General features: G+C 34.0%; 3 protein-coding genes across 7 annotated transcripts in view; 1 reads left to right on the top strand and 2 right to left on the bottom strand.

Annotated features, from left to right (window-relative positions):
- Positions 1-21,063: 21,063 nt before the first annotated feature.
- Positions 21,064-24,451, bottom strand: LOC132059006 (homeobox-leucine zipper protein ATHB-6-like). Of its 2 annotated transcripts, none has more exons than XM_059451464.1 (3): positions 23,812-24,451; positions 22,576-22,937; positions 21,064-22,148 (listed from the first exon to the last, which is right to left on the bottom strand). In XM_059451464.1, the coding sequence occupies exons 1-3, from the start codon at positions 23,873-23,875 to the stop codon at positions 21,546-21,548; spliced, it is 1,029 nt and encodes a 342-aa protein (XP_059307447.1). In that variant the 5' UTR covers positions 23,876-24,451; the 3' UTR covers positions 21,064-21,545. The 2 variants fall into 2 exon arrangements, with proteins under 2 accessions (XP_059307447.1, XP_059307448.1); XM_059451465.1 differs by having other exon boundaries at positions 24,294-24,435.
- An 11,027-nt stretch (positions 24,452-35,478) lies between these two features.
- LOC132059005 (dicarboxylate transporter 2.1, chloroplastic-like) lies at positions 35,479-52,203 on the bottom strand. 2 transcript variants are annotated; one of them, XM_059451461.1, is made up of 7 exons: positions 51,885-52,203; positions 50,625-51,433; positions 40,646-40,959; positions 38,047-38,495; positions 36,735-36,861; positions 36,446-36,508; positions 35,479-35,823 (listed from the first exon to the last, which is right to left on the bottom strand). In XM_059451461.1, exons 2-5 carry the CDS (start codon positions 51,255-51,257, stop codon positions 36,746-36,748), a joined length of 1,512 nt encoding a protein of 503 aa, XP_059307444.1. In that variant the 5' UTR covers positions 51,258-51,433; positions 51,885-52,203; the 3' UTR covers positions 35,479-35,823; positions 36,446-36,508; positions 36,735-36,745. The 2 variants fall into 2 exon arrangements, with proteins under 2 accessions (XP_059307444.1, XP_059307445.1); XM_059451462.1 differs by having other exon boundaries at positions 50,625-51,967; positions 52,071-52,203.
- Positions 52,204-64,933: 12,730 nt separating this feature from the next.
- The window catches only part of LOC132059003 (bifunctional riboflavin biosynthesis protein RIBA 1, chloroplastic-like), a 9,179-nt gene continuing 2,023 nt past the window's right edge, over positions 64,934-72,089 (top strand). The window contains exons 1-6 of one of the 3 annotated variants that reach the window (XM_059451460.1): positions 65,694-65,852; positions 68,892-69,064; positions 69,158-69,273; positions 69,625-69,846; positions 70,374-70,696; positions 71,558-71,687. In XM_059451460.1, the coding sequence (XP_059307443.1) occupies positions 65,812-65,852; positions 68,892-69,064; positions 69,158-69,273; positions 69,625-69,846; positions 70,374-70,696; positions 71,558-71,687 (1,005 nt within the window). In that variant the 5' untranslated portion in view covers positions 65,694-65,811. Of the gene's footprint in view, positions 65,090-65,693; positions 65,853-68,891; positions 69,274-69,624; positions 69,847-70,373; positions 70,697-71,557; positions 71,688-72,089 lie in introns of those variants that run through there. The other 2 variants (XM_059451459.1, XM_059451458.1) reach the window with 2 other exon arrangements.

The raw sequence follows: 72,089 nt of genomic DNA, 5'->3' as shown, positions 1-72,089 counted from the left end.
TTCACTTCAATTCCTCCATAATCATGACCATAGTTCACTATCGTGTTCTTTCACATAATGCTTATCACATGTTCTAAATGTCATTCATAACCTACTTACAATCACAACATATCCATTTTCATGATTCATTCCAACTACTACTCAACAATGGCACTATTCCCACATTTATGACATATTTTCTATATTCTTCTACAATCCAAGTGTTTCAACTTTTCAATACTTCAAATAACATGAAAAGATCATGAAACTTACCTTAGATAGTGTAGGAACAAGCCTTGAGTGGAAATACTTCTCTTGCACCAAAACCCTAGTTCACTTCCATATGAATTTCTTGGCTTGGATGAACTTCAATGTTTTTCATACACTTGATTCTTGTTGGTTTGATGAAGTTGATCATAAATTTCTCTTGGATTCTTGTATGAGAAGTGTGGAGAGTATTCTAGAGAGTTCTTGAGGTGAGGAGAGGGAAATGAGAAGATGGGAAATGAAAATAATGAACTTGGGTCCGCTTATTTAAAACTCAAAAGCTGTTCACACGTTTATACTCACACACATACGGTCCGTACAATTTTTACGAACATTATGTGTGACCGTATAATGTTTCCGATGAGGCTCTTCTCTCGGGACAGGTTATACGGCGTTACATCGGCCCGTATCTTTTGTACGGTCCGTATAGTGGACCGTACATTCCATTATTTTTCCGAATCTCGTTCTAGTCGACTCGTTTGATCCCTAATCCTTATGGAACCTTCTTAATACTTGTTTAACAACCCATTAACAATCTAAGGGACATTATAGCTCTTATCCAAAACATCATTAAGCCATCAATAATTCGTTACTCATAAATCCTTTCTGATATATAACATATACCTCGCCTTCTCTTGGCCAACTTCCTCGTCTAACCTCGAATGTCTTTGAAACCATAATTAGGGTCATCAAATATCATTCCTTACTTATTGAAATATCGTATACTTCGTGCTCTTCGTTAGTCTATTCACTGTACATTAACGAAAAATTTTTCGGGGTGTACATGAGGTAGTCTCTCGACTAACCGGTGGCGGTTATCGAATATGTAACCCTTACTTTCATCATTTGCATACTCGGACATCTCGAGGTTGCACTATGTGTTTAAGGTGATCGAACTCTCAATGGCTTCGGATCTCGTTTGGCCATAGCCTTTGATGTCTTAAACCGCAGTTTTTAATAATTTTGACCTTAGTCTTTAATAATTTGGACCGTAGTGTTTAATAATTTAGACCGTAGTCTTTAATAATTTAGACTGTAGTCTTTAATAATTTGGGCTTTAGCCTTCGATTTTTATACTTCGGACTCTTGATTTAGACTGTAGTCTTTAATAATTTAGACCGTAGTCTTTAATAATTCGGGCTTTAGCCTTCGATTTTTATACATCGGGCTCTTGGGGCCAGGTACCTGATTTTTATACTTCGGACTCTTGGGGCCCGGTACCCTTTAGATGCATCATGGTAACTGAATATACTAATGTAAGAGAAATAGTCATGGAAGAATGATACTTTGAGGAAATTTCCAAGTTTATTGATCGGATCGGGGGCGAACAACTACATTCATGCCTACAATAGTTGCCATGGCAAGAACAGACTAAGCGGGCACGATTCAATCGATCATTTGGCCCTTACAATGAATCCTACCATTCAAGCCTTGGCTTTGAATAGGTATCGAGCATGGTTGTCCTGGAGGTTGTGCATTTTACCTTTGTATGATAGTCTCCCGTATCGATGATATTTAGGGCTCGAGCTTGTTGATCGATCTCTCTAACTTTGGGTAGCACGCTGTACGGCGCTGTCTCATTAAAAACCTCGTCAGAAAACTCACTTTGAGACAAAAGGCGGACGTAGGGAAAAAGAGTACAGCACGTGCTTTCAGTCCTAGCTCTATGGCCTCTTGTCTTCTAATACATGTATTCTCGAGAAATCATTGTTGTATACCAAGGAAGGGTTATACCATCAAAAAAATCGTACTTAAAATGTAAAGAATAATTCATACCTTACGTACATCTTTCGTTTAACAATCCGGTCTATTTTTCCGTCTTCGGACTCGAGCCCGAAATCCTTCGCGTTTACCGATGACTACGTTCGTATTAACGTTCCCTCGTTGGGGTTCTTGGTATGGAGCGTGACTTACTAAAGCTAGAGAAAATTGGGAAGCATTTCCCTTCATTTATACAATCTTTCATCTTTTCCATTTCGACTCCTAATCGATTCATAACAACAATTACAATATCATAAACAAGATCATCGTCATTGCTAGGGGTGGGCGTTATCCGGTTCGGTATTTTTAAAGCTCGGGTTCGAATTGAAAGTATATACCAAATAGTTCACTATCGCGTTCTTTCACGTAAATCAAATTTCGGTTCGGTACGGTATTCCATGTTACTTTTTTGTCATTCATAACCTAATAAGATCACAACATATCCATTTTGACATCAAATTGATTTAAGGCTTCAACTTGGACCATAAACCAACAATAGCTTTAACATTATTTCTAGCTTTCTTTCCACATATTTTTGATTTAAGGGTACAATTTGATCAATGATAAATATTTGACACATAGAAGGTATTGTAGAAGTGAATATGAAATGACAATATATTACCTTAGATAAAGTGTAGGAATATGAAAAGATTGTGAAACGAATGGACTTGAAATGTTTGGATTCTCTTGAAATGTTTGGGGCTGGACTACGGACTGAAATGTTTTGAATTTCTTGGCTTGGATGAACTTGGTATTAATTTCGGTATTCTTTACCGATTCTTGTTAGTTTGATGAAGTTGATCATAATATTAAATTCTTGGGTTCTTGTATGGGAAGTGTGGAGAGTGTTCTAGAGAGTTATTGAGGTGAGGAGAGGAAATAGAGAAATGCCGGAAATGAAAATAATGAATTTTAGACCATTTTAAAACTCAAAAAGTTGTCCGTCATTACCTCGTTATTTAAAGCGCACGTACGGTCCGAATCTTAAGCTCCATTTGTGACCCTAACGGATATCAATGCATCGGCTCCGTATACCTGAATGCGGTTTCACGGCTATCTTACGGCCCGTATCTTTTCGATATGCCTACAAGACCTCGTATCTCGTTCCACCTTTGTGTTTGAATCGGACGACCTTTTCTTTAGGTTCGAATATGATTTTATTTGTTGACTACGTTTGATCCACACTTGGGTGATATGGAGTTGACAATAGCTTTTTGATTTTGTTAACAACCCAAACAATCTAAGGTTGATGCCTATGAATTGTTTCCCGTTGTCACAATATTTCTGCAGCCCAAAAACATCGTTAAACTATATGATCCCAATTCGTCAATAACTTCATAAATTTCTCGAATGCACAAGCTTCACCCCATTTAACGTATCCTCGTAGGCAAAATATCTCTTGAACCTTGCTTTGAGCCCGTGGTAAAATCGTCTATATCCATCCCCCCCCGTATATCGAATGTCTTTGAAGGACCATAATTAGGGTCATCGAATGCCTTTGACATTCATTGCATTTTTATATCGTATCCTTTGTATCTTTCTCCATCTTATTCCTAATACGACCCGATAGCTTTCGTACTAACGATTCTACTTCCAAATGGTTTCCACAAGTTCCTTTGTGGATTTCTCTTATTAGATAATCGGTTTCACCAAGGCCTAAGCACCTGTAGCCAACGGGCCTTGATTTTCCTGTTTGCATACTCAAATAAAATCTTGCTATTTTTGGTTGAAGAGCCCTCGATTCTTTGAGTCGGTGGCAACTTTCCCGATTCGGAATTCTCGTTTGTTTCTCAATCCCATTTAAACCGCAGTTTTTAATAATTTTGACCTTAGTCTTTAATAATTTGGACCGTAGTCTTTAATAATTTAGATCATAGTATTTAATAATTTAGGCGTCGTCTTATTAGATCCCGGGCTTTAGCCTTTGATTTTTATTTGAATCGATTTAGACCTTAGTCTTTAATAATTTGGGTCTCCGCCTTCGATTTTTATACTTCGGACTCTTGATTTAGACGTTGAGTCTTTAATAATTTAGACCATAGTCTTTAATAATTTTATTGTTATAAGGGTTTAAAATCATGTATGAGATTTATCCAAAGGATTTGAGGGCCAATGAATCAAGGAAATTAAGTTTGTCGGACTTCGGAGAAAAAAAATGAAGGGCAATTTTGGCCCAACCTAGAGGAAGAATATCTTTTAGCATATACTAGTTTTGAGACAAAAATAGTCATGGAAGAATGATACTTTGAGGAAATTTCAAGTTTATTGATAGGACATTGGATTAAGGAGATATGGACGTTACAAGTTGGGATGGCTAGGCCGGAAAATAGTTGCCATGCGCCGAGAGCGGCGCGAACGCGCGGCACGATTCAATCGACTCGGCGCGAATGCGCCACCACGAGGGAGCGAACACGGAGCCAATTTCAAGCCTTGGCTTTGATTCTATGGTATCTGAGCATAAGACTATATATATATATATACATATGACATTTGGAGACCGTATGGTATAAATTAGTTCATATGTTACTTGATGCGAAGCCCTCGTTGCTATAGGCTAAGTGGGGCCCACACTCTCTAACTTTTATAAAGAACATATTGAGATATATGAGAAGTACATGGAAGGTTGAGCAAGTCCTAAGAAAACCCATAAGCCAAATATGGGCATAAGCCCTCCAAAGGGACGATTTAAGGAAATATTTTCGGATGATCTGACTTGGAGGGGCCAAAACGCTATTATAAGTTTGGAATTTGGAAAAACACAAAGAATGAAAGTTGTAGATAATTGAAAGATCTTTCCAACCGTAGGTCGTGGGCCCTCACACAACATCGGAATCAAGAGTTATGACCTTTTTTCTCAAACGAATGCGCGAAATGTAAAAATAAGCCGGCGCGAACCGCCGACGGTAATTCGTCATTTCGGTCGGGCGGTTCCGGAACTCTATATAAGGGGGGCTTTTCCCCCCCCTTCGGACTCAAAAACACCCCAAAAATTCTGGAAACCTCCTGACTTCTACGGTCCTTCCAAATTTTAGCCGGATCGAAATATAATTCATTTCCCTCGTTGGGGTTCTAGTTACAACTGACTTTTAACGGCACGTTGTGGCTTAAGATCAAGGTGGAGAAGTAAAGATATAGCGATATTATCGAGAGAAAGGTATGAATCTCTTCCTATTTACGTTAATACCGGTTATTTCGAACAAGTTAGCGTAGTTAATAATTGTATTCCGATTAATTAGTTACGAAAGTTGGAAAACGGTCGTTGCCTTATTATATGGAATACTTTGGTGTTTGAAATGATGCTATTGATGTTGGTATTGTGGTGATTGTTGTTGGTTATTGAATTGAGAATTCGGGTTAGGCATATATAACGGGGAGAACGGGGTTTCGAATCTAAAGGTTTGGTTTAAGGACTTGAGGGTTCGATATGACGATAAGTCTAACGGTAGTATAATTTCTCTTGAATGTGATTTTCAATCGGAGAATAAGCGTTAATTCTTAAGAGATCAATCGGGTATGTTAAGGCCATTTTCCTTATTTTTTGGCATGACCTATGCAAGTGCAAGGTGATATGATTTGACAATAATCCATTTTGATGTTGTTCCTTGACCTCTTCGCTTTAAGAACTTCTTACTTTGATGCGATTTCATAATGTTTCCCTAATTCACGAGGGACATTCATAAGGTCTTTCTATTACCTATGCATTTACATTTAAATTATGATCTCCAAATGAAAAGTCAAAAAGTTCCCATTTTTGAGGAAAAGGAAAAGTTCCTATTTTTAAGAAAAGGAAAAAGTTCCGTTTTGAAATAAAATTGCTCGAAGGAAGTCTTTTGATGGTTTTAAGGTTTTCACGCATTGGCATATTACATACATGCACGACATCATTTCATGGAGAAGGAAAAAGGGCTAAGGCGTTATATACGCAAACCACGATCGATGTATCGATCATTATTACGCTTTGGAAGTGGTCATTTTTTAAGAATCATTATTGCGATCGGTCTCACTTTCTCCATTATGCTATGATGCCGAAGGAAACCTGAGGTAAGCTTTACATATATATATATATATATATATATATATAGAGAGAGAGAGAGAGAGACATCCCTTGTGGATTTATGCTCTTACATGTTTATGAAAGTAGGTTACATCGGTTTCACGAGTCTATCACTCTTCTATCCTCAAGGGCCGAGATATTTTCGGCCAATTACGCACACACACTCGGTACATTGTTTGCTATTTTGGTTCGTAAGAGCCCTCGATTCTTTGGGGTCGGTTGGTGATCCTACGACTTTCCCGGACTTGACTTCGAAGTAATTCGGTCATTTTTTCTCAAATCCTTTTGACATAGGCCTTGTCATAGTCTTAGAGTCGAGACATATGTGGTCGTATTATATATTCGGTCGGTATACTGCAGTTTATTTTGGATATTCCCGGGTATAGTAGTAGCCTTGTCGGCCGCATATTTTGTTATGTTTGGTTAAGTTTGCCTCGGGTCGGCACCGTTCATTATGATATATGGCATTATAAGTCTACGGTTTTTACATATTTCCCGTTGTCCAGTATCGGCTTGATTATATCTAATTCGATGCGGTGTCCACTAGAGCACTTTTCTAAGTATCTTTGGTCGTGATACAGTCTTCCTTGACTTCGAACGTCCCATTTACTTGATTGACCACGAGAAGGGAATCGCACTTGGCCTCAATTATCTCAGCTCCCAAGCTTTAGCTACTTCTAGACCTACAATGATAGTCTCGTACTCGGCTTCATTATTAGTCAATTTCATAGAATTAATTGATTGTCTTATTACGTTGCCAGCAGGGGGTTTAAGAATGATCCCTAGCCCGGACCCTTTTATCTTGGTGGCACCATCCATGAACAAGGTCCAGACTCCCGTGCTAGTCCCCGAGGCGAGCAATAATTCTTTATCGACCTCGGGTACCATGGCCGGCGTGAAGTCGGCCACGAAGTCTGCCAGTATTTAGGACTTGATAGCTGTTCGGGGCTTATATTCAATGTCATACCCGCTGATCTCCACGTCCCATTTTGCTAATCGACCTGAGAGATCGGGTTTGTGCATGACATTCCTTAAAGGGTACGACATTACAACACATATAGGATGACATTGAAAGTAAGGTTTCAGCTTCCTAGATGCACTCAGTAAAGCAAGTGCTAATTTCTCTAAGTGTGGATACCTTGTTTCAGCATCGCCTAAGGTTCTACTCACATAATAAATGGGAAATTGCGTACCTTCTTCTTCTCGAACTAGGACTCTACTTACCGTTACCTCGGATACTGTTAAGTAAAGGTATAACTGCTCGTTTGCTTTTGGCGAATGCAGCAACTGAGGGCTCAATAAGTACTTATTGAGTCTTTCCAAAGCCTTTTGACATTCGAGGGTCCAGGAGAAGTCGGTTTTCTTCTTCAATAGCGAGAAGAATCGGTGGCTCTTGTCCGATGATCTAGAGATGAAGCGGCCCAGTGCGACTATTCGTCCGATCAATCTTTGCACTGCCTTTATGTCGTCTACTACGGTGATAGCCTCTATTGACTTTATCTTGTCCGGATTGATCTCTATTCCTCGGTTGGATACCACGAAACCAAGAAATTCCACAGAGGCGGCCTTGAGAAGCTCATTTTTTAGTTCGACTTCATGTTATACTTTCTCAGTTATCGAAAGTTTCTTGCAAATGCTTTAAATGGTCCTCTGCTCGCAGAGACTTAACTAACATGTCATCAATATAAACCTCTATTGTTTTTCTTATTTGGTGTTCGAACATGCGATTAACTAGTCGTTGATGTGTGGGACTAGCATTTTTTAACCCAAAAGGCATTAAATTGTAATTGTACATACCGAACCTAGTTATGAAAGAGGTTTTCTCTTGATCCTCCGGGTTCATGTGTATTTGATTGTACCAGGAGTAAGGATCGAGAAAACTTAGCATATCGTGCCTTGCCGTTGCATCGATCATTGGGTCGATGTTAGACAAAGGAAATGAATCCTCTGGGCATGCTTTATTCAAATCCTTATAATCTATACACATTCTAAACTTATTTCATTTTTTAGGCATGACCACTATGTTGGCTAACCAATCCGGATATTTAACTTCCCGGATGGATCCTATTTTTAAGAGTTTAGATACCTCGTCCTTGATGAAAGCGTGTTTGATCTCAGACTGCGGCCACCTTTTTTGCTTAATCGAGTGACAATTTGGATCCAAGCTCAGCCTGTGAGTTGTCACCTCCGGTGGGACACCTGTCATATCTATATGGGACCAAGCAAAGCAATCAGCGTTAGTTTTAAGGAATTTAATGAACTTGTCCCTGAGCTCGGAGGTTAACCCCGTGCCCAGGTATACCTTCCTCTCCGATAGATGTATGAATAGTACGACTTGTTCCAGTTCCTCGATTATGGACTTAGTAGCGTCCGATTCATCAGGTGCCACAAAGGATCTAGGGACCCTATAATCGGTCTCTTCATCTGCAGCGTACTCCTCCCGATCTTCCGGGACTACTGAGCTCGGGGCCTATGATTGCTATTTAACGTCCTTTTCCTTGGTCGGCTTCCCATCCTTCAGTATCGGAGGCTTAAGGGCCGGAGCTACTTTCTCGAACATTTCTTTTTTTTTTTCTGGTTTGTGGCTCGCACGGACCGTCTTAATTCCCCTTTGGTGGGAATTTCGGCACTTGATGTATAGTTGAGGGCACGCCTCGTATTATGTATCACGGTCTTCGAACAAGGCATTGTACCTCGTATTACCTTCGATCACATAGAACTTAGTTTGTTGTGTGGTTCCCGATGTGTTGGTAAGCGGGGGGTGATTTCACCACGCCGTCGTTTCACGTGCCATGTTGAACCCGTTAAGTACTCGAACTGCTGGCATGATCTGGTCTAATAATCCCAGCCGCTCAGCGACTCTCCATCTAATGATATTAGCCGAGCTACCTGGATCAACTAACAAATGTCTAATTCAAAATTTATTAACAAGTACAAATATTACCAGTGCATCGTTGTGAGGCTGAACGATGCCTTTTGTGTCCTCGTCAATGAACAAGATGAAACCCTTGGGATCATAATTTCGAGTTCGCTTTTCTCTTGTGATGGAGACTTTGGTGCGCTTCAGTATCGGTCCTTGGGGAATGTCTTCTCCCCCAATGATCATGTTGATCACATGTTGAGGTTCTTTGATACGCTCAAATTACACCTTTTAATAGCATAAAGCGGACGACGTCAAATATAGTAACCCAATAAGGTTAGGATCGAATTCCACAGAGAATATGGTATGAAAACTTTACTAAATAAGTATTATACTAATCTTGCGGTCCTGTTGTATTCCAGAAAAAAGATTTTATAGGAATTTTGGTTTGTGGACTAATTTAAAGTGACTAGAAATTTAAAGTTGTAAATATATGGGTAAAAAGAACCAAGGTTGTGTCCCCGTCAGATAAAGTGTATGATAATGGGTCTCGATCTTGACATACTTCTAATGGGTCGTTTGTATAGATGCACTTAACCTCTATGTGAATCTAGACTATTTCCCAATAAGAAAAAATTATTTCTTTCTATCTTTTTCCAAAAATAAGAAAGTATGCATGAAGAATGGTTAATTATGCCAAGTAAATTCCTCTTATTCCTAATATTCCTAAGTGAATTTATTAAACAAGGTTTAAAGCCTTGAGTTCTTGTTATTTGTCCTTACCAAACCCTAGCCATTTTCCCAAATAAACTAAAGTCTATGGCGTTAGCTAATGTTTGCAACCACTAACTATATGATGAAAAACGAAGAACAAATGAACCCTAACAATCCATTATGCGTATATCATTCACAATCCCTAATCACAAAACACCCATCATTGGGTTCACAACCTTAGTAAAGGTGTTTAGCTACTCATGGCAACAAGAAAACAATAAAAGATTGAAAATTGCATAATTAAAATTTTACTAAATCTTACGAATAAAACTGGAAATTAAACGATTGTAATTGTCTTGAAATCCTTGCAGAGTACTAAGAACAAATTAACTCCACACAAGTCTCAAAATTCAAGATTTCAAAATTATGAAAGTGATAATAACATTTAAAACCCTATTGGCTATTTATAAGACCCAAATCTTTTATCTTCAAGGATTAAAATTCGTCACCCGCTCAGAAAGAGTATGGGCCGTACATTGAAGTACCTCCCGTCTTTGCAATGTACGTGATCTGGTTGATTTTCAATTCTCGAGAAAAATAGGCCTTGATTGCAGCCCGTACTTTAAAGTACGGGACGTACTTCCATCTCGTCTTTTCTCTCTGAGCTTCAGTACTCTCTGCTATCCTTTAGTGAAGTACGGGACAAAAGTAAGGGTCGTACTTTGATGTATGTCCCGTATATTCCTCCACGTACTTTGCAAGACTTTACCAGAACCTTCAGTCACTTTCCACTGGAAATACGGGGAACAGGTACGGGGCGTACTTTGGATGTACGTCCCGTCCTTCTTCAAATTTTCACTATTTTCTCTGAAATCTCCATCTTTGGACTTCTATAATGCCAATCACCTGAACATAATAAAAACACATCAAATTGTCCAAGACTTGCTAAAAAAACAAGTAAAACTTATAGCTAAAAAGCATCGAATATGCCATAATTTCATGGCACATCTTTCTTCCTGTTCGACCTGCTTGTTGGCGTCCTTGTTTTTGAAGTGAGTCTTAGCTCATTCATTGAGGAATTCTCGAAGATACCCCAAATTAAATAACCGAACGACTTCCTCCCTTAGTTACCGACAATCCTCGATTTTGTGCCCGTGAGTGCCATGGAGCTTGTAAATCAAGCTTTTATCTCTTCGATCCGGGTCGGACTGGAGAGGCCTCGGCAACCTTGTCTCTTAGATGTGACTGAGAGCAGTTGTTATGCCTGCTACGTCCCCATTGAAACTGTATTCTGATATTCTCGGGGCCTCTTTATTTCCCGATGGTTTGTCGAAACCATTTTTATTCATCAGTCCTCGATTGCTCGGACGGCGTTCGTTCCTTCTATCGTTCCTGGTGAAGTTGTAATCGCGCCCGTTGCCATTACGATCGGGTGGGTAAGGTTGATACCTATCACAAGATTGTCTTGATATTGTCTTGATTCTCGATCTGTCACCATCCTCGATCGATCATTTTCTTTGTTTGGGCGTAACGATCTCGATGCATTCCTCAAAAATTGATCGTCCTCGACCCTGATTTTTGACTGATATCTGTTGTGTACATCGGCCCAGGCGACTGCTGGGTACTCTACCAAATTTTGCTTTAACTCTAGAGGTGTAATCCAGCTTCTTGGGTTGAGTCCTTGAGTAAACGCTTGAACGGCCCAATCGTCTTGGACCGGTGGTAGATCTATACGTTCACGTTGCTGAAATCGGGCCACGAGCTCTCGGGTGTCTCATTCTCCCGCTGTTTGACATTGAACAGGTCCGATTTCCTCGTTTCCACTTTTATGGCTCCAGCATGAGCTTTGACAAAGGCATCTGCAAGCATAGAAAATGAATCAATAGAATGTTCGGGTAAATTGTGATAACATACCATTGCTCACTTTGATAGGGTCTCCCCGAATTTCTTGAGCAACATCGACTCTATCTCGTCCTTTGTGAGGTCGTTGCCCTTGACAGCGTATGTGTACGCGGTCACATGCTCGTTCGGTCAGTGGTCCCGTTGTATTTGGGAATATCAGGCATTCAGAATCTCTTCGGGATCGGCTTCGGTGCAGCACTTGGAGGGAAAGGCACCTGAATAAACTTCTTGGAATCCAGTCCCTTCAATATCGGGGGTGCCCCTGGAATTTGATCGACCCTCGAATTATAAGTTTCCACTTTCTTATCATTTGTCTCTACCCGCTTTGTCAGTTCTTCGAGCATTCTCATCAGTTCAGCGGTTTGCCCGGGCCCGTTTTCGTTGTTCTCAGCAATGGTCCTTTCCTTCCTCAGGGCGGTCTCCTCGATCTGTTCGGACTGAACAACATTGGGTGCTCGATTTTGGTTTTTTAATTGAGCTATAGCCGCTTGTTGGGCCTATAATTGTGCCATAGCCATCTCCAATTGATTCCTGAGCTGTTACAATGTGGTTCCGTTGCCTCCATCTGCATGCATATCATGCACCGATGATAGGTCGGTGTTCACAGCATTTTGAGAGTGAGGATCGGCTTCATTCGGATCAACTGGGGGTACGTTGTTGTTAGGTACCCCGTTGTCGTTTTCCTCGTGGTGGCTTGATTCAGCATGAAAGTTAACGGAGTGAGAGTCTGACATGTTGGATAGTCCTAAAATCAAACTTCAAAGAGCAAGTGTAAAATACCATGCGTTATCGAAATTCGCATAAAACCACCACTATAATCCTAGGCCCCAATGTGGGCGCCAAACTGTTTACCCTAAAAATTGGATAACAATTAAATTTATACGCGGTTCAAAGGATATGCGATTTAATTTAATACGAATGATTACAGAGCAATAAATAATAGTGTAAAGGCGAATAAGAACAGTCAAACCAAGATATAACAACGATTGATCCTTAGACACGACCGACCGGTTGGCTCGTGTCACAGTGGCGAATGAATGAACAATTGTAGAACACTTAGAGAGATTGATAAAAACTTAGAATCAAATTGTATTGCTTAGTATGTTTGTGCGTGTAAAAGAACCAGCCAAAAATAAAAAAGCTCCTCCCCTTTATTTAGTAGAGGAGTTCTAACCCTAGTACAAGTTTAAATAAGATACAAAATCTTTCTGTTACTGATGACCGAAATCGACGCATACCAATATATTTCGGACCCTCGTTTATCCTTTGATAACCGCCTCTGTCCAAATCTCGGTATCTATTCCAATCGATCTTGACCCAGTTGGGGCTTAGCTATGCTCGGTCTTGTTACGATCCCTCGCTTGATCTTGACCCGATTGGGGCTAAATCAGGAGTCGATGGACCACCATAATTTTAAATTTCTCGAAGGGAAATCGAGGACACCCTTGCCCTTGGTTTTGCCCCTATACAATGTGACTTCACTTTATATGTGAAGCATGTGTTCTACCACGAGAGCAAATCTTTCGAGTAAACTTCACAACATATTATATCGTGAAGTTTAGATAAAAACTAATTTGAGTGATTAGCATTTTCAAATTTCACAAATATTATTGTTGATCAGAATTAAACTCTTTTGTAGATACTCTAAAGAAACTACGAAGTTTAATTATTGATCATATCGACGAAACTTATAGACACCAAAGTTTACATACACATGCTCGGAATTCAGATTAGAACGCAAAATGAGTCGAATTCAATATTAACTTCAATTAAAGCCCCAGTACTACGTACATACATATATAAATCTATGTATTGCTGACATGCACAATCAACGTACAGAGTACAGACTAAAAGAGTACATGCAATATAACTGAATTAAAGGGCTGTTCTTACACGAATTTGAAAAGACATAAAGTAAAAAGTGAATCCCAAAGTAAAGAACTAATGTGCATTTTCCTATGTATATAATAATGATTAAAAAAACAAAGTATAAGTAAATGACTGAACAAAGTGGAGCATGCCACCTAGGGTGCTATATATGTGACTGGAACTATCCAATGAAATGCGAAAAAGTGAGCACATACATATATGGTATTATGAACCTAAACAATTCAAGATATTCATACTTTTTTTAAAGATACTCATACTAAAAAGTGATTAAAGTGGGTGATTTGTTAACTAATTATCTCTCCTTTTAAGTAAGTGGAGTAGAGACCACCATTAATTAAAATAAGCTTATGAGAAGCACCTGAACTAATTAAGAAAAGTAGGATGGAGCAATATGAAAAAGTAATGAGATTTTTTTGCTCCGACTATCGAGAGATGTGATGGGATGGATGAGTTCCCTCTACCCTTAATTAGAAATTTTGGGTGCTCCTATTGTAATGTAGCTCTTGCTAAAGGACGATTTAATTGTTTCGGAACATGTGCTCTTGCTGTTGTGGCCTCAATACAAGCTTTAGCTATCCTCTCTCTTCTTGTGTGCGGCTCGTGATGTTCTGGGGTTTCACTCGTAGATCCAAAACTACTGCTTCCATGAGTCTCCTGTCCTGAGTTATTTCTTCATATTAATCAGGTTCTTTGACAATATCATTCCGATCGAGGGATAATATAATCATAGATCTATTATGATTATTTTTCTGGTTTTGAGCTCTAGGAATGGAGACATTTCTCCTAGGAAACATTTTCTCTTTAAATAGGCGCTACACAACACGAATTTGAATAAGTTGAGCAAGTTGATTTCAGCTACCGTATTACATACTAAAAACATTATTTTCCTCCCATTCTCTTTAAGGTTAATTTACATGAATCTACCATTTCATGATACCCTTTAGGGCTTAGAGGAACGACAACCGTCCATATATATCCTTTAGGGCATAGAGGAACCACAACCGTCCATATATATCAATGTTAAGTCCATTGAATAAGAAAAAAAAAAAAAAACAAGAATTCAAGTTTATTTTTGAAAACTTGAAATGGGAAAAGATGCAAAAGTGATCAGTAATATATATTTTTATTTAATTGGGTATATATTAAGCTAGTCACACGATGTAGGGAGATTGCAGAAACGAAAAGGGAATTTAAATCACTTAATTACTAGAATGCTAGGTTTTATTGAAGATCTATAAGTTTTGCTCTAGAGTCTTGTTAACCTAATTCAGGATTCAGTACACTTTTCTTGACTGAAAAATTGTTCATCTTTTTCTGTTTTCCACATATGGCTATCAGACTGTTACTTTGCAATTTGACAATTTGCGGTAGATAACGCGTCATCTCATCTGGACATAAGACATAATTTTCACTAAGAAAATTCAACATTTATATATACTCGTATTATAATTTTCTGACAAGAGGAGGAAAACCCACTAGGTTCAACGTTCAATTTATTTTTGTAGTGAAGTGACTAGCTAGGTTGATGATGACTTCTTTGATCCAATGGGTACCTTACCACTTGCCCAACCTCATAAATAATCAGGGTTAATACTATTTGGTTAATTTGACTGATCTGTTATAGTAGATAATTAGCATTATAAATTTTATTTTTATGAAGAGTTGCCAATATATTTCTTTTGAATGATCTGATAATATAAAAATATTTAGGTCAAATACATAGATAACCCCTCGAACTTGGCTCTAACTTTTATTTTGACACTTCAACTAGAATCAGTACCTATTAAACACACTTCAACTAGGATCAGTACCTATTAGACTACTACAAAAAAAGGATAATTTACAGAGATTGAAAGTTACAATTCGCAGCGGTTTTAGCCTCCATAAATTGCTTGAGGAGGCTAAAATCCCCGCAAATTGCAACTTTCAACCTCCGCAAATTTTTTTTTTTTTTTTTTTTTTATAGTGAACACTCCAACCCGATTCTTTTTGTAGCTATATATTAAACTCTTTACCTCTCTAGTGGTCTTCCTTCCGAAAATTTGAATTAATCAAATCAATGAATTCTGAATATCTATATAGTTAAAGTAGAAATTAGGAACCTTTAGATGTAGGGGACCATCCCTATAACGTTAACAAGTATACCCTTGGTATAGGGAAAGAAAGCAAATGGAGGAATCTACTTTAATTTTGTTACAACGCCTTCCACCAAACACCTTACAATCTACGTTTTCAACACAACAACGGCTAATATTCTCATCATAGTTCAATATAAAATATAAGAAGGGAAAAGGTGCAAATATACCCCTCAACTTTACGATTTAGAGTAGATATACCTTCATTTAAAAAGTTGTTTATATATACCCTGTCATTATAAAATGATGCAAATATATCCCTGCCCTTATACAAATAGTGCAAATATACTTTTTTTCGCTAACGAGGTTTTTTTAAAAATCATTTAGCTTATTTTTTAATTAAAAAAAATGCTGTGTGAATTTTAAAAAAAGCCTACTCATTTTTTTTCGTTGACATATTTTTCTAATGCCAAATGGTAAATTTTTTTTAGTGGGTCGGGTCTGGTTCGTTTAAGAAAATATCTCCATGATTTAAAAAAAAAAAATAAGTCTACCCTTTTTTTAAACGAACTGACTCCAACCCACAAGAAAAAAAATATTATCATGTGGCTTTAGAAAAATATGTCTACTCAAAAAAATGGATAGACCTTTTTTTTAAAGCCACGGGGTACTTTTTTAATTAAAAAATAAACTAAATGATTTTTAAAAAAAACCGTCAGCAAAAAGGGTATATTTGTACCATTTTATAATGATATGGATATATTTACACTACTTTTATAATATGGGATATATTTGCTCTAAATCGCAAAGTTGAGAGGTATGTTAACACCTTTTCCCATATAAGAATCATATATTGTTTAGGGTTTTTGTTGTCTTATACAGTTATCTCATTGGTCGAAAAATCATATTTTACATATATCAATATATAGTAGATTTAGAATTTTCTTAATAAAAATATTTTGCCTTCGCCATTGATTACTATTACACCCCCAACGGTGTTCTCAAACAAACTAAGTTTTATTTCATTAATATAAAAACAGATCAGAGAACTTAGTGTTAATTTAAAGTTAATCGATCAGTTAAGTTGCTTATTTTTTCTCATGACGAGCAAGGCCGATAAGATATTAGTTACTCCCTCCATCTTAATTTATGCGATAATTTTTTCTTTTAATCAGTCCAAAAAAAATACATTTCTATATTTAATAATAATGTAACTTTAAATTTTTTATTTTACTCCTAATAAGAGAATTTAGCCACATAAATATTTATAATTTGTTTTAAATTAAAAGTTTATGACTTTTCCTTTCTTAATTTTTCTGTACCTGATCAATCATTCAGAAAAGAACAAGTTCCAAGAAAAATGTTCTTATCCAATTGATCACAAACAAATATGTATGATCGGAATATATAGGTATAGGTATAGCTAGTTACCTGTTATTACCAGTACTAGCTTGTTAATTTCAGTGTCTCAGCAAAAGTCACAAGGCTAGATTTGTTTTTACCTAACTCCTAGGCTTGTAACTTGTTTCAGTGAGTTATCAAAAAAGTCACAGATGCTTACAAGAAACAGACACACATGTCACACACACACACACACAAAGTCACAAGTGTGTATTGTGCAGGTGTTCACAGTTGATGGGCATGTGCATTTCTGCAGAAAAATTAGGAGAAAAGAGAAAAGTGTGGGCGATAATCTCACTTACAGCCAAAAACAGCGTACTAGCAAGAAGAAAAGTAAAGAAAAAGACTATTATGGTGCAGTACATCTTGGACTATGTCCAACAACCCACAAACACAAAATTTTTAGATAAATGTTCTTTCGTTTTTAATTAAGACGTAGATGCTTTTATTTTATTGGATCACTATCAATTCTTTATTCATTAAAAGAGTAGTTTAAATCTATCTACTTTTTATATCATTTATCTACTTTGAAATCATTACTATTAATATAACTATAATATAGAAATCGGTTATCCTTCATCAGTGATTGTGAATGACTGATTTTTTCAATCTTTTAGACCTTGGTTTGGTAGGAGCAAGTCAGAAAGATTGAGAAATAAACATCGATTTAATTAAATTCTCAATAGCCACGAGATGATCATCTTAGGGTGATCCTTTTGTCGACGGATGCTTTATTACACTCGCGATCCTCCGAAGGATGAGAACCAACTATGTAGCATCTACATCGAAAATTCAACCATTGTATACGTCATTAATCCGATCCTTTGTAGGAACTATCCATAATAACGAACTTGCAAAATGGATCTCTTTATGACTTTTACATTCAAGCTTTAAGTATGAAAAATGCGAAATTTTTCTGCACCAAGTCAGTGACAAAATTTTCCATCTAATGTTCGCTATTCGCTTTGGGATTCAATAATCTGAAGTCAGCGACAAAAATTTCATTTTGGATGCAAAACATTCTACCAAAAATGTTTTGTCTCAAAGCTTGAATTTTGACATTTGATTAAAATACAGAGATACTGTACTTTTATCCTATCATAATCTTATAAGGACGGACGAACATTACGTGATGCTTTGTCAATTCTTTTTAGTAAATATCAGAAGAAAAATCGCGTTTAAACTGTCAAAAATTAATTTTAGCGAGCTTCCCACCAACAAATCCATAAATGCATGACCCATGTTAATTATAATAGATTAACTAAAATTTAAGTTAAATATGGAGTGTCGTAAATATTTATCAGGTAACATCTCAGTATACACAAGTTAGAAAGGGAATGCAATAAGCAAGTGTAAATACAAATTGAGAGGCGGATTGACAATAACTAAAACTAGGAGGGGAATAAATGCAAAAAGTGTGTTAATGTAAGTACTTATTTTTAGGTGCTAACTTTAATCAAACACATAAAAGTTAACAATGTAATGATGTGCCAAAAGCTACTGCTGTTAAAAAGGAACGCATATTTAGGGATCCAATCATGTAGCACTTCTTTTCATAAAATATTGCTCTTTTTTACAATGTTTGTCTTTTCCTTTTGATATAAATAGTCTTGGAGAAAAGTTCTAGGAAAAAAATAAGTTATTTGGGAAACTTTGGCATAAGAAATTCATAAAGTTTTTGGAGAAACAGAAGTGTTTAACAATAATTTGAAATTAAAAAAAATAAAAAAAGGAAAAAAAGCACATGCATAATACGATGTGTTTTACCTAATCAAGAAGTAGAGAGCACTAGGGGTAGGACAGGGTCACATAAGTCTAATTACAATAAAAATAACATTTACAGTAGATTTGAATATAAGAAGTTATTGAAGATTTTAAAATTAAAGACTATCAGACTTCTATATTTATCTTTTCATGATCTCTTCGTACAAAAGAGGATGCAGCATTGCTGTATCGGATTAATAAAAGAGGATGCAGCATTGCTGTATCGGATTAATTTGAACTCTAACACGACTTATAAGTTTATATGTAAAAATTTATAGAAGTGCGACAAATAGTTAATTTGGGCTCATAATTTTAAAATATAATAAATTTAATGTAAAAATAAAATTCATAAAGCTTAAATTTTGAATTCGCCACTTTCGCTTTAACTTGTTTTTTGAGAATTCAGTCATATATAATTAAACTTAACATTGAGTTGTTTAACTTAACAACTTATCACTTTAGTCGTACATATTTCAATCCTCCCTCTATTTAGTTTTACTTGTCCACTATTTCAATTTTATTTTTTAGTTTTACTTGTCCATTTTTGCATATCAAGAGAAAAATAATCTGTTTTTTCTGTTTTACTTTTAGCATTAATTACTCGTTCCGAATGATTTTCCAAATACAATACAATTATACATCAATTAATATGGATATTTTTATAAAATATACATTTCATTTATTATTTTTTAAGAGGTGTGCAAGGTCAATAATGAATAAATAAAAGTGAACGGAGGAAGTATATTATAATTTTCAAGATTTATCAAATGTGGATATAGATTAAAGAAGTACACCTAACCCAAAGATAGTGGACTGAAAAAATTGTCTTTTTTCAATGAAGGACACAAAACAGACGGGTTTTAAATGTTCACAGACAAAGCATAGTGGCATGGGCGAAGACCCGAATGTCACCCTGCAGGTCAGATCTGAAAAAAAAAGGCTTTCATCTAGCCAGGTTTTATTTGGCCAACCAAATAAATTGTTTTATTACGTAATATTTAATAAAATGTCAAGAATGTGGCGAAATGGATGAGATTGTATCAATATTAATTAAAATTTCATATTCAGGTTCTAAACATGAATTTTTTATTTACGGTTGGAAGCGCTTTTCCTTTATTGGATCTTACGTGACGTGAACTTGAATTAATCGGGGTAGTTAGATGCTAGTTCAGAAGGTTAAACAAAATTCTTTTTATTTATCACCCTATTCGATATTTATTTTAAGGCTCCGGCTAATCCAAATTCGAATCTTGTAAGGCCTAGTAAAGAGGAAAGTGTTCTCTACTTAAATCTTTTTCATTTGTAGGGTTCGAACATGTGAATTTTCATTTATTCATCTCATCGCCATTTTTTGTGGCAAAAGAAATCTAGTGAAACGATTTTCTTTAATTTAGTGTTGAAGCATTGAAAATGAAATACGTTCACCTAATCTTATAAGGTGGCGTATCGATTTAATTTTGGTTCAATTTTTTAAAAATTATTTACTGCAGTTCTAGTCCTTAACCTATGAAATGTTAGAATGAGGATTTTTACCCTCGAACTTAGTTTTTTTTTTTCTTTTAATTGTTGACCTCAAATATTGTCACAAAGAGTAATTAAGATCCAATAGGCGGAAGAAGCACAACATTTTAAACCCAAAAATTGACGTTAAGGATAATTGAGGTTCAACGGGTGGAAAGAGAACAAATTTAAACCATTTTTGATAGGTTACAAATATTTTTTATCCTTTTTCGTGGAATGTATGAAGTTGCAAAGTATACAAAGAGAACTTAGCAATAGTGGCATATACCAAATAGATGAAGGGGAATGGATATACTCTTGTAATCATGAAAAACAATAAGAATAAGTCCAAGATTGGCCTTTGTTGCAAAGAATTCTCCTAACAATTAAGAAAACTAAAGAAGAAATTAGTCAAAGTGGCCAAAAGAAGAAAGGATATTAGTGATATGCTCGACCTTCCACAATTTGTTTTAACTTTTCTGTTTACCAATGAAAAAAATGATAAAGTGAATCAATTTTACAGCTAAACTTAAAATAAAGTATAATCTATTGAGAATAAAATTTAAAGGCTTACACAAAAGTATTACAACTTATTACTAGTTCTTTTCACATTAAACGATCATATAGTTTAAAACTGTTACTATTAAAATCTTACAAAGAAAAATTGAGATTTTTTGAATATAGAAAAGAGGATAAAAGTGTGAAAGTGTATTTATTAGCAAGAGTTCAAGTAATATATATCGCTAACTTAAATAATTTGTGCATGGTCATGTTATCTTTTATCTATTATAGCGGATAACATCTTATTTTCAAAATTCTTAAAATACTTATCCGTAGATATTCTTCAATAACATGATGGATTGATGGTAAATGACAGTATAAAAGGCTAGCCTATATAAAACTTAAAACTCATTAATGAATTTTCATTTTCCCTTCATGCATGGAAAGAGCTATAATACCATTCAAATATAGAATGCATGGTTATACTTTTAGCAACTTTTATTTGCCATTACATGAAGTTTTTTCTCATCATCATTTTCTTGAACCCTTCTTCTCCCTTTTTTACTTAGTTTATTTCACCTTATCTCAACAGTAAAAAAGATCAGATCTTTGTGAAGACCTCAATTACTACCTAATCATCCCTGCAAAAGCCACAGCCTTTTACCCCAACCCACACATTTCCTTCTTCCTCACCCCTACCACCCCACCTGAACCACCCCCTCCCTACCCCCCCCCCCTCCAAACCCCAACTTGGGCAAAATCCAACTCAGCTTTTCTCTGATATTACCCATTAGGCCATTTTTTTTAAACCACTGTACAAAATTTGGCAATTTCCTTCCTTTATTCTTCTTCTGAAGTAGTGAAAAAAAGATGGAATTTAGGAGTCTTTAAAATTCCAATCCTCAGGGCAGTACCATTGAAGTGTGGGAGGTTGTTCATCTGAGAAAAGATCACTGCAAGACTCTTCACCATTGAAGAAATTATGCTCCTCCATCTTCACATTATACTGTGTTGTTGGCTGATAATAACAACAATTAGCAGCTTTCTGAGCATCTCCAAGAATTGATTTTGAACTTGATCCAGTGAATTGGAAGCAAAACTTCAATGAAGATGAGGATAAAGAAGATCCTACATTTCCATTTCCACCATCATTATTTGAAATCAAGAAAGCACCAGATGAAGAAATTGCAGCATTTGGACTACTATCTTCATTCAAGATTGCACTTGAGTCACTATCTGAGGATCCATCTTTGTTAAAATCACCAAAAATGGTGGATGCAACAGTACTATTAAAGTTGATATCAGCCTCATCATCATCATCATCATCTTCAAGAAGATTATTATTGTTGCTGTTGATGTCATCATTTGGCTTTTTGCTTTGTTCAATCACTTTGTTGTCATCACTTTCAGATTCCATAGCTTCCTCTTTCACTACTGCAACACCACCTCTGCTTTCTCCATTTGATTTCAGCTCATGAATCTAACATGTAACAAAAGACACAAAATCAGCACAAAAGCCTAAAAGATTCAATCATTAAACATTATGTAAACATCTAGTACTTCTATGCTATGTATTTAAGTTATTATAATCATAATTTGATCTCTGACTGTAGATTAGTTATAGCTTAACACAGAGATTTGTCTGTAGAGGTAAGTATGAGTTCGGATGAACCTAATAACTTTGACTCAAATCTCGTATATGTATCGACACCTAACCTAGTAAATGTGGTAAAACATCAAATTAGAATCCATAAAGTTCAAATTCTAAATAAGCATCTAATCTGTACTTATCTCATAAGTGACTTGATTGTTTAGAACTTAAACTTACTCTACTATAACTAATAACATGCCTTATATTGAATTATCATCTAAGCAAGAAGACAGTATCAAAATTATTTTATTATTACCTCTTTGATGAGAGCTTCATTGTCATGTTTGAGAGATTCATAGTTGTGTTTGAGGGAATCAAAATTAGCTTTAAGAATATTGTAATCTCTTTCAAGTTGCTTAGTCTTCCAACGAGCACGTCTGTTTTGGAACCAAACAGCAACTTGTCTAGGCTGTAAGCCAAGTTCTTGAGCTAATTTAACTTTCCTCTCAGGTTCAAGTTTGTTCTCAACTTCAAAATTCTTCTCTAAGGCTTTCACTTGTTCTACACTTAATCTCCTTTTCTTTTGGCCTGAAAATCCTTCTTCCACACACCCTTCTTCATCTAATCCTTCTAACATTGACTGAAAGTCCCTTGTTGAGTACACATGGTTTTGCTCATCTAAAACATCACAAAAAAATAAAAAAATTAAAGAACTATTCAAAGAACAAGAATTAGCGACGAATTATCAAAGAAATTTGTTAGCTACGAGCAATTTAACACGGATTAGCAAAGAAGTTTGTAGCTAATTCTAGTTTTTTTTTTTTTAGTGAAGAGAGCACATAATTGCCTTGAGGAAAGCTAAAAATGGAAAGAGAAGAACAGACAATGGTATAAACAGTGAAGCACAAAAATAAAAAACTTACTAAAACAGGAAAGAAAAAAAAAACCCTGTTCTTGATTTAATAAAAAGATTCAATTTTTTTATTGCTAAAACTAGGGATTGGAGCATGGAAAAAGGTTAAAGACAAGAAAACATGAAATGGGGATTTTTTTTATTTTTTTTTTGATCCATGGGAATAATATTGAAAAACACCATTAAAAGGGACAGAAGAAAAGTTCAAAACATTAATCATAGTAAAGAGTGAAGCATAAAAACTTACTAAAACAGGGAAGAAATGACGAAAGAAAAAAAACCTGGTCTTGATTTAATAAAAGAAGTCAATTTCAATATTTCCCACTAGTTTCTTTATAGCTAAAACTGTGGATTTGAGCATGGAAAAAGGTTAAAAACAAGAAAACATGAAATGGGGATTATTTTTATTTTTTTTTGTTTCTGTTTTGGGATCCATGGGAAGGAAAGTCCATGGTTGCTGGACTCTCCAAAAACATTGCCGGATTTTTTAAAAATACACTATTTTAGAGGATTCAACACGCATCGTGATATTTTTTAAGAGTCCGAGAACATTAGGAAACAACTATAAGTAAAATTGAAAGAACACCATTAAAAAGGAAAAGAAAAAAAGTTCAAAACTTAAAGCATTTTAACAAGTACCTGTAGTACTTGGACACATGGACATCAACGCACCCAAAGAATCAGAGCTACCAAGTCTTTTCATAATTGATTTGATGATCCAAATTTGTTTCTTTTTTTTTGGATCAAAGTTCACCTTTTAAAGGTTATGTTCTTGAATTCTTAAGCTTATTTACACAGAAACTGAGAAACAAAGCTGCAAAAAGGATGAGAATGAAGAAGCTTAATTTTGTGTTATTGTCCTTTTTTTCTTACTTATAAGAAGAAGACATGAGAACAGAAACTTTCACTACTAAAACCAACCAAAATGGAAGTGTTTTGAGTGAAAGTATTGATTTTGTGCAAACCCTTTTTTTCTCTAGTAACCAAACCTTCATTTTTATCCTTTTTATATACTTCCTCAACCGGACAACCCATCAAGAATGGCCAAAATATCAAGAATCTAAGAGAGGTTAGAAATTGAAAGACAAAATAGGCTAAGTTATAAACTCTTTCCCATTTACATCATTAACTAAAAATCAAATCTTGAAACACTCATTAATGTTTTAAGTCTAAAGATTGGGTCATCTACAAAAGGAAATTTTTTTGGGAGGAATAAGAAGAAAGAAATTTTTTGGGAGAGTTAAAAAATTCAGATCAGAAAAAACCAACTGACCATTTGCTTAACACTTTCTCTCACTTTAAATAAAACCAAAGTTGAGTCAGATGTAGGGTTAAAATCTGACTGGGGTTAGGTGCACTTGCAAATTTTTTTAGGGGCTAAATGAAATGAACTTCAAATTCAATCCAAATGCAATTTGGTTTGTAGTTCACTGGTGACTGGCTATACCTGTAAACTAGAACTTTTTAGGGGATATTCTTTTGGATTTAACATATATATGCATTGATATAAAATTTTATATTATAGTTACGAGATTTAATAAAGCAAAAAATATACTCCCTCCGTTTCTTTTAAATATTAAAAATAAATTTTTCACTCTTTTTGGTATTCTTTGGATTTAACATATATATGCATTGATATAAAATTTTATATTATAGTTACGAGATTTAATAAAGCAAAAAGTATATACTCCCTCCGTTTACTTTTACTTATCCAATATTCTAAAAATAAATTTTCACTTTTACTTGTCACTTTTAGCATATCAAGAGAAGACAATTAATTTTTTCCTGTTTTACGCATAATATTAATTACTCACTTCAAATTATTTTTCAAATCCAACAAAAATATGCATCAATTAATATGGGTACATTGATAAATTATGTAGTCCATTTATTATTTCTTAAACAACGTAAAAAGTCCAAAATGGACAAGTAAAAGTGAACAGAGGGAGTTTTGATTAACTATGGTTAGATGATAATTACATATGTTTAACACATATCATGTATTTATTAATAACTTATTATAAAGATTTTGTGCAGATAAATTTTTACCGTTTTGTCATTACCGCCAACAAATTTGGCGGGATACATGAAATCTCTCTAGACTTCTACCGTTAATCAAAAGTCTCGAATTCGAGTTCTAAAAAGAACAATTTTGGGTAAAAAAGTCATTTCCTTTTTATACGGCACAAATTTTGATTAATCAAAACAATAAATTCTGAAAATATGATCATAAAATAGTCATTTTCCAACAGAACCAATTAAGGATAATTTTTATCTCTTTAAGTAAATTATTTGGATAAGAATAAATTGAATCTTGACATAGCAGTATAAGCTATACACAGTGTGTGATAAGCAGAGCAAAGGAAGATCACGGCTTGGCTCGGCTGTAGCTGCGCTGAGCTGGCTAAAGATATTTGAAGCGTCAGCATATCGCCGATTAATTGAAAGGTAAATAATGACTTTGGTTACAAGGATAAAATACACTGTAATTTTATCCCCATTTTTTTTTTTTTAAATATTTATATTATAATTATAGTATCATTTTTAGATCATATTCAACGTGAGAATATAATTTTGAGATTACTAATTCTGGGTTAACACAACAAATAAATAAAGATGTTATTGTCCAAATTCACTTCTCCTAAAATTATATTTAAGAAAATTAAGGTTAAAATTGAAATAAAAACTTATCTAATGTCAAATCAAACATTTGCTTTATATTATATCTTGTATATTCGCATTTTAATCCGGTGAACCAAATATCTACTAGTAAAAATATATCCATACAAATATCTGATATCTCATTATTATTTAAAACTCCAGCATTATAGTCTCAATATTGTAATCTCAATACAATTCATTCGCAAGCCAAACGACTCCTTAAAGTCTTTTTTAGTTCCACGGAATGATACAAGTAACTGAGCTAACAAAGAATGAGAATAAATCAGTAATCCAATAAATCAGTTTGTGACTAATCCAAAACTAGACCCAAGTAAGATGCAGAAACTATACATTTATAAGCTTTCTTCATTTCAAGTAGTCTTTTTTCCCCTTCTTCTTAAATGGATAAATCTAAAGACAATTTTAGATTTGATACTATATATTCGCCTCCTAGCTTAAGATGTGTCTTCGAATTATTTATAATATCTTTAATGAGAAAAATAGAGGTAAAATATTAGTCCAAGAATCGGGTCACCTAAAATTCTATGGAGGAAGTATTTATTAACTTATAATTACTGGTAATAAAAAGTGTCTAAACTTTTCTCTTTCCATGCTATTAGTATTAGAATTGCTTCATTTTTATTTTCTTTTTTGGATTTTTCACTCTGCGTTCAGTATCTGTATTGTATTAGTGTCCTGACTAATTCGGGTTTACGCCATATAAGGTCTACTAAAGCAAGGGTTGCTCCCTAGTAGTCTTTTTTTCATACCGAGGTTCGAACTTGAGATCAAAATTAAGGACGGAAAAATCCTAATTATCCCATCACAATTGTTCCTAAAAAAGGCAACTATTATACAACAGATAGAGCAATGATAAATTTTTTATCTTCTGCAGTGATTTGTAATCCAATTCACAGACAGTTCCAAGAGTTTATGACCAGTCTCTTCTTGCACTGATGTGTGGAAAAAAGAGAGAAGAATATAATTTGTCTGTTTATCATACCTAAGTATGTGGATTTAACCTACTTGTAATTATAACATGATTGATTTTTTTTTTTAAAAAAACAATCTAATTTGGTTTCGCTGACAACCAAAAAGATGTGAAAGATGATTATTATTATCCAATTAAATGCCTGTCAAACATGCAGACACTAGAAAATAGGTAAACATTCTACAGAATTTGGGTCCATATCCTACGTGTTAAAAGAAAAATAAATTTATGTCTTGTATGACTCTTTTCCTCGTATATGCTTTTCTTTCATTTATTATTAGTTGTAATTTCACATAGTTTTTTCAATCAAGAATTTAACGTTTCTCTACAGTCTTCATATAATTTCTAATATTAGGATTATAATTAGGTGGGCCCTCCACAATAGTTGTGATCCACATCTTTAGTCAATTTTAACTCTTAATACAGGATCATTCGATTCAAATTAATTTTTTTATTATTAGGAAAGAAGTGAATTCTTATAGATCCATCTCCCGAGTGAATTGGACATAATAATTTTATCATCTAGCTTGAGCAGAAATAGAAAGAACCAAATGAATATAAATACTGATACACATTCACATATATATGATACAAGAAAGGCTCAATGTAAAAAGAATTTGACTGAGTTCATTTTTCTCTGAATTGTGTGCTTTTAGGCAAAGAAACTAGGATTTTGCATCTCGTGTCATGACAATACAAAACATCTGTAAGAATATGTACTGACTACGAACTATATCCATTCATCAGTTATGTTACATTTTTTTTGTTTTTGTTTTTTTTTTTGTTTTTTTGGGACATTGTCCTAATGTTATTTTGTTCTTAGTTTATAATTTAGTTAATGTGACGGTTGGAGGTGACTCAGAACACTTCCCAGTCACGATGGGCCTGCATCAGGGGTCCGCTCTTAGCTCGTTTTTATTTGCTTTGACGATGGAGCGCGCGCGCGCCACATTCGAGGAGAGGTGTGTGGTGCATGTTGTTTGGCGGATGACGTTGTGCTTATTGACGAGTCGCGGAGCGGTGTTAACGCGAGACTAGAGGTGTGGAGACAAACCACAGGTCGAAAGGTTTCGAGTTGAGCGGGGCCAAGACGGGCACTTAGAGTGCAAGTTCGGTGAGGTGATTCGGGTAGAGGACGAGGACGTGCGAGTTTGGATACTCGAGTCATCCCCGAAGAAAGAAAGTTTCAAGTACTTGGGATCGATCATCCAAGGGAATGGTGAGATTGATGACGATGTCACACATCGTATGGTAACTGGATGGATGAAATGGAAGCTCTCTTCGAGGGTGTTGTGCGATAAGAAGGTGCCGCTTATACTAAAGGGAAAGTTCTACAAAGTGGTAGTTAGACCGACTATGTTGTACGGGACGGAATCTTTGCCGCCGCTTAAGAAAGCTCATGCCCGGAAAATGAAGGTAGCGAGAGATGCGGATGCTGAGATGGATGTGCGGGCATACCAAGAGAGATAGGATTTGGAATGCAGTGATTCGGGACAAGGTGGGTTTGGCCCCAATGGTGGATAAGATGTGGGAAGGGATGTTGAGATGGTTCGGCCATGTGCAGCCAGAGGCGAATCCAGGATTTCAGGAGGATGAGTTCACCTTAAAAAAAAAAAAAAAAAAAAGCAAAAGTGCATTTAGTAGGGTTCAATCCCACAACCTTAAGAAATAAAACTCAACACTTAACATGTGTTTCACTCAGTATAGTTTAACCATGTGTTCCTTCAATTAATATTAAATAAATTTTAAGGATTATATACATAATATACGAGTTTAGTCGGGTGACCATGCGTTCACGTGACCCATATATTACACGTATTCGCCCCGTGTACGCGCGTGATGCGTTGATGCGCCGGTGAGGAGGTGTGAGAGGGCGCGGTGGTGGGCGAAGAGAGCGAGGGGTAGGCCAAAGAAGGCTCGGGGAGAGGTGATTCGGCGGATGTGCGGCTACGGCCTACCGGGACGTGACGGTGATAGGAGGGGATGTGGAGGTTGAGATCACGTAATGGCCGTGCGGGGCCGCGAGGGTTTCTTTTCTGCATTAGGAGTATTATTATCTTTGTTCACTCGTTTATTTTTTAGATCTCTCATATACCTTGTTTGTTTGTTTCTTTCTTTCTTTAACGCCATTTATCTTATTATATGTTGCTATTACTATTATTATTGTTGTCTTGTACCTTTCTTGGTAAGTCTATCTAAACCCAGCCTTCCTACCTCCCAGGATAGGGATAAAGTCTACGTACACTCTACCCTCCCTAGACCCTACCATGTGGGAATACACTAGGTATATTGTTGTTGTTGTTTCATTTATCGAGAACTATGTAACTACACAATGTCATTATCAAAGGCGGGGTGTAGTATTCTGATTATGAGTTCAACTGATCACAATATTTTTTGACACGTAGTATATGTATATGTGAAAAAAAAAAAAATCTGAACCCATTATTTTAAAATTATAATGAATTTGAGTACTGTAAAATCCTCATGACTAAACTCGAATCACTATCAGATCTAGAAAACTATAGATCCATAGCAATGAGATCTCATTTTCAAAACCCTCATTCAAAAAAGTCTTATTGATTAGTAGATGGGAGAAAAATTGGCATTTCTTTCGAGTTGTGACATCTAGGGGACATCCAAGTGGGAATTTAGCTGTAATATACTACTAGCTTCTCATCATATTATAAAAAAAATAAAACTAGCTAGGAGCCCACAATAGGCAACAAAAAGCAAGTCCAAGATGATTGAAAAATGAAATTAATCAATTGCCTTCTATATATATATTTTTTATTTTCCAATCCGTTCAGTATTCGATTAAATTTAAATTCACATTGCATTGGAAAGTCTCATATTAAGGGTAAAACGTGCATAACAAAGATAATTTTATACCCAGAGTTCGAACTCAAGACCTTTTATTAAAGATGAAGGAGGAGTTAATTACTACTCCACCAAGATTCTGGTTGGTAATTGTTTCTCTCTCTCTATATATATTGCTATGGCTATAATATGGCCATGGGGGATTGGAAAAAAGGAATTTTTCACTTTTATAATGCGGACAACACGTGTTAGTGTGTGTTAAATTTTCTCCCATTGTGTCAAAGAGAAACCCCACAAGAAAAAAGGGGAATTGATGAGTTGTGTGCATGTGAATCTACTTATATTTGTTCAAAAAAACATATAAAAGTTTCAAGAATAAAACAAAATATTTGAATGAGGCATTTGCTTGGTTTCAAGGAGGACATAAATTGCAAAGCAGAAGCTGTCCATATGGTCACATCATTGAAAAAAATACGAAAAATTCTTTAGATATAAAATTGTCATTTGATGTCGGATCCTCTGTTCACTAATTTCTTTATTGTCAATTATGTTCTCTCTTTGTATTTCATTGAAAAACTATGGTTAATCTTATCCCTCTTGTTATTCTCATCTTCTTGAGAGATAGTGATACGATCCCACAAGCTCGAATAGCACGGCGCATACTATGGAGGATATAGAGATATTAACCATATAGGGTTTTAGATTTTTTTCTCCTTTTGCGTATTTCAAATAACTTGATTAATTAGCTTAATCGAATTTTATATCTTTATTTTTGAAAGGTTCAATAGGCAAATATATAGCCGATAACATAAGTTATTCGATATAACATGACTTCAGTTGAAGTGCCAAAACCAGAGATTATTTATCTATTTCCCCTATAGAATGAAACAAAAGAAGAAAAAGAAACTCATTATTAGTGTGTTTTTCTCAAGCCATAATATTCAAAATCAACGCACAATAAATCCACCAAAAAAACACAACTTTTCCAGTTCACTGAATAAGGGGTATGGGAAGAGGAGGTTCTTCTTCTAGTTGATCAGAGATCAAAAAGTATGGGACATATTAATTAGTGTCTGACCCTGCACAAAAGTATGAGTATAAATACCCCCTAACATTTTTCTTATATATTCTTTTTATATGTACATCTTTCTATGATTTAATCATTATGTGCCATCAACAAGAACTTTGAAAAAGCATCTTAGCTTCTTGGTTTTGGAGAGATAACACCTCCACTATAAGAAAATCCATGCAAAGATAACTACAAGAAAATGATTGGTTCTCAAAATACTAGGCAACAGTAATTTAATACCAATTGTGATCATATCTTTTCAGTAAAAAAAAAAAAAAAAAAAAAACAGTTACGTTACTCGCTCGATTGCCACTGAAAGTATCGTTTCTACTTTCTTCGTCCGACTTGCATGTATTAAGCATATCCGCTAGCATTTATCCTGAGTCAGGATTGAACTCTCGATGAAATTCGTAGTTACTTATAGCTTTCTTATTTGTAAACAAAGCGGATTTGAAATTATATTGTCTTTCATTCCAACGCATAAATCATATTCATTGACCGTTAAGTGAAGTTAAAAAGAAGATAAATCAAGACTCAATAGTTCGCCTATTTGCTAATAAATTTGGGATGACGAAGGATTACCACCATTAATTTCTTGCATTCATGCTAAGTTTGAGGAATGGCCGTATCTCAAAGGATGTAATATAGATGCATGGCCTATCTTGACATTAGTATAAGAGGCTGATTTCATGACTCGAACCAATATATGATTAATAGATCATAGGAAGATAATTTTAACGTTACTTCAGTTGTCCTTCATTCCAACTTTGCAGTTGCCATATCGTTGCGATGCTTCGATAAATTCTCATGTAATCCTAACCATGTAAATAAAATTTTATAAAATCAGTGCAATTTTATTAACCTACAGTAAAGAAATTACTTATTTTTTTGGGGTCACTAATTGCACTTGTTATGTGTGTTACCTTTAAATTAACTTTAAAATGGCCTAAGAGTATTGTAACAGTAAATAAAAGTTAAACTCAATTTCTTAATATATTTAGAATCATAGAATGAGTTTCAATTAGTATTCAAATTACAAACTCGAAACTCCCAGTTTTTGTTCTAGTCCTAATGACTTGACTTGTACGTTATTGTAACGCTTAATGATAAAGATATATACAATTACACATTACATTGGAGTAGAAAATAGTGGATGGTGGCGTATTTGATGTAAAAAAATTATATCCTAATTTAATTAATTGAAACACCTTTTAATCATTCTATTTTCAAAGGCGGAACAGTTCTAGAAGGCCTCCAAGAGAATAGCAGTCGTCGATTTATACAATCAGCCAAAATTTTAAACTTGTTGATCATACTTTTCAACAAGTATAAAAAGTAACAACATTTAAAACATTTTTTCAATTAAAAGTTACTTTAGCCTTTTTCTCACACCCACGATAACATAGAAATGAATGTCATCTAATGGTCCAATATTCTTCCTTCCCCATGGGAATTTGCAAATCTTGAAATTAATTAAGACCACAATCTAATTAAATATTAATAACCTTTACCTATTAAATAAAAATGTGCCATGTTTAGTTTTTTACGATGTTTAGTTTTTTACGAGGAAGATATAGATAATTAACTGTGGACTCTAATTAATGCTTAAATATCAAATATTGTACCGTAAATACTGGCATAAATCTTGTGGGTTTTTGCTTCTTGATAAGCAACTGTGAGTATCTTATAATCATCATATCGGGACATGAGAAAGTACTAAATTAAGTGATTTACATGAACCACTGGTCATTTTCTTGGTTACAGTCTAAATTATTAATTATATATTCTAACATAATTAATATCAAGACAAACCTCATGATTAATCTTGCCTCCAAACACCTCATGTTGTATCTACATTGACTAAAATTGGTCCCCATTAATTTGGGATTACTATTAATACCATACATCTTGTGATTTATGTGCAGTTTGTCACATATTAATTAGGCAGATCTATTTGGGGTAGTTCAATAGATTTTCCTTCTTCTTTTTCCTACTGAATTAATATAATTTCTTTGTTTGCACGTTTATTAAAAGCACTGATGGATATCGTGCGGCGCAGAATCTAGGATTAGAGCGATCATCCCCCGAATCTTTGATAATGAACGCCAAGTGCGAAACCCAAATTTAAAAAGAAGAAGAAGAAGAAGATAGAATCAACATAACATCAATGTTTAGACTAAGAATTCATCAGCACTTCCTAATTTGCATTTGCCAATATCAAGCTGACGCTTGTATTTTAATAATTCTTTGGTTTTCCCTTGGATGTGGACACGTGGTTAACCATTTATATATTCTAGCGCACAAATACAACGTTTGGTGGTCGCTCTTTTACAATTAACTTTCGTCCAACACAATTAAGAACGTATGAAGACGGAGAATTACATTAGTAGGAGTATGAAAGGAACCACCCATTTATCCTGATCAGAATGATTGAAGAAAGAATAAGAATGACGACGGCGTCTTGTACTCCAGGGTCCAAATAACTTAATTTTCTCCCATAAACTATTTTGCGTTAATGAATTAGTCTGATCAGAAACTTACTAGCTAGAAGCAGTTTAATACATGAAAGTTGATCAAATTAACCTTGATATCTTATACAGCTAGTGTTGCATGAATCAAATGTATAGTATTGGAATGTTTATACATACAGTAGTTTTCCAGCAGACAGTGATAGATAGTTACCTTTTGAGTTTAATTTTCAAAAGTGAAAGTGACTGTCACACAAAAGAAAATAAAAGTAGCAATAAAATAAAAAACATATTTTTTCCCTCTACTTTAGAAAGTAGGAAAAGAGAGTGATCTTTTTGTTTTTGGGGGTAGCTGATATGGCCTGTGAGTAATTGTACAGAGAATAAGAAACTAGGATAAAAGGAAATGAGAAATAATATAAAATTTAAAAGTAACAAATGAGGGAAAAAGATTTTGATGAAAAAAGTGGGCTTTTCAGAGTGTAGACCCCTTAATGGTAGGCAACTTCGCTTTCAATGTTATCTTTTCTATTTTGTGAGTGCTGTCTAAAGGGGAAAAAAAAAACTTGGAAAAGTAAAAGGAAAAGTAGAAAACTGATGAGGGCTTTGGATTTCACTCCTTTCACTTTACAATTTTATTTTATTTTAAAAAAAAAATTCAAAATCTAAAGTAGTTACAGAATTACTAATAGTTAGGAGTGTTTTACATTGTGCGTTAAAAGTAGCACCACACTTTCAGTATTGTAAAATCAAAGTTATCATCCTCTTAGGTAAAATCAAGTTCGCCACAAAGATACTCAGCTCGTTAAGTTATTGAATAAGAGAATTCAATTAAAATTTCATTAGTACTTTAAGGGAAAACTACGTATATATACGTATGAAAATATTTACGAAACGCTTGTGTGATAGTTTTTTAAACTGTTCTACAATAACGATATATTCTGGCTTGTGGGATTTTTATATATTTGTCGTTTTTTTTTTCCAGAAAATATATATTTAAAAAAAATTATTTAAATTTTTTTTTAATATTTTTTAAAAAAAAATTATTTTGCTCAAAGGCTTAAAAAATTACCTCAAATTTTTGTGTATGAAAGCTGTATGAAAAATGTATGAAATGTGTATGTATGAGCATAATTTTTAATATAATTTTCATACACAACATTGTGAGCCAAAACTTTAAGCGTTGAATATTGTATGAAAGTTATTCTGATAATGTTGTAGTTGTATTAATTTTCCGGAAACCTAATATGAACATTATATACGAAAAATGTGAATGAAATTAAGTCTTGAGCGAAATATACGCATTTATACGAATTAAAAATGCGTAAAAATTTGAGTGTAATGTTTAAAAACGTGATCGAGATATCTGTGACTTTATACGTAAAATTTGAAAAACTTTTAAACGCTTAATAAGATATGCATATTTTATCAAAAATTTAAGCGATTATTTTAAGTCTTGAATGTTGTATCAAAGTTGTATACAATGTTTTTGTAGTTGTATTAATTTTACAGAAATTTAACATGAACTTTATACACAAAAATGTGAGCGAAATTTTAAGACGTGAGCGAGATACAAATTCCTAATGTTTCTCATACACATAATTTTGAGCGGATTTTAAAGCCTTGAATGAGATATACACATTTTAAATACATTTTAAATACGCTAAATTTTGAGCGAACTTTTTTAAGCGCCGAGATATACACATTTCTACAACTTTCATACATAAAATTTTGAGAAAAAAATATTTCTTAAACAAATATTTTTTTTTAAAATTTAAAAAGCATGTTTTGTATAGGGTTTGTAATGTTATGTTTTGTAAATATAAAACTATCGTCACGTTTCATAAATATATATATAGTTATCCCGTATTTTAAAGACGTGGTACTTAATGAGTTTTCTTATGGGTGAATTTCGAAGTGCCTTTAAGTCCAGTGTAGCAAAAGGATTCACTAATACTGGGCTTGGCAAAAAAGACAAAGACAGGTGTAAATGTACACATAGGGTGGGCTATAGTCCATATTGTATAACCTATCTTGATACAGCACGTCTGTGCCAGTAATTTTGCCCAGGCCAATAACCTGCATTTTAAGCTTAGCCGTTTTTTGATCGAGTCGAGGAATTTAGTTCAGCTTCTGACACACCTAGGTATGCGCTCACAAAAGAAAATTGTCATGCATATGTAAAGCTAGAAAATCAAATCTTCTGTCATGTAATTTCCTAAAATGGCTCCTCTTATATTCTATGAAATAAAATCTTCTGGTGGTTGGATTGATGGATAATCTGGTTGGAAAATTAACAAAAAAATAATTAAAAAAATGCATAACTAGCTAGAATAATGTATACAACATTTTCACTAAGGTTTACAAAGACAGTATATGTAAGATGAATCACCTACAAATCTGATGTTTCACTTCTCAGAAATTTTGATCTATACCACTCGGATTCTCCAAAAAAAAAAATATGTTGTACATGTGTCAGATCCTCCAAAAATGCACAACTTTTGTGTGACATTTTTTGAAGTATTCGAGAACAACATACGTTTTAATAGAGATTACACCAATTGAAGGAAGGCGATCGATCTTCTATTAAATCCATTAGCAGTGTGCAGAAGCAAAGACATAAGTTTAAGTTCTAAGTTCCTTCCCTGTCATGGATCAAAGAGAGCAGGTTTTAAAATTTGATGATCAACAACAAAAGAGGTACATGAAAGATATATATAAAAGTGAGTTTTGCGATAACGTAAATGCTTGTTACTTAATTGAGCTAAAATGATAGATTTGTGCAACATATGGTTCATTCTTTGGCTCTTGATTAAGTTTAATGCAGAATCAGATGTAAGAGATTTTGCTCTAGTCATGTTTCCTTTTTATAGAACATAGGAGTAACCAGAGGTAAATCCGTAAATGCAAGGTTAGTTCAATCCTCTTCAACCATATTGAGCTAGTCATAGATTTAGTCTTAAAATAGGCTAAGCTCTATTCTAATAGACTTATACTTAGAAACTTAACAACCTACAATTTTATTAACATTGATTACCACAACTCAGCTATAACAAGGCATCCAAAAATAATAGCTAGTTTTTCCAACTGATGGGATTTTAGATACTGGTCCAAGCAAGCAAGAACCTTTTCTTCTTTGAGATGCAGTTAGAGGCCAAATACACTGGCAGTAAACTGCATAGGATCCCTACTCTAATGGCGCGACAAAGCTTAGCATGATATAATGAATGACAAATTAGCTGATTAAAAGGGCTCAGACACTAGTACCTTTTAAGTCAAAAAATTAGAGCCTCATGCAGTCCATCCTGAAGTTCTTAGACCAGAAAATTCCTGTTACATATTGCAAGCTCAATAATAGATTCTTATGTAACAATTAACAAATCAAAATCGACAGCAATTTTTCACAAAACTCTGGTGAGTTTGAAAATTTCGACAATAGTTTAAGTTGGTCATAAGTGACTTAAGCTGCATTCTTTTGATGTTTTTACATATGGTATCCAAGAATGCCTATCTAGAAGAATATTAGATAAGAAGCGAGCAATCAAAATTCACTTACGTAATTCAGTTTTAGTAAAGGCCAAGAATCTTCCACCAACCAGCTCCTACTAATCCCCATATGAAAATATTAATAAGAGCTATGATAATGCCCAATTTGAAGACATCCCGTAGTTCCACATAACCAGCTGCCAAGGAAGAGCATCGAAATGAGATCAATTCGACTTTCATCAAAATAAACGAAAAGGGAATAGTTATCGAAATATTGAATACAGATAAACCAGAAAGAGATTAAAATACTAATACCACTCTTACTGCATTTTCCCTTTAGTGGGATGAAAAAGACTTAAGAAGTTGCAGACATACACATTCCGAAAACAGAAACAATTTTTTTTTTTTTTTTTGAGATTATTATGTTTTGAATCAGCCTGATATTGTAAAACATAATGCTTAGACTCACATTTTATCTCGGAATGCTTAGAGATAATCTTAAAGGCAGACGCGATTGATTATCTTGTAATAGTCAATCAATGTATTTTTGGCCCTTTTCCCTTAAAACAAAACCACTGGTTCAAACGTTCCTTCTTGTTTATGTCTACATTTTGATGACTAGATAAAACTTTTCTAATGCATCTAACTTAATGTCTTTCTCCTCCCCTATCCAAAACTGAATGTTAATATCTGCTCCCGCAGGAGTTATATCGATACCAAATATTGCTTAAAATGCGACACTTGACTGAAAAATGACAGAACGTATTTTCTTTGACTCTCGCAGCGCTACATATCTCCTGGAGCTTTTAAACTCCAGGACGTTTACCAATTCTCCGTGGATATTGACACCAACTAAATCATCCAGCAAATACTTAATAAAGAAATTCTATGCATATATGCAATACTTCCCTCTCGTGGCAATTAGAAAAGAGAAATTACATAAATAGCCGCCCACCAAAATAATAGCTAGTAAATGTATATATTATGTATATTAATGTAAATATACATAAAATATACATTTTTGGTACATAATAGTGTATATTTGGCTAGCGAATGTAATTAATTTTTGGCTGGCAGGCCAAATGTGGAACCTGCCAATTATAAAATTCCTTTCCAACCTCAAAAAAAAGATATGATGATATGGGGATTTTGAGTTAAAACAACCAAAAATACTCTTAACATGGTGTGATATCTACTGCTTTGGGTCAAGCCCGCAGGATTTTTCCCAAAAGGCCTCACACCATTAAGATTTAAGAGTATCCAACACTTTATAAGTAACTTCTGTTTTCTTTTACTTTTCATGTTAGACTTTGTTCACACATACACCCAATAGGGCAAATATTTTGTCAAACAAAACAGATACTATAGTTCAACAGAATTACCTCCATAGTATACTGCAGCTTGACCACTGCTGTAATGTGTCAACGCGCCAAAAAGGTTTGTGTTGTAGCCCAAAGCCAATGCAGCAAAAAGACCAGGAACTTTTGACGCTAAGCACATTCCGAGAAATGCCGAGTACAATGCTGCAACATGAGCAGTTTGACTAGCAAACAAGTAGTGAATGAAGAAATATGCTACTTGAAGGACACAAAATGCCCCGAACCAATGTAGTGAAAGAGATTTGAGGAAATTAGCTACAGCATTTGACATCCAGGCGACAACTCCCAGAGTAGTTAATTGTGTTGCCATGCCTATTAAAACCCCGAACCAAGCTAAGGTATCCCATGCAGATTTTTCACTCAAGCAATCATCCCATTCAAGTATTCCAAAAGCCAAAAGTAGAGACAATCCCAACATTGCTGTGACAACACTCGCTAGCCCAAGAGCCTCTCTGTACAAAAATAAAACGGCAAGTTACACATTTGGCCTGTCAACAAAAAATAATTACATTCGCTAGCCAAATATACAAAAACTAAACACTATGACGTATCAAAAATGTATATTTGATATAAATTATACATTAATATACGAAAAATATACATTTGTTGGCTATTATTCTAGTGGGCGGCTATTTATGTCAATTTCTGAAAATAAAAGTTGCTACTATTATCAAGCATCGGCTATATAGTGAAATAGATGAATAGAAAAAAGAAAGATGCAAAATCAGCAATATGTTCCAGACTAGGACTCGATTCAGGATTTGGAGTTTTCAACAAACGGTGCCCTCCTTCAATATCATGATTGGATCGACCAGATCATGAGTGAATAGAAAATGTTCAACACGTGACAATTATAATCCAAGAAAATGTTATTCGATCAAAAGGTAGATAGTATCCACAATAACAATCGCACCTCACTGGCTAAATAAATTCTCACTAAACATGTCGCTCCATTTAGGCTCATTTAAGACCAATATTATACAAAATAAAATAAAAACTACTAGGAAGTTCTCTATATTTTCTATAAAAATTTAAGACAGTATCAGACTTTAGAAAATCACACATCCACAGGAAACAAGCTTATGAACACAGGCATACTAAGAGACATATTCAAGAAAAAGGGTGAATGTATTTTACTTTTTGAGTTGATGGTAAGAGTTAAGACCAAAGTTTTGTCGTATAATCATAAACCAGATAAACTCAATCTAAAGCATAAACATGCCAATACATATATTCTTGTAAGAATCTGTTTCCATCAATCCTGCCAGAAATGCAATGTTATAAGATCTTATATCAAAATCAGTGGCTATATCAGAAAGTTCAGTCTGGTCATGAGCAGAGGGATATGATGAAGAATTATTCAATATAACCAAATCAAAAGCTCTTAAATATTTTGGACCAAAGAAGTATTATTCCATACACCAGTCTACCTCCCTGAGAACACTACAGCACTAGAAAATCTAAAGAAGTAAAGTTTATACTGAGAAGGAAAAGGGGTTAAAAATTACCACTCTATTATACAAAAAATCTTGATTTTACCCTCCATTATACTTGGGAACGTTCATACTATATCCTTACTGTTAAGAAATCGACTCGTATTCGCCCCTTGATCCTGACAAAACTCCAACTTGAAGTATGACGGATGGTAATTTTAAACCATAGTCAAAAGTAGAGGGATAAAATTGAACTTTTTTTCTCGAAGTATTTTGACACATGGAATCCATCCAATCCATGGTGCAGCTACATTAGAGTAAAGGGCAAATACAATATGATTTGCTAACGGCAATGGTATGAGTGGACCAAAAGAATAACGGATGGTAAAATTAAGATATCTCGAATAGTAGAAAGGTATATTTGAACCTTTCTAGTAAGAATCTGAATCTAGAAAATCTACTTTTGAGTGTTAAAAGTGGTTTATGCACCTTCTAATTTAGGCTAGCACATTCAGCAGTTTTGTTTAACTTGATTCTGAACCTTTATGCTTCCTTAGGGATAATATATTATTACATTTCTTCTTCTTTTTCGGATAAACGTGGTGTCTGAGCCTAAATATCTTTGGGTCCTATACCGTCGCTCGACTTTAGTGGATCGACTCCATTAGATAAGTTAATTACTAATTTTATCTCACAATGCGCACCTCGACTAATTTCAGGAGGTATATGCTACTTCCTAACAAAGACAACTATCGAGTAACTCTATCCACCAAGGATTGGACAGTGAGACGAAATCACCTAGTGTTTTTTGTTCTCGTTGGAATTTGAACCTGAGACGTCATAGTTCTCGACTGACTTTATTGACCACCAGGCCACAACCTTAGGTATTTAGAGATTACTTTTCTTGTGTCAAAGAAACTCATAATTCCTTTAGATAGCAACAACATACCCAGTGTAATTCCACAAGTGGGGTCTGTGAGTGTAGAGTATACGCAGACCTTACCTCTACCTCGTGGAGGTAGAGAGGCTGTTTCCGAAAGACCCTCAGCTCAAGTGAAGCAAATCAAAGCAGTGATGAATAAGGAATTACGACAGTGAAGAAAACATCACAACTAATAAGGAAAGCAGTACAGAGCATTCAGAAAACATAGTAAATATTTTAAACATACCCAGAAATCCATAATGCTACAGAGATAAGCATTACTATCATCATCACCCATTGATCACTTTTAATAGGACCCATCTGCTCCAGTCTCCCTCTAGCCATTAATGGAGCATCTGGTGTGTCCTTCATTTCTGGAGGGAAAATCTTGTATAGAATAACTGGAGTTGCTAGAAGAGATATAACTGCTGGTATACAAGAAACTTTGAACCAAGTGAGCCATTTACTTGATATATTTACACCTAAACCCTCAGCTAATTTCACACATAACAGGTTTTGTGCTGCAGCTGTTAGGAACAAGGCACTTGAGCTACTTGAAGACTGTAAATGCATCACAAAAACAAATTGCATTAATAATCAGAAATTGAACTAGAATGTAACAGGCATCATATCAAACATCTGATATACACTTTGAAATAATAGTGGTCAAACGTCCAAAATCTGCTTATTTTGAAAAGAGTTTTTTGTCGGAAGTATTTTCGAAAAAGTACTCTGAGAGTATCAGTGTTTGGCTAATCAATTTAAAAATATTTCAACAATATTAGAGCAATTTGTATTTGACTAAAGCTCAAAAAGTGCTTCTAGAGCTACTATTTTTAGCTTCTAAAAAACGGTTTCTGCTTTTACTCAAAAGCATTTTTTTTTTACCTAAAAGATTGGCTAAACAACTCAAACTTTCTAAAATAAGCATTTTTGACTTTTCAAAAACTTGGCCAGGCTATAAGACACAAAATTGTAAGTCATTTATAAAATACTGATGAATTGTGAACATTTTGCAATTTAAAACTTTGAAATCTTCACTCTTCAGATTAAAGTTTTAGATTGAAATTTTGTATTCTAAGGATTTACGTTATAGGCGCCAATTTTCTTTTATATAGTGAAGTCACTTATAAGGTAATTAAAGGTGAATTTTTATGATCAGCTTTAATTGAAAACCTAATAAAAAATGGTAATTGGCCTACTATTTCTGATAATATACAAAAACAGTTCTATATTATTGGTATATATAACTTATATTCTATTGTGAGAAAATTAGGGAGACTATTATCTGACCCCTTTTTATAATGTATTTCAAAATCAAATGGAGCTAATAAAGCTTGCCATCTTGCAAATATTTATTTAGAAACATCATGTTTACAATCTTTATTAAACATAAACTTGGCTGCTTGGCAATCAGTTTTTATTAAAAACTTTTGATTACATAAATCTCCTTGAAATTTAAGAACACATTTAACTATAGCAAGGATTTCCTTGGCAATAGTTGCATAATTTTTCTGGTTATTATTCCATTTACCAGAATAAAATTGTACTAACTATTCTTGTTTATCATCTAGAGAATATTGTTTTAAGATTCCTCCATATCCAATATCAGAGGCATCTGTTTCAATAATTTTTTGCCAAATAGGATTGGCTAGAGTAAGATAAGGAAGATTATTAACTCTTTCTTCGATTTTGTGAACTGCTTGTGTATGATCATCAATCCAAGGCTTTAGAATCTTTTTCAATCTATCATATAAAATAGATGTATCTTTTGCCAAATTCTTATAAAATGGTGAAATATAATTTAAGCTTTCAAGAAATCTTTAAAACTGAGTTTTATCAGTAATAATATTAGGGAATTTAGAAGCAAATTCAATACTTCTAGTAATAGGAATAATTTTTCCTTTTTCAATATTATGTCCTAAAAATCTAACTTTTATTTGAAAAAGAGACATTTTTGGCTTGGATATGACCAATCCATTTTGAATGATGATTTTCTTGAATATGTCAAGATGTCTAAAATGCATTTCTATAGTATTTGAAAATACTAAGATATCATCGATATAAACAATGATAAATTTTACTATAAAGCATAAAAATATCATTCATAATTTTTTGAAATTCTGAAGGGGCATTTTTGAATCCAAATGGCATTACATTCCGTTAGAATTGCCCAATAAGGACATTAAAAGCAGTCTTGTATTTATCTGCTTCGGCAATTTGAATTTGCCAATATCCTGATTTTAAATCAAATTTAGAAAATATAATAGCACTATGGAGACGATCCAATAAATCCTTTTTATTAGGAATCGGATATCGAATCCATTTCAAAACCTTATTAAGAGGTTTATAATTAATAACTAATCTAGGAACTCCACGTTCCTGTTCAGCATGTTTATTAACATAAAAAGCTGTGCATGACCATGGAGATTTTGAAGATCTTATAAGACCTTTCGGTAAAAGAGAAGAAATCTCATTTTTACATAATTCCAGGTATTCAGAATTCATTTGACATGGTCTTGCTTTAGTAGGAATATTTTCTTCTAAAAAAGTTTCTTCATATGGAAGAGAAACAATATGTTTTTTTCTATCCCAAAAAGCATTAGGATGATCACTACAAATTTGTAATGAAAACTGATTTTTTAGAAAATCTTTTTTTTTTTTGCTGTAATTTGGGATTTTGTAGAATCTCTTCAATATTAAGAGAATTGACTTGTTGATGTTTATTCATCAACCTATCTTTGATTTCATTCAAAATCCTTGAAAAATGTTCAGTTATAAACTGAAATTCAATTGTTTTCCCTTCAAAGGTCCCTATAATACATTGGGTATCCCATTTCTGGATAGGAAATATTTTTTGAAAAAATGGGGTTCCCAGTATTATTTGATTGGAAATATCTTTTACCAACACAAAACTTTCTGGTATTCAGACTTTGTCTTGACAAATATAAGCTTTGGGTAATTTAAAAGTAATTTCCATTTTCTGCCCATTAGCGAATCTAAGACTATGGGTAGTCTTATGAAAATATTTTGAAGAAATTAATCCTTCTTGAATAGAATTTAAATCAGCTCCACTATCAACTAGAGCAGTAAATTCTTTTTTAAAATTATAATAAATTAAAAGATTAATTTTTATAAAAAAACTTTTGAGAAGTAATAATTTCTAAAATTTTAAGAAACTCTCCTTCTTTGCTAGTACCTCCATCTTCTCCCACAACTGGATCTTCTATGGTATTATCAACTGAAGTTTCTATAACTTGTTTTCCCCTTCCCTCAATTCTAGAGATCCTTTCATCTAGACTCATATTATGTTTTTTGAGCGTGGAGATCTCCTGTTTTAGATTATCAATCTCTTTTTCCAAATCTTGGATTGTGGCCGGAGTACTTATGATATTTCTCCTTTGTTGAAGAAGTTTTTTAACTTCTGACATGGTGTACGGACCTGTTGATTCCTGTATCTGAATACCAGTCTGAATTTATGGTTTCTTGGGTGCTTCATTCACCTTATCAATGATTTGAGACCTGAGGTCTGGATCTTTCATAATTTTTAACAAATTCACAAGGTTATTACCCTCCAAAACATTGATATCGGTTTCTTGGAATTGGGAGAAGAGATTATAAAATTCATCTTCTTTTTTGTTACCCTTGCTAGTACAAGGTTGTACCATTTGACATGGTTCACATTCCTCATCTGAGCTTGTAGAGGTATAACTCTCATTTTCAAGAATTCTAAGGTCTTTATTTGATGAAGAGTACTCCGATTTGTCAGATTCAAAACCTGAATCTTCTGGTTCTGAATTTAATAAAAGTTTGTATAATGATTCTTTTAGGTCATCATCAATATCAAGGCTCTGATATCATTTATCCGCACGGATCGCATGGTGAGATGATACTGCAGAGGGACTTTTACTAGGTTAATAACCCTGGCAAGCAGGTTGTCCAACTCAAAACAAGTTCAAAAACAGGCCTAATGCCACCTCGGCTCAACGGGCACATGAACAGGACCACTGCCTGAATTTGAACAGTTAGCCTGAGTTATTCTCTGCCTGATCTCAGTACCATCTTTGGTGAATCCTAGCTAATCAAAGCATTTTCACCATAATACCTAGTAGTCTAATGTGATATAGTCCAACACAAGGTTTTTAGCCTGTCATTTAGGCTAAATATGAATATGTAGATTAAAATTTAAATAAACTAAAACAAAAATTACCTAATGGATAGAAGTTGTGCTCAGCAGAGATGAAGATATAGTAAACAACAAACTTTTATTATAGAGAGAGAGAGTATTTTTACAAGTAGAGAGAAGGGAATCTGTGAAAACCTGCCTTCTTTTTGAACTAAATGATCCTTTTTATAACGGATCAATACGACTACTTACAAAATAAAATGGCCGACAAGTGGCAACAAAGTAAAGCACCATTGTGAATGCTTTTACAAAGTAAAATACAGATAAGGACTTCCTAGAAATTTGAAAAAAGAAAATTGCAATGATTAAAGGGAAGAAAGAAAGAAAATAAAGTAAAATGGTTACAAAAAAGATAGTAAAACTTGCTTTATTAAAGCAAAAGTGTCTTTTATAAAAGTCTTCGTCTTCTTTTCAGTATTATTGTTGAATACTGGGTCCGTCTATCACTTCATCTTTTTTTTTTTTTCCGTTGTCTTTTGTGGAGGTGGAAGATGCTTCCTATTGGCTTTTGAATTGAGCCATAAATTGTGCAAAATCCTCATTATTATCAGGATCTTAAAATTCGCCTGCTAGACATGTCTGTGCTTCATTTATATCATCATCTATATCATTATTTTCATTATCTGTGGTATTACCCACTGATGCCATAGATATATCCGAAGGGATCTCAATGTCCAGATTTTTTATTAAATCTTTCTTGAATTCCTCCATGTAGGCGGCTATCATTTCGTCTTTGGATATAACTCCTTTTTTTTATCTAGATCCTTCTGCAATGTCTTTGGAAGGACCGGAATTTCCTTTGTTCCGGAATTAATTGAGTCTCTATAACTGGCTATAGTAGTCTCAATTTGGTCTATCAATTCTTGTCCAGGAATAGTTCCATCAGCAGATTTCTGTATTAATTGTATAAAAAAATCCTGTTGAGACAAAGTATATTTTGTGGGGCATTACCCACTTCCAAAGACCATTTCATGATCCACGGGATAGAGTATTCAATGAAAAAAATATATATTGGCAATTCTTTCAAAGAACGTAGTATTAATTTTCAAATCTATAATTTTTGGAGAAACTTCAATCCATTCAGTATATAGACTTTTAAAGGGTTCTGGTAAAATTTTCACAATTGGACCGTAATGGATCCATCATTGACAAAACCAATTTGAAATGCCTTGTTTATAAACATTGGCACATATTTTTATAAACCATGAATGTTTCTTATTAGGATTTTCATATAAAAAGACTTTATTAAAGCCTTCAACATAATCCCAATAATTAAATTTAACTGGGATTTTTTTATCAGGATGGATATAATCCCTTTCCTTTAAAGTACTTAATCCCATTCATTTGGAGAGAAAATCCTTTTTATAATGATTTTGGAAAAGTTATAAACCTTTTTGCTATTAGCAGGGTAGAAATGTTGAATTTTGCTGATCCTAAAGATGAAAGAACCAGCTCATAATTCATATGATATTTATAAGTAATTATAGCATATGACGCTGCATCAAAATACCTTTGCATTATTTGCCAAGGTTCATTTCTCAATTGGAGGTCTTCATTCTCGATGAGAATTATTAACTCTCTGTTGTCATTTTGTTCATATGAATCAGTGTCCTCATGATCATCACCGGTGAGGGCATTGGAATATGAAGGTGGCATATTATCCTTCTACTTTTGGGATTTTATAAAATCTAGATATTGCTGATATGTAATTTCTTCCTTAGTATTACTGGAAGATCCTGTAATGGTATCGACTATTAGCCTTTTGTTGCCCATTTGGGCAAGAACGCATGCCTCGGCCTGCTCCTTTATTAATTCCTTGTCCTCCCCTTCCTTTATTAGACGGGGATTACAACTGTGGTCTCATGTCTCTTAATCTGCTAATTTAGCTTGATCTCATTGCATAAGGCTAAACCTTCCGGCATACATGTTCCTATTAACTTACCATAAGTGTAGTCATCATAATTGATGCTAGCTTCTCCTTTTCTAAGAGCTTTTCTAACTCTTTCTGCAAAAAGGGCGGGTAATCTATCTATAAATTTGGATTTCGAATGAGTGTCATTGCACTCAGGTAATTCCATAACCCTACAAAGAAATACATCCTTATACCACCTAAATGAAGTAAGGGTTCATCTTAAATTCTGAAGCATGGTCCTAATGGTTTCATTATTATCTGACCATCTTCCTGAAAAATGTTCTATAATATTAATAACCAATGAATAAACAGCATTTGGAACTACAAGTGGTTCTTGAGAAGTTCCTTGCTCCCTTTTTACAGCATTCAGGATATTACCACACTGTTGTTGGGTTAAATAATTATCCCACCATCCTTTTAATTGATCAATAAAATCAGCGATAATCATATCTGCGATATTTCGCTCATTATTCCTATTAGCCTTACATATCGTACTATACATCAACATTCTATGTATGGTACAATAAATCTGTCTTTCACTATAACCATCTATGTTCCATTCATAGATTTCTTTACCACTATAACTATTGGTAATAACATGCTCATGTTCTTCTAATAAGATATCTTGAGGAGTAGATCTAGGATAGTAGTACATCCTTTGCACAGGTTTATCAGCATAATATTCATCAATTTTATTAATATCTGCTGCAACTTTGACCTTGTAATCCGTATTAGGAAAATTATCATCATCTTCTGCTATTAAAGGACGAATATGTAAACCTTCGAATTTCTCATCAAGCATTTGAGCTAATTCTGAAAAAGATTTTAATTTAAAATCTTTGATTTCAGGCGGAGGCTGTATACTTGGAGTAGTGACAACTTCCTGCTTTTTTTCCTTATTAAGGGTAGAATCATGTAATTTTTCTATTTGAGAAAATAGTTTGTCAATTTTATCATGAAGTGAAAGAATTTGTTCACCCAAAATATTCATGTAAATATTAGCATAATTTTGTTGTTTTAGCATATTATTAATATGCCTAGCAGTAACTTGTAAAGTATCATTTTCAAATAATTTTGAAAAAGCTGCAAAATGAAGGATCTTATCATCCTTACCAATTTGAAAAGATTGTTGTGAAGGAAATACTGTATTAGTGATTTCTCCATTAATCAATTTGTATTCACGTTCCAAGACAGAAATATAATTTCCGACATATTTTGCCATAAACCAAGGAACAAAGGATATAATCTTATTGTCTTGGGAAAGATCTTTATAAATTTCTTCTTGAAAAATCCTTGTTTCGTTTTTATGAAAATTTGCTATAAAAAAAAGAAAAAAAAAAAAAAGAAAAAAAAGAAAGCATTCTAAATGGTTCCCATCTAGGCATATAAAATTCATTACTAATTTTTTCTCTTGCGGGTGATCCCCGACTAAAATCAATTTTATGGACTTGATCCATTAAATACCATCAAAATCCATGTCAGACGCGGTTAATTCTATGTCCTGGATACCCGTAACAATATTATGTTGATCAATTTTAAGACTACTTATTCTATTATCATCAGTTTCTCTAATTTGAGAATTTGAAGCTCTAGATGGAGACTTTACAATATAATCAACTAGCGAAATATAAGAAAGACACGAAGAATTTGATCTAGTTAGTCTAGATCTGGTGCTGATGCTATGACTTTCAGCTTTATCTAATAAAGAGGGAAGTTCAGAAAACCTCAATTTAATAGTCCCATTTGGGGCTTGCTCAATTTCAGAAACAGTATTAATATTATTTTGAGGAGGAGCTGCTCCCTCTATGACCCATTCTTTGGGAAAATCAATTTCATCCCATCTAATAGGTCTTCGAGTAACAACTTTGGATTTGCCAAAATTAGTTTCTATCAAAATAGTTTCATTTTTGAAATCCATGATTTTACACATAGGATTCATTGTAAATAAAGGCTTAAAATATATCATATAACAAATATATATAACTTCAGTACCTGACATATAATCATAACCATGTAATTTAGCACTTAATATTAAAGCATTTAAAGGATGATAACCAATGTTTATAAACAAGGCACTCCAAACTGGTTTTGTCAATGGTGGATCCATTACGGTCCAACTGTGAAAATTTTACCAAAACCCTTTAAAAGTTTATATACTGAATGGGTTGAAGTTTCTCCAAAAATTATAGATTTGGAAACTAATACTGCGTTCTTTGAAGGAATTGCCAATATGTATTTTTTCATTGAATTCTCTATCTCCTGGATCATGAAATGGTCTGTGGAAGTGGGCAATACCCCACAAAATATACCTTGTCTCAACAGGATTTTTTATACAAAATTCTAGAAGAAATTAGTACAGAAATCTGCTGATGGAACAATTCCTGGACAAGAGTTGATAGACCAAACTGAGACTACTGTAGCCAGTTATAGAGACTCAATTAATTCCAGACAAAGGGAAATTCCCAGTCCCTTCCAGCACATTGCTAGAAGGATCCAGATGAAAAAAGGAGTTATATCCAAAGACGAAATGATAGCCGCCTACATGGAGGAATTCAAGAAAGATTTAATAAAAAATCTGGACATTGAGATCCCTTCGGATATATCTATGGCATCAGTAGGTAATACCACAGATAATGAAAATGATGATGCAGACGATGATGTAAATGAAGCACAGACATGTCTAGCAGGCGAATCTCAAGATCCTGATAATAATGAGGATTTTACACAATTCATGGCTCAATTCAAAAGTCAACGGGAAGCACCTTCCACCTCCACAAAAAAACAACGGGTAAAAAAAGATGAAGTGATCGACGAACCCAGTATTCAGCAATAATGCTGAAAAGCAGACAAAGACTTTTATAAAAGACACTTTTGCTTTAATAAAGTAAGTTTTACTTTATTTTTTGTAATCATTTTACTTTATTTTCTTTCTTTCTTCCCTTTAATCATTGCAATTTTCTTTTTTCAAATTTCTAAAAAGTCTTTATCTGTATTTTACTTTGTAAAAGCATTCACAATAGTGCTTTACTTTGTTGGCCACTTGTCGGCCATTTTATTTTGTAAGTATTCGTATTAATCCGTTATAAAAAGGATCATTTAGTTCAGAAAGAAGGCAGGTTTTCACAGATCCCCTTCTCTCTACTTGTAAAAATACTCTCTCTCTCTCTCTCTCTATAATAAAAGTTTACTGTTTACTATATTTCCATCTCTTTGTGAGCACAACTTCTATCCATTAGGTAATTTTTGTTTTATTTTGATTTAAATTTTAATCTACATATTCATATTTAGCCTAAATGACAGGCTAAAAACCTTGTGTTGGACTATATCACATTAGATTACTAGGTATTATGGTGAAAATGCTTTAATTAGCTAGGATTCACCAAAGATGGTACTGAGGTCAGACAGAGAATAACCCATTAAAGGTGAATTTTTATGATCAGCTTTAATTGAAAACCTAATAAAAAATGGTAATTGGCCTACTATAATAAGTTAGACTATTCTGATAATATAAAAAAACAGTTCTATATTATTGGTCTATATAATTTATAGCCTTATTCTTATAAATGTAAATTTGTTGTTTTTCTTATTTTTAGGCTAACCCAAGTTGCTAATACCATTTATGTATATGGTCACATATATTATGTGATCAGATAGTTTTTTTTTTTTTTAATATGGTCAGTGCATAGAAGTTAAGCCCTATAATAAAACATATAGTACTGAGTGAATAATTTAAACAAGAGTTCAACAAATATCCATCGTAAAGAATTTTTACACTGTTGGAACCTTAACCTGTTGTATCCCTATTTTTAAGATTAAAATCCCATTTTGATTGGATGATTACAGATATTTCTTTGATAATATGATGTGTAAAAAAATATTTACGCAGTCTATAAGGTAAACTCATTAAATAACGAGCTTAAGTTCTATACAACTTCAGTGTACAATCAGCTCACCCAAAAAATACCTACAAGTAAGCCTCTTTAAAATATAAACTTTTAATCTTGAAAACCAAACAAATTAATTACCGACTACAATACATAAAGGTGATCTTATTGATGTAAAAATAATAATGACCAATGATGTATATAACTTAAACTGTCTTAAAGCTCTTAAAAAATTAATGCTAACCTGCAACTGAGATTGAACAAGATAGGCCCCAAGCTTCTTGGCAGAACCATCTTTTGGGTGACTATCAGCAGTGACAGCTAATGACTTAATTATGGGCAAAAAAATCCCACCGGCCCTTGCAGTTGTACTTGGAATAGCTGGAGATATTGCTGCCTCACTCAAAACCAGCCCATATGACAGGCCCAAAGTATTTTTCCCAAGCCAACTCACAAAACACAAAGCAATTCTATCACCAAGACCAGTTTTAATAAAACCTCTTGAGAAAAAAAATGATGCAACAATTAACCAAATGACTTCATTAGTGAAAGCAGCAAATGCCGCGGCAAATGTTAAAGTTTTTGTGACTACGGTGAGTGTGAGGCAGAGGAAAGCCCATGCGCCCACCGGTAACGGGCCTAGGATGAGGCCCGAGATAGTTGTGAGGAAAATGGCTAGGAGTTGCCACGCTTTAGTGGAGAGTTGGTGAGGTTTTGGAATGGCGAAGCGAAAAATTAGGCCTATAAATATGGATATGGCTAGTGGGATTGGTTTTGCACCTTTCCATGGTGGAAGTGAGAAGCGACGACGATGAAGGTGATTGGTGGTGGAGGTAGGAGAAGTATGGGTAGGGAGGGGAGAATTTGGAGTTGACATTAACTACTTGTTGTCAGTCAGAGAACTGGATTCAGAATTTGAACTTGATGAATGTAAATTAACTATCACGATTGCAAGACAATGATACTTTACCTGTGATTTAAGAATATCCAATCAAGTTGTATATATTTCAAGATGAAAGTAATGAATAGACTTGCTTAAAATATTGGAGCTGCCTGTGACACCAAAATAGGAAGAAAAAAATGAAGAATTAATTAGCATGTATGAAAGCAAAGAAGAAAATAATGAATATGATTTTATAATCAGCATGTGACACCAAAATTAAGAAGCAAATTAAAGAACTTAGAAAATAAAGAAGCAAATTATGAATGAACTTGCGTATGATTCTATAGAAGAAAAATAAAGAATTTACCATGTATGAAAACAAAGAAGCAAATTAATTAAGAATGAACTTGATTATGATTCTATGGTATGCCCGTGACGGCGTGACCCCAAAAATAGAAAAAATATAAAGAATTAATTGGCATGTTTTAAAGCAAAGAAGTTCAATTCATGCATTAGTAACAATTCCAACACAAAGCTTTTTACCCAAACTGGACTTATGGAAGCAAAGAAGTTCAATACAAGCATCATCACAAAAATAATTGTAGACACAAAACTTCCTACCTTAACTGGATTATTGAAGTCGCGTAATAAAACTTATCACCCTTGAAGCGTAAAAGCCCTTTATTAGGTGAAAACCTAGCTCACTATTGAATATTTACTTTCAAGTTCTCGTCTTGGACCAGGAAGAACACAGTATCAGGCCAAGTAAAATGGTAGTTGTCTACTTGTAAAATGGTAGTTGTCTACTTGTACATAGTGTTATGGCCATTGGCAAGTGGTGGGAAAGAAATTTTGAGAAAAAGTGGTGGGAATAGGGAGGTGGGGACGACTGCTTTTTGACTTGGATTTTGTGTAATGAACTCCTTTAATTATTTAAGTCACTCTTCTTAGTCTCTTATCAAGAAAAAAGGAAATTTGATTTTTGGTTGATTGAAAAGGACAATAGAAAGCGACACATGTGATATGTTGGTATTACATACCCGTGACGGACATTTTATCCTCTGCCTTGTTAGCTGTCTTGTGTTCTTTGAGTCGTTATTTTTCTCTTACTATAATTAGTAGAAGTAGCAGCAATTCGTCTAGTTTGAAGCGATGCAGTTTATAGGTTACGAAATTTAAGAAAGAAAAATAGTTAAAAGTTTTTTGAATATGAATGAAGTAAAATTCTGGCGGATCGTCAAAGCTTCCTTAATGATATTGGGCAAAGCTTCCTTAATGATATTGGGCAAAGGCTTCCTTAACGTCAATTTATGATGAATTGAAGCTCTTGATGAATTGTCAGGATTTCAGTCACAACACTTACCTTAACAAGAAATTATCGTGATCATCAAGATTTTGATCACAAATTTGATGAATCGCTAGGATCTTTTCAGCATTTTTTAAAATGAGTCATAAATATGTATGTGGGTTATAAATTAATTTATTAAAGGGCCGTTTGGTTACTGGGATTAAAATACAAATCTCGCCATTAAATTTGGGATTACATTTATCCACCGTTTAATATGGATATATTTTAACTAATATTGGTACAAAATTTATGACAAAATCTTGATATTATCCTATATAGGAGGTGAGGTATTATGATCCTGGAATAACCTTGTTTTGAACCAAATAACTTCTAAAAATAAAATAGAAATTCCAAAGTATTGAAATACTTTTTAAATATATTAAAAAGGAAAGTGCATCGATAAATTGAAATGGCGGAGTATTTGGTTTTGTGTATTTTTCGTTTAGAAATTTGATCTTCAAACCTACCATGTGCTTATATAGCAACATATGGTTGGAACTTCGATGCTAAATTAGGAAAGAAATGATCACATGACAGTGCAAGATATGTGTGTAAGAACTCAATTTAACTTAATTGTTTGGCTAACCAGAAAAAATCTACATTTAATTAGTAGGACCCTAATTAATATTTATTGCCAATTTGATCACTATCAAAAGAAAGGGAGAGGGCGACCCAATACACGCTTGTGCAGAGTTCCTGAAAAGGCCGGATCACATTAGGTATATTATACGCAATTTTATTTTGCATTCTGCAAGAGTGTTTCCACGACTTGAACGTGTGACCTCCTCTTGTGCAAGAATGCTTCCACGGCTTAAGCTTGTGTCCTCCTGATCACAGTTTCCACAGCTTAAGCTTGTGACCTCCTGATCACACAACGACAACTCTTATAATTACACCAACTTTTCCTTCACCTATTTCACTTGTTAGTACAAATAAAATTAATCAAAAAGTAGATAAAAACTCAGAAGTAAGTAAAAGAAAAGATATGTGTGGCAACAAAATTAAAATTTCTCAGTAACGCATCATATAATTTTTCATACATTGTTTTGTGGTTTCATCAAACAAGTGGGAGACAAATTGTACCATTGTAGGATGACTCATACAAATTGAATAATGGTCCAAATTTCTCAATGGGTTGCGGTGAGAATAAGCTTCATTCCATCCTTAACCAGATATCTAGGGTTTGATAATTGAGCGTTAGTTATTGATAGAAATCACTTTACGCCCAAAGTGATACTTCCTCAAACAAATCTGAATTCGACAAATCCCAAAGCAAATGTCAAACATCAGATGGAAAAAGAAGAAGATGAACATGCCAAACTGTCACACCACATAAACGTCTGGGCAGACCTTAAGTTGCAGGAGCAACAAACAACTTTCCATGTAATACACACAACTTTTTGGCAGAGTGATTTACTCATTAAGTGGCTCTACTCAATATGAATTTATATTAATCAAATCAATAAATTCCGAATATTGAATTGTTAAATAGAAAAAAAAATTAAAACAGATAAAAATGAAATTTTGCTCACACAAAAAACATATCTATTTCTTTTACGTGCAATTGATAATATGATCTGAAATTTCATTTCAAAAAGGCAATGATTTTCAAGTCATTTAAGGATAAGGTCAAGAGCATTTTACTAGGGAAAATGACACCACCACTACTACTACTAATTTATGTCTTATGCTGATAATATATAACTAGATGGCGTATGCTCGTGTGCAACACTTTAGATTATAGTATATCTATACGTATGTAGTTGTGTTTGGGTAGTGATAATATATATATATATATATATAGAGACATACACTATGTTCAAAACACGATTAATATAACATTAATATAATATTATAGTTTGTGCTCCGTATCCAAAACTTTATTATATTAGTGTTTGTTACGAATACAATGTTTGCAAAAATTTATTAATACTTTTTAAAAGAGAAGACTTGTTTAAAAGGAAACTATTTTCCTTTCCTTGAGACAAAACAATAGCAATATTTAAGCATCAATTGATGCTTTGAATTTTAATTCGATTAATTTAAAGGTGTAAAATATTCTATTGTTAATGTATGTAGATTGGACCTAAACAATACTTATTATTTTTTTTATCAAATTTTGATTTGGATAATTCTAATTCAAATTATAAATTAATTTTACATGTTTAAAACGAAACAAAATAGAAATTTGATTTTCTATTTAAACGAAGAACTACTATTTTTTAATTTTTGGTAAATATTCTTGCTTTAGCTCATTTTACTTGTCATGTTATCTTTTGCACAATTTTTTAAGGAAACGTCAATTAGAATTATAATTTGACTAATTTACCTTATTAATTATTTGATCTCCATTTAATATTATTTTTTTTTACGATATTAATCTCTTTTCACATTTATTAGAGTAAGGAAAAAAATGAAAAAGTAATTAAATTCTATCTTATTTTAAAATATAAATAAATAAACATAACAAATAAATGACATGGCGAAATAGCAAATACAACAGTTAAATATCTAGATTAGATCTCAGGATAATATAAGAAAAGAAAGGAAATTGTATGGTTTGGCTACTTAACCTTTTGACTAAAAACAATAATATGAGGTCCATGTTTTTTGCTGTACATTAATTTCATTTGCTCCCACTAATGTGTTGATACGCATGTGGCAATGAATCCACCATTATTGACTTAATGGGGATACTTTGGGAATTACATGAATATTGTCTGATTTTTTAATATGGGGTGCACGTTTTTTTTTTTTTTGACATTGCTTGTTTTTTTAATATGGGTCCACTTTTTTTTTTTTTTTTTTTTTTTTTTTTGATATTGCTTGATTTTTGTAATATGGGGTCCACTTTTTTTTTTTTTACATGAGTTTGGAGATGGTGGGGTCCACTTTTTTTTTTTTTTTTTTTTTTTTTTTTTGCTTGGTGTTTTTAGTATGGGATCCATCCTTTTTATTTTTATTTTTCTAAAGAGTGACCGATGACGAAGCATGAATAAAACCCATGCTTCTATATAGTAGTAAAGTAATACTCAAATAACGAACACAATATCAAGATTCACTTTCGAGAAAAAGTCTCTCAAAAACCTAAGTCCATGGCAGATCGTCATTTTGTGCTGCGCCCACTGACATTCTCAAAGAATCTAATGTTTACTACTATTATAATCCCACTTGTTTATTAATCTTCATTGCGTAGCACGGGCACCCAACGGGCACCCCAATATAAGTTTTGAATATCCTGAGCCATCATGTATGCACAATAAATATTGGACTTAGCATTGGTTTCCAGCCCTGATGTATTAGAGAAGGGGCGAAAAATTGAAAGATAATTTCTACAAAATAGCTAAATTTTCTAAAGTTTTTGAAAAATAGCTGTTATTTTTAACTCAAAAAAATATACATATTTTCTCATGCTTAAAAATACTGAAAACTGTTAAAGTTCTCTGGGACAAAGATAAAAAAAATAAAAAAATAAAACTTTTATGATTTTCAACTTATCTACCATAAAATTCAATAAACTTTTGTGAATTTGAAATTCAGAAACGTTTGCTGAATTTTTCTGAAAAAAAGAGAGGATATATTTCAAAAGCATGCAAAACCCGGCTATATTTTAAAAAGCATGGCATATAAAAGGCTATACAAAGGCAATTTAAGTAGTACCGATTGCGGCTCACCCTTGCAATAATATATCATCTGTAGAGCTGGTTAAGTTCCATATATAGTCTTTCAAAATACATAAAAATCCCCCCAACGTATAGTCGGATTAATTATGACGCACCCAACCTTTGAGGGCGACGTATAACCCCCCCCCCCCTCCGCGTCTTAATTTTTTAGTATTTTAGTGACCTTTTAGCGCTGTGCTAGCACTGTGCGTGACTACATGACCAAGCAGCGCGTGAGGGGGCATTTGACCTGTTATTTTTTGCCACGTGGCTAAAAAATAATGGGAAAAAACCCGCCCCACCTCCCTCCCCCTTTATTTTCTCTTCCTTCTCTCTTCATTTTCTAATTTTGACTCCATTGTTGCCAAAGCTTGAAGAAAAAAAAAAATTTGAAATATGCGCCATGCATTCTAGTGGTAAGTATTATTTTCTCCAATCTCATTATTATTCTCATCTTTTATTTATATGTTATATCTTTCACTTAATTTTTTTCTAGGGTTCTTAATGAAAGAGTTCAAATCGGAGTTGAACAATTTTTGTACTCAAAATGATGATCCAAAGATGAAGCGTCAAGTGCGATGCCAGCACAGAGTATTATTAAAAATGCAGATTTCTTGTGCGATGCCAGCACGGAGTATTATTAAAAATGCAGATTTCTTGGTCTCCTAATAATCCGGAAGAAGATTTTGGACATGCCCATTCTATAGGGTACGATTTTTTTTTTTTTTAATTTTGCGTGCCTTATTTACCACATTACGGTGCCTAACATGAGTTGAATTTATTTTATAGGCTAAGAAATGTAAGTTCTTTGAATGAAGGGATGATCCTGTTGATGAAAGGTCTAAGTTTGTTATTCACAAATTGATTAAGAAAATGGAAAAGCAAGCAGTGGAATTGAAGAAGAAAATGGAAGAGCAAGCAGTGGAATTGAAGAAGAAAATGGCGGAAGAAGTTGGTTTGACAAATGAAATGGAAGAAGGAGAGTCTTCTTGCATTGATGGAGATATTGGTAATGACAATAGTGAAATGGCCATCGATAATGAGAATATCACTACAAATGAAGAGATGAAAGTGTTAAAGGTCAAGAAGAGATGAAAGTGTCAACGCTTGAAGAAGAGATGAAAGTGATGAAGCTTGAACAAGAGAAGAGGGGTAGATGCTTTACTATTAACAAGTTTTTGTTTTTGTATTTCTTTGGTGTTGTTATTTGGTTTATTGGGTGTTTTTGAACAAGCATTACCAATGTCGATTGCCATAGTAGGATTACATGTTTGTATGTTGAAGGATGTTTAAGTGATTGTTATTCACTTTATGTATGTAAGTTGAAGAAGTTTCTTGTCATGGATGTTCAATTAAAAAGTTGTTTTCATTCAACTTGAGAAGAAAAACCATAGATAAAGATAAAGTTCATAGATATAGATTTCATTGATAATTCATAAACTTTACATAATAGGGAGAAACCTAATCTATTTTGATAACTTCCCTCTTGATATTAACAAAGAAGGTTACTTTCTCATTATGTTCACAACCATTAAAGCATAAGACGTGTCCCTTCCTTAGAAGGTTTGCATCAGTGAAATCCTTCCACCCTTGGCAGAGGCGGGTATGCGCGCCAACCTTATACATCATATTGTATTCACGCTGCTCGTAGAAAACAACAGCTTGTGTAGTTGTGTTTGGAAGAAAATCTTGTATGTTAGAAGGTAGGATCTGCACAAAATACATGAGGCATTATGAATAGTTAAACACATCAATTGAAATAAGTTTGCAAAATAACACTTACAAAGTCATCGCTGTCAACGTATGATTTGGTTAGTTTCTTCTCGAAGTAAATCACTTCATCTTCACCTAGAGGCATTTTGCTATGAAATTCGTTGTTTGAATGAGAAAGAATAGTGTAGGGATGAGTTGAAATGGATAGCTTAATAGGCTATTTATAGGCTGATGATATTGAATGGTTACAATTCTCATTAGCCTTCCCAACTACCAGTCAATGTACATGAATTCAATTAGATTGAATTGAATCGTCCAATGCATCGACCGAATTCATTTCGATCCAATATACCTGAATTCAAGCCGCTACAGAAATTTCAGTCAATATACCTTATGACCAAGGTCTCTTGTGACTTCAGCAGATCTTATAGGCTGACTTGCTTGATGTTTACCACCAAAATTCAAAGACTCTACTAGTAGGCATGCCATCCGCAATAAACAAATTTGAAAATTAGTCACTTCACAAATTCACATACCAATGCCATTGTAAAGAAAATATTAAACTTACATTCAGGGATGTATAACCACTTTCGGCAACAAAGACTCCCATACCAACTGTTTCAGATCTTTTATTTGGGTAAGAAGGGGGACCCTCAGAATCAACTCTTTTGAGAACAGCAGGGGCAAGACTAGCAACAACCTCTGTTACCTTTCTTGGCCTTCCTCTAGGATTTGGAGTAGCAACTGCAGGTTCTTTTCTTGGCTTTCCCCTTGGTCTTGGAGGAGCACTAGGCACATTAGGATCTTTTCTTGGCTTACCTCTTGGTCTTGGGGGAGTTTCAGGTACCACAGGTGCTTTTCTTAGTCTCCCCCTTGGCCTTGGGACATTGTTTGAAGCAACAGTTGTTTGAGAAACAGCATTGGTTTGAGAAGCAGCAAAGGTTTGAGAGGCATCATTAGTTTGAAAGGCATCATTGGTTTGAGAAGCATCAAATGTTTAAGAAGCAATACTAGCTTGAGAAGCAGCAAAAGCAGCCCATGTTCCACTCTACAAGTAAAATGCAAAGTCATAAAAATTCAATAGTGCAGTGCAAAGTTAAGAAAATTGTAGGAAGGACATACCCTCTGACAACCTCTTTTATTGTGGTTTTTACCTCCACATTGGCTGCAAGTTATCAGCATGCCAGTTCTTGGCATTTTTCTAGATTTCTTTGTTTCACTGGTCTCCTTCCTTCTTGCTTTTGAGGGCCTGCCTGGCATTTTTCTAATTATTGGTGGTGCAATAGCAGGATTAGCAGACCTAGGCCACATTGCCATATTTGTCATTGGTTGAATGTAGTGACAATAGGTTTTGAACCAGTTCTTCTTGCTATAGTATTCATGGACATAGTCAATAGGTTCATACTTCTTGTATAACATGGCACAAATGGCATGTGGACATGGTATTCCTTTGAGCTGCCATGACCTACAACTACATTTCTCATTGACAATATCAATCTGTGCTGATATGGACCATCAAGAATCTCAAACCCATGCTCACCATTAAACACAATATTACGTTCATTGACTTCGCCATGTTTTCTTCTAATGTCCTTAATGCCATTGGAGATATTCTTGTGACCCAAGTGTTTGCAAAAGACCTCATCACACTTATCCTAGTCATTACCTTCATCCTAATCTCTTCTAGCATGGTTATGATGGTCTTGTGTCTTGCAGGAAAGATCCAAGCATTAAAGCTCTCAGCCATATTATTGTCAATGATGTCACACTTAATTTCAGTATTAAAGTATACCTTACAAAAAGTGTGTTCCTTGTAGTAGAGTAAATCCTCAACAATCTTCTCACCACCAAGCAGCTCTAATTTGTCCAAATTTCTCCTCAAATCTGCCTCAAATGTGTTTCTAGCATATTTCCAAAAAATCAGCCTTCTTTCAAGGCCTCCCCAATCTTTTGACCAGTTTGCAAGGATGTGTGTAGCACATTGCCTCTGCTCCACTTCTGGTAGGAGCTCTTTTATAGTGGCAAGAAGCCCCTGAAAAAGGAACAATTTAGTACCTTCTGCATATAAAATCAGCAAAGTGTAACAACATAAACAATATAAAATCAATAGTTTAGTACCTTCGGCATATTTGAAATGACTGTGTAACCAGTCCCATCCCCTAAGTTCAAGTCTTCAATCAATATTTTCATAAACCAAGTCCATGTGGTTTTGTTCTCATACTCCACAACAACCCAAGCAATTGGCAACATCTGGTTGTTGCCATCCTTAGCCACAACAACTAGCAGTTGACCCTTGGTACAACCCTTTAAGAAACAGCCATCTAACCCAATGCAGCTTCTACAACCACTCAAAAATAACCTTTTCAAGGTATCAAAACAGATGTAGAAACCTAAAAAACAAGGCCTACCATCTTCAGCAAATTCTGTAGTAGACACATTCACCACACAAGTACTTCCTGGATTTGTTTTCAACACTTCATCTCTGTAATCAAGTATTCTTCCGAACTCTTTTTCTTGATCACCCATGATCTTTAGTAAAACCTTAGATCTAGCTCTCCTAACAGTGGACCTGCCAACATGTACACCAAGTTCCTTCCTAATTGCCTCTTGGAGTTTGCAAATTCTGATGTTTGGTTGTTCAGTAATTCTATCTTTGTAGTGGCTGGCTAGGTACTTAGAATTGCACATATAGTTCCTTGTGGTCTGAACACATCTATGTTTAGGATAGTATGTTTTGATTTGAAAATTCTTGGTTGAATTGTCCAGTTTAGCATAAATTAACCAAAGACAACCATCCCTATATGTGACCCTCACCCTTGAAGGCTCATTGACAAACTTATCTAACTGAATATGCTTCTAAAGTGAATATCTAGTCACAACATCTCTAAACTCATTAACACTCTGAAAAATCATACCAAGCTGCCATACTACCTTATTACATGCAGGGTCAAACCTTATGTATTTACTTTCCCTTTTAGGTTTCAAGGTTACCCCTCCTCAAATCATCCTCATCGATGTACAACTATATGCATCGTAACTAAAGTAAAAGGGTTCATCACCACCTACCCTTCCTTCCAAATCTCTTTTATTAGGTTCTGTTTCATCAAATCCTATGTCTTGTTCAACTTCACTTAAAGGTACATCATCAAGGTTAGGTTGCCCCTTTTTCTTTCTTCTAGTCCTTCTCTTATAAGCCCTCCTTTCAGCCCTAAATGTTTTAACTTCCTTATGTACATCAGATCCATCATCACCATCTGGACCATCAAATACTGCCACATGGTATGATTCTACATCAGATTCAACATCAGAATCTGTTGATTGAGAGTCAACATGGTCACTACTTACTTGCTTTGCATTTTTACCATCTCGGTGTTCGCTTGTTTTGGGTGAATTTTCAAAGAAAGCTTCGTTTGTGGGGTTGAAGAATTAGTGGGAAATTGAGAGGGTGAAGTAGTAGTTGCTGCAGTTTCAAGTGGTGTATTTTCAGTGGCTGGGTTCTCATTAGGGTTGCTTTGAGAAACATTTGGTTCACATTGGATACCCTCACCAACTTTATTAAAAGCATCACTTTTTGTTTGGTTGTTGGGAACAATATATTCCAAAGGCAATGGGGGCACATCTGGTTCATCTATATGTGCGTACATAAATCTCCACAATGTCCCCATCTTTCAAACTTAGGGAAAGGTCAAAAATATCCTTGTCAGTAAGTATATCTACAAGAATGTCACTATTAGGGGACTTCACCTTAAAATCACAACTTGGACTATATCCTAATTCCTTTATGTAGTCCCTAAGCTCAAAATATGACAACCTATCAACACCAACATCTAAGAATTCTGTACAATTACCACCCTCATATCTTGGCACACCACTGCTTAAATCAAATACCCCACCATAAAACCATCTCAATGTAACATAAATAAAATCAGCCATACTTGAAAGTTACAAAGCAACAATACTTAACAAAACCCTTAAATTACAAAGCAACAAAACTTCTCACCAACAAGCAACATCAAAGGAAACATATGATTTTTAACAAAATCGCCAGCTTGTAAGTTACTCGTTCATTTACCTCATTCTACTAAAAAAAATCCTAGATTAACAAACACCCGATTCAAAACCCTAGAATGCAAGCAAATAATTAAATGTGTCAAAACCCTAACAAGCAAACTATATCAGTAGAGAAATACACTACAAAATACACAAAACGAAAAAATCTAAACCTGCAAAATCACGAATGATAGCCTTCTTCAAAGAAAACAAACTTCACCAAACTTGAGAATGCAAAAACGACCCTAGAAATCACTAAGGGCCTGTTTGGAAAGCCACCCAGGTAATTGGAATTGGGTGTAATTGTAATTACACGCTTTGTTTTGTTTGACCACGTAATTACACGCTTAGCGGGAATTGGGTGTAATTGACGGGTGTAATTACACTCTCCAATTCTCCAAGGGGGCCGAGAATGGGTGTAATTACACCCTGTAATTACAGGGTTACTTTTTAGTTTGTTTATTTTTTTACTTTAATTTCTTTTTATTTTTTATTTTAATTATTTTAATTTTTTTGATTTTTAATATTTTTTTTATTTCTATTATTTTAATTTCTTTTTTATTTTTACTTTTTAATTATTTTTATTTAATGTATTTTTCTTTTTATATTATTTATTTTTCATTTTCTTTCTTCTCATTCCCAACCTTTACTTCTTGTGGTTCCATGTAATTGCTCGTATTTTTTTATTTTATTCATTTAGCATAACCGTGTTATTATTCTAATATTTGAAACTACACCTCTTAATATTGAAAAGAATGATTCATTAACAAACTTGACATATAACGAGTGACGTTATTAAAGTAGAATTTCATTGTGAATGAGGTTATAGACTTCCTTTCTTTTGAATTATTTACTTAAGTTACGTTGGAACTTACTTATGTAATGTTAGAATTTGACATAAGAGTATTATGTTGAACTTTTTCTTTTGGATTTTGAATTTAGGTTATATTTTCAATTTTAAGTTATTTGCTTTCACATTACATGTTGTTTATTTTTAACTTACATTTGATGGATTTTTTGTGTCAAACATTTGAATAATGTTATGGCATTATATTTATTAATATTATTTTTTTATCAAACATCCAATCCATGATGTTCTCACAAAAAAAGTCTTCTTTTAAGTTTTATAATTAATTAAAATTAAATATTAATTTGAAAAATATATGTTAATTATTTTTGTTACAATATTAGTTACAAATATATGATTATTAATTAATATATTTTCAAGAAACAATGTGTTATTAAATAGCTAATTTATATCATTTATAAAGGCAATATTTTTTAAATATTAATTTTAAATTTTTCATAATTAAATTTTATTTTTAAATTAAACTGACTGTGTAATTACACTTGTGCAACCAAACAACACGCTTGTAATTACACTGTAATTACGTTATGACAAACAAACAGGTCGTTGTAATTACACTACTGTGTAATTACTAGGTTGTGTAATTACTACCCTAGTAATTACACCAATTCCAATTACCAGGTGGCTTTCCAAACAGGCCCTAAGTATTACGCGAATTAATGTATGTGGTGGCAGATCGGTTGAAAATTATCAAGGTAAACAGTGCAAATGCTGTGAAAATCAATGAGAGAGAGAGAGAGAGAGGGGAGTGGAAATGAATTTTGTTTATGTTTAAGGGGGTGAAATGAAAAGGGAGTTAAAAAATAATGCTGATTTGGAAATTTAAAAGCGTGTGTACAACACGTAAGTTAAAAAATTGGGGGTCACTAAAAATCAGCGCTAAAAGGTCACTAAAATACTGAAAAATTAAGACTGGGGGTAATAGGTCGCCCGCAAAGGTTGGGTGCGTCATAATTAATCCGACTATACGTTGAGGGTATTTATGTGTTTTCCCTTTATTATGGAATGGAAACCTTTCATGGTGGACGCATGTCGTATAATCCTAGTAAAATATTTCATACACATGACAAATATCAATTTGTAATCAGCTTTTGGAACCAGTTTTTGTTATCACTAGTAGGATTGCACCACCTTAAAGCCAAAAGATAATATAGTACTGCAACTTTATTAACTACACCCTCCATTCCCAAATACATGCTCCCCGGTCCCAATTTAAATGTCTTAATTTGACTTGACACTGAATTTAAGAAATAACGAAAGTCTTTTGAATCTTATGGTCTTTCTTTAAATCTTGTGGTCCTAAACTTGTTAGAACTTATTAAATATAGAAAGAGACACTCTTTTTGAGACAGACTAAAAAGGAAAGTAAGACATTTAAATTGGGACGGAAAGAGTATCATATTTCATCTTTTGCGAGTCAAATTATATGAACTTTGACCAATATTTTAAGATATATTTTTCATCATATTGATATGAGAAAAACTAAAACTTATAATACTTTCCGTATAATTTTTGAATATTTAAATTGTAATATTTAAAATATTAAATTAATCTAATTTAATTTAGCTCCAAAAATTAGTCAAATTGACTCTTAAGAAGTATTGAACAGATTTTTTATTGAGTTATAAAGTTATATTTCTCGAAAATTTCTGGTTGCTTGATCAATAAAAATATTGAGTTGTGGACGCATATAATTTTGCTAAACTAACAGCACAAAATAGTTTATCCAAATAAAACTAGGGAGTTTATGAAACACTAGTGAAAGCCATATGTTTTTTTTTTTTTGTTTCCCACCTGGTATTTGGTATTCGCGTTGCAGCCCAATTATATCCGGATTCGCTCCACGTAGGCTTCATTTGAGGGAAAGCTCTCCTATCAAGAATTTTTTCATTTTCAGAATTCGAACCCGAGACCTCGTGGAGCAGCCCTATCCGCTGCACCACTAGTCAGGGTATATGTTGAATGTTTTATCACAAAAACATCCTAATCCAACGGTCCATATTCAAAGTTCTCATGATCCCCAAACAGTGGCGGTGGTTGCCTTTAACAGCTACTTGGAACTGTTTTTTTAATCCATATCTCTCGAACCTTCTTCAGTTCTATCAAAAAATAAAGCTTTATGGTCATTTGGGTCAGCACAAATAATGGCTTCAATTCAAAATTCAATGGTTTTTTCCCATTTAAGGTGAATTTTCTTGAACACCCTTTTCTTCTTATTGCTTGAAAAATTCAAGATCACTTGAAATTTGGTTAATTTTGTCCATTTTATTTGACCCCATTTCTTTTTTACTATATTTAGTTCCAAGTATCTTGTAAAGTTTGTTTCTTTTTAGACTGTGTGTGGTGGATTTTAGGAACATCTTAGACCAAGTTATTATAAGTTTTTTTTTTTGTGAGTGAATTTGCTTGTCTTGGATAATGTGGTTGGTTATGTACAAAATTATGATTTAAAAAGTTGGGAATCTTTTTGGGGTGAGATTACAAGATTAGCCAAAATACTCCCTCCGTCCCATTTTAACTGTCAAATTACCTCTTTTCACGCCCGTTAAGAAAAAAAAATACAAGGTACAGTTTGATAAGTTGTCCTTCTTTATTAAATGCTTTTTGAAAATTGAATAGTATTAAAACGTAATATTGCTTATTTAATGTTAAGGGTATAGTTGAAAACAATTGCCAACTTTAGTCTTGAATTCCTTATTGCGTGACAATTCTTTTGAGCTAAAGCAACATTTAAAATGGGACGGGGGAATACATTTTTAGATGGTACTAATATATTCAGCTAATGAAACCAAGACAGATAAATTCTGTATGCTATTGAATAAAAGCTTTTTTATCCATAACTCTTCAAACCTTCTTCAATTCCTATAAAAAATTAAAGCTTTATACTCATTTGGGTCAGCACAAATAATGGCTTCAATTCAAAATTCAATGGTTTTTTCCCATTTAAGGTGAGCTTTCTTGAACACCCTTTTCTTCTTATTGCTCGAAAAATGCAGGATCACTGGAACTTTGGTTAATTTTGGCCATTTTCTTTGACCCCATTTCTTTTTGTATTGTATTTAGTTCCAAGAATCTTCTAAAGTTTGTTTCTTTTTAGGCTGTGTGTGGTGGATTTTAGGAACATCTAGACCTAAAATATGCTTGCTTTGGAAAATGCATTTATGTGGAAACTTATGATTAAAAATGTTGGAATCTTTTGGGGTGTGATTACAAGATTAGCAAAATACATTTTTAGATGGCACTACTATATTGAGCTAATGAAACCAAGACAGACAAATTCTGTATGCTATTGATTAAAATAAGAGGATAGGGTTTATTTGTTTATTGGAGGAGACAGGGTTTTGAATGTAATAAAGCAGCAAAACCACATTACAGAGAATTTACAGATATAGTGCTGTACTTATTCTCTCAGCTGTCACTGGTGCACATTATAAACGCTATTTTTATATTATTTTCGTTAATGTTATCAAAGGCGAGATTGTGTAGAAAAGCTTCCAAGGTCTCTTTGGGTTTGAGCGCTAGGTGCAATTAAAGCGCCTCCTTTAGTGTAGGAAAGAGTAAACGAAGAGTGTGTGTATATAAACTGCACTGAGCTGGGGGTGGGGGGAAGGGTTTGATTGCCTGTGATATATTCGTTCTGCTGCTTCATAGACTAACATGGAAAATTAGATGATGTTTTTTGTCTAAAAATAGTTTTTCTTTCCTTAGAGGTAACAAATACTTAAAGTACTAAAATTCGATTAACTTTTTGTACATTAAATAAAAATTACCAATGTAGCAGTGGCATTTTGGTTTGACTAGTCAATACCGTGATTAGATACTTTAAGAGTATGGAAAACAGAAGTACGGTTGTTTATTGATCTCAAGCTAAATACCTAGTAGTGTTTTTACATTATAAAGGCTCTACTGAAGAATGAGCGTACGACATATTGTGCCATCAACGATCAGCATCCGAGATACAACCGCAAAAGCTAAAAAAGGGTGTAACGAGTGGATATTTCATTTATTTTCCTCTACAGGATTTACTTGTCATATGAAAATTGAGTTATTGAGATTATGAAATAATTGGGCCTGCTATGTCACTGACACCTAGAAGTTCCCTCTCCAAGAGGCTTCTAAAGCAATCTGAGTATTTTTTCTTCCAATTTTTCGATAAAAAAATCCTTCCCGATACCTCCCAAGGAAAATCTCGAATTTGGATCCCAAATTGACGGGTTAGTGTGAGCTTATCCATGCGGTTATGCACTCTTTGAATAGGAATCCGTCGTAAATAAGTGATTTTATCTTCCAATGAACAGGAATTCCCTAAAGATTTGAAGTTTGGTGGAACTTTAAGACTATCTGCAATAGATGAAGTCGAGGATGCATTAGAACAATCTACTTGACTTGTATGAATGTGACGCACAGTATTGCAGTCCAGGATTGGACTTTGTTAGAAAGAGATTCATTTACCTGCATTTTGTTATTCCAAAGGTCAAGGTCTTGGTGAATCCATTGGGATTTGTCTTGTTTTCTAAACTTTCAATGTCTTGTTTTCTAAACTTTCAATGTCACACTCCAATTTAAGTTGCATTTAAGTTGCTTATGTCCCTTTTACGAGATAAAGAAGCCAGAAACCGGTCATGGACGGAGCTTCATTTCTATAGTGATTACTGATTAGAGTTGTAAATAACCTAGAGTAGAAAATCATGGATCTAGAGTAGTTTGATATCATTTTTATGCTCATCTCACTAGTTAGGTCCTTGTAATATATACTCCCTCCGTTTCAATTTATGTGAACCCATTTGACTGGGCACGGAGTTTAAGAAAGAGGAGAAGACTTTTAAACTTGTGGTGTTAAATGAGTCACATATGGTTTGTGTGGCTATAAATCATTTCATAAAGGTAAATTGTTTCCAATTATAGAAAGAGATCATTCTTTTTGGGACGGACTAATAAGGAAATAGGTTCACATAAATTGAAACAGAGGGAGTATATCTTTTTCTGGAGTTACCGTAAGATCTACTCAGCTAGACTTGCCATGTAAAAAGATCTCGACACTTTTTTTGCAGTGTAAAAAAGTTTCGACACTTTTTCCAAGAATTAAGATGTTAAGGATAGATGTGCAATCCTCTAAAAAATTAAATAGAATTTGAAATAGTCACACGGGAAGAAGGTGAAACAGTCACATGGAGCAAAAAATGAGATGTCAACTTATATGGTTTGGTCATGTCCTCTCTAGAGCTTCAAATATGCCAGTTCATAGATGTGACAAGCACCATGATGGTTGGACCTAAAGTTCCACGGAGGAAAGTTGTTTCAGGAAAGACCTACAATCTCTTGGAATCTATCATGACGATGGAAACAAAGTATCTAAAAGGTCTAGTTGGTTGGTTTGGACTTTTTCGGTACACTTACATTAGGTTTGCTGTTTGACAAGTCTTTCTAGTTTTCTTAGAGATTGTATGCCGTGTTGGGATAACTTTGAGATTTAGAGAACCTCTAATTTTAGAGAACGACTAAGTTATCCTAAAAGACAAGGTATTGAGTATTGGAATGGAACAGGTCCAGCTGGAGTGAAATGAATATAACAACCCATATAGCCAAGGCAAACTAGTTAGGTGTTGAGGTTTAGTTGTCAATTAAACATGATCTTGGAATTGGGGCTCCAAACACGATGTCGGGTTTTCAAAAAGTTTTAGCTCCAATGATTATTTTTGTTATATTTGTTTTCTGCGTTGCTTATATGGAAATTGTTGTTTTTACTTGAAAAGTGGATTAAAACCGTAGTTCCGTAATATGTTCTGGAATGTGTGGGCCTGACTAGTTGATTATGAGCATATCGCCATATTGGTATGGAATGAAGTGCACGAAAGGGTGTTACTTCCTAGAAGTTGAATATTTCAGGCCGTATAATCAGTCAAGCACTTTACTTCTCTTGCTTTCCAGCTCGTCTTCTGATGTAAGGCTTCACAGATAATTGTGTTTCATGTTCTCTTTCTTATTAGATCCGACCATGGTCTGTATTTTGTCAAGGCAACTACAGCAAACCACAAAACAGATTTGTCCTCGCTACGTCTTGCTAGAAAGTTACCCTTCAGCTTCAAAAGTGGTAGCGGAATACTAAGGGCTAGACTAATATCAGGAGAAGACGATGTTTGGTCTTGTTTTAACAACCAAGGTGCAGAAAATGGTTCTTTTGTTAATCACGAAGCAGAACAAATTGGAAATCAGAATCAATCTGATGAAATAGATTTTGGAACACCTGCTGCAGAAATAACTCGAAACCGAAGTGGGTTTCTCTCTGGTGTTGATGAATTTGACTTGGATCAGACCGTTGCAGGATTCTCTTCTATTCCGGAGGCTATTGAAGACATCCGTCAGGGCAAGGTTAGTTTGCTCCTAAGATGTGGATTTCTTTTTTTTTTTTTGCTCGTTTTCTAAAGGACTTTTTTTCCAATTTTGGTGGCGCTAGCCAACATCTACAAAACATATACACTGAGTATATTTTATGTATGTATATAATATACATATTATGTGTATTATAACTTAAATATACAAAACCTATAGATTTGTTGGCTATTTTGTAAATAAGATCAGCAAAAGGCATTGGACTGTACTTATCTCTTTTCTAAATTCTGCAATTGAGGTATAGAACTCTCTAATTCTCCGCCTCTATTAGAGGAGGACACTTCGAAACTTATACTTTCATCTCTTAGTAATTTGGAAAAAGACTTGCAGATGGTGATTGTTGTAGATGATGAAGACAGAGAAAATGAGGGTGATCTAATAATGGCAGCACAATTGGTGACACCTGAAGCAATGGCCTTCATTGTAAAATATGGAACTGGAATTGTGTGTGTAAGTATGAAAGGTGAAGATCTAGATAGGCTTCAACTTCCACTCATGGTGCCGCCAAAGGAAAATGAGGAGAAACTTAGTACTGCTTTCACTGTTTCTGTGGTATGTCCTGTTGTCCACTACTTTTTTTTTTTTATAGTTCCAGAAGCTACTATTCGGTCTGAGAAAAAAAAGAAGAGAAATTAAAAATAAAAAAAGAGAAATTAATTTATGATGAGTTACTTTGGTTATCTTTACTATTTTGCTGTCAGTACTTTCTTGTCTTCAATATTTTCATAGCTTTTTTTTTTTTTTTTTTTAAACTCTTGCATTCTTTTCAAACCTGTTCTGGAAACCATTTTTCTTGAGCCGAGGTCTAACGGAAACAGCTTTTCTAACCCACAAAGTTAGGGGTAAGGTCTGCATACACCTCACTCTCCCCAGACCCCACTTGTGAGGCTTCACTGGGTATTTTGTTGTTGTCGTTGTTGTTGTTGTAATTTATTATGATTTATGATTGCCCTTGGGCTGGTTTGACTTGCTCCGTGTTCAAAAGTCAAAAGCATATACTATAGGGCATGTTGCTCTCTGATATTTGCTTAGTGTCCACGACTCATTTTTGTCTGACACCAATTAGTTGGATCTGATAGGATGCAAAATATGGTACCACAACAGGTGTATCCGCTCGTGATAGGGCAAAAACAGTTTTGGCCCTAGCATCTGGTGATTCAAAACCCGAGGATTTCAACCGACCTGGACACATTTTCCCACTCAAGTATAGAGAAGGAGGGGTCCTAAAAAGAGCTGGTCATACTGAAGCTTCTGTTGATCTTGCTGTATTGGCTGGATTGGAGCCTGTTGCTGTTCTTTGTGAAATTGTGGATGATGATGGTTCCATGGCCAGGTTGCCGAGGCTTCGCCAATTTGCTCAGGCTGAGAACTTGAAGATTGTATCCATTGCCGATTTGATCAGGTAAATACTTTATAATGCAAACTAACATTAACAGCTTTCACAATTCTAACACTAATAGTCCTAGATAACATCCTTTTGACATGTCAAAGAAGAAATTGAAGAATTTTCTGAGATGTTCCTGGTACTTTCTATTTCAATCAATTATAAAGAAAAGTGGGACTCAGAGCTTGATAATGAGCACTTGCTGCTTGAAGTAACAAAATTTGAATGCAGGTCAAGTTAGAGAAATAGATGCATTTTAAAAAAGTTAATTCAACTGAGGTTGTACTCATGAAGGCTGAAAATGGTGTACAACCTAAAAACCTTACTTGTGGTTATTATTCTGGTTATTGACTTATCAACTTGACCAAAAAAAGTTGGGACTCAGAGAATAAGTGGGGAAAAAAAAACCTCCGTTGACGATTCACAGTACAAGGGTCAACCAGTCCAATTTTCAAAGTTAATTCTAAATACTTTCTATTTCAATCAATCATGATTTTGCGGAATCAAATAAAACACGTCTTTCAAATGTCAGGATTGCCTTAGTCTCATTGCATGATTCTGAATCGTTGACTTATCTTATCAATTGACAATATTCATTCTGCATAGACATCAACATGAGAAATGAGAAACAGAGTCAAAAGGAAAATATGATGATGGGCAAATCGAATAAGCTTATAAGTTATGCCTGAAGTGGTCAAGTCTAAATTTTTCCAATTTACTGAAGTGTACTAGTAACTGCAGTCTCAAAATAGCTAGACTGACCACTAGTTCATGAATATCTAGTTTCAGAGAGTACTTTGTAAAGCCAATTGCTTTTTATTTCTTTCCCGATTAGTCTAGCGTCAAATGAGAAGAAGTGACTTCAATATTCTATAACAGGTATAGAAGGAAAAGAGAGAAACTGGTGGATTTAGCCGCTGCTGCACCAATACCAACAATGTGGGGACCTTTTAAAGCCTACTGTTTTAAGTCTGTCTTGGATGGAATTGAGCATATTGCCATGGTCAAAGTAAGCAAAATTGTGATTAGAGGGCTGAATAAATAGCTCCTTTCATATTCTACGTGGCTTTAATAGTCTGTTTGAGCTTCTCCAAGATCAAAAGTACTTGCTTTTTCTTCCGAGAAAGGTGTTTTTTTTGGCCTAAGCTGAGGAGTTTGGCCAATCTTTTAGAGAAGAAAAAGTGTGTCAAAGTAGCTTTTCCTGTAAAGTACTTGTGAGAAAATACACTTGGAATAACATTTTTTAAGCCTGACGAACACTAATTGTTGCTCAAAAGTGTTTTTTGCTAAACACAAAGTGCTTCTCATCAAAAGTACTTTTGTGAAAAGCACTTCTGTAAAAAGCTCTTTTCAAAATAAAATGATTTTAGAAGCTTGGCCTAACAGGCTATGTCTCTCTTTAGACCATCTT

The sequence above is a fragment of the Lycium ferocissimum genome, chromosome 6 (assembly GCF_029784015.1).
Source record: "Lycium ferocissimum isolate CSIRO_LF1 chromosome 6, AGI_CSIRO_Lferr_CH_V1, whole genome shotgun sequence".
Classification (NCBI taxonomy): domain Eukaryota; kingdom Viridiplantae; phylum Streptophyta; class Magnoliopsida; order Solanales; family Solanaceae; genus Lycium; species Lycium ferocissimum.
The sequence above is the reverse complement of the archived record's forward strand: the minus strand, read 5'-3'. Positions and strand labels throughout refer to the sequence as shown.

Coding starts and splice junctions, on each gene's coding strand:
- LOC132059006 (XM_059451464.1), bottom strand. CDS start 23,875: ATGAAAAGACTTGGTAGCTCTGATTCTTTGGGTGCGTTGATGTCCATG. Junction 22,938..23,811: donor CATGTGTCCAAGTACTACAG/GTACTTGTTAAA, acceptor GTGATGTTTTAG/ATGAGCAAAACCATGTGTAC. Junction 22,149..22,575: donor ATGAAGCTCTCATCAAAGAG/GTAATAATAAAA, acceptor GTTACATGTTAG/ATTCATGAGCTGAAATCAAA.
- LOC132059005 (XM_059451461.1), bottom strand. CDS start 51,257: ATGTCAACTCCAAATTCTCCCCTCCCTACCCATACTTCTCCTACCTCC. Junction 40,960..50,624: donor TTGTTCAATCTCAGTTGCAG/GTTAGCATTAAT, acceptor ATGCATTTACAG/TCTTCAAGTAGCTCAAGTGC. Junction 36,862..38,046: donor AGCTGCAGTATACTATGGAG/GTAATTCTGTTG, acceptor CTTCCTTGGCAG/CTGGTTATGTGGAACTACGG.